General features: G+C 37.3%; 1 long non-coding RNA gene across 1 annotated transcript; it reads left to right on the top strand.

Moving 5' to 3' along the window:
* Nucleotides 1-43,408: 43,408 nt before the first annotated feature.
* LOC128312440 (uncharacterized) lies at nt 43,409-60,269 on the top strand. Its single transcript, XR_008291770.1, has 3 exons — nt 43,409-43,526; nt 53,111-53,304; nt 60,098-60,269. It is a non-coding gene; the product is annotated as an uncharacterized LOC128312440 (long non-coding RNA).
* Nucleotides 60,270-72,089: the final 11,820 nt, after the last annotated feature.

The following is a 72,089-nucleotide window of genomic DNA, read 5'->3' as shown; positions in this document are numbered from 1 at the left end:
ACTATTCACTTTAGGAACCCATTTGTCTTGCTTAGAGTTAGGACTATTTTATTTGTTTCTTTATTGAAACAAATTGAAATATTTTGGCTCAAAATATGCTTCCCAACACTCTAGCCCAATTAGTCTCCTGTCTACTTCTCTTTTTTTAACTTTTTTAAATGTTTATTTATTTTTGAGAGAGAGAGAGAGAGAGAGAGAGAGAGAGAGAGAGAGAGAGAGAGAGAGTACAGGTGTGGGAGGGGCAGAGAGAGAGGGAGACACATAATCCAAAGCAGGCTCCAGGCTCCGAGCTGTCAGCACAGAGCTGAGGCAGGGCTTGAACTCACACACTACAAGATCATGACCTGAGGCAAAGTCAGACGCTTAACTGACTGAGCCACCCAGGCACCCCATCCTGTCTCCTTCTTTTTAAAAAATGTATATATTTATTTTGAGAGAGAGAGGAAGGGGCAGAGGGATCAGGAGAGAGAGAATCCCAAGCAGACTCCACAATGTCAGTGCAGAGCTTGACGTGGGGCTCCATCTTGCAATCCATGAGATTATGACCTGAGCCTAAACCAATAGTCAGACGTTTAACCAGCTGAACCATCTAAGTGTCTCTCTCCTGTCTACTTCTAAGCATTGTGGGCTCTAGCCTTGATAGAAATGTCCCAATCCTTTTTTTCTATTTGACCACCATCCATTCTCTAAGAAATGCTGACCACAGGCAAGACTGAAAGGTCAGTATTCTCCCCTTATCCATGTCATTTTGTCTCCCTATGGTGTCCCATCCCCTTTGGGTGCTCAGCGCCAACATACTCTTCTCCTTCACCATCTTTTCTGCTATGAAGAACATATCTAATATCAATAATTGCACTTCATTGTCAATGCAAATTAATGTTTTCCTATTCCCAGGGATATTCTCCGGCTAATGATAGACTTTTTTCCACAGGTTATAAAAGAAAAAAAAAAGGGAGAAATACCATTAATTTGACTGTGCATCAGCCATTTGTCAAAAACTACATTATAAATCTTACTTATGCTAACCCATTTGTTTATGCAGTATGTCTCTATTATTATTAGAATTATTTGCAGGTGAAAATAAGCTTTTCTTCTTTGTTTAAAGTTTCAGGGCCAAGCCAGAATTTGAATCCAGTTATACAGGCCCATATGCCTTTGAAATCTCACCATAGAGTATGGAAATCCATATCAGTTGCAGTTGCAGGTCAAGTTCTACTTTGTTTTCTAGAACCTGCCCTATTAGATGGTTTCCTACTTCCTTGGAATTCTCATAGTAGTAAGAGTCTGTGCCATAAAAATAATAACTTCACTGCATATTCCCACCATATTATAGTAATGGCTTTATTTGTATCTATCAACTTTGTAGTGAGACTGTAGGCAGTTTCAGCCAAAGAAATACATGCCTTGTCTTTAAAAATATATTCCTGGGGGCTCCTGGGTGGCTCAGTCACTTAAGTGGCCGACTTTGGTTCAGGCCATGATCTCCCGGTTCGTGCGTTCCAGCCCCGTGGCGGGCTCTGTGCTGACAACTCAGAGCCTGGAGCCTCCTTTTGATTCTGTGTCTCCCTCTCTCTCTGACAGTCTCCCGCTAACACTCTGTGTGTCTCTCTTTCTCAAAAATAAATAAACATTAAAAAAATTTAAAAAAAACCTTTTAATAAAAAAATAAATAAAAATATACTCCTGGACCATGAACTAGAAATTCACATATATTATATATTTAGTGAATCCTTGACTTTATAAGGATTGGTGAGATATGATGGGATTAGACCAGATTTCTCAAGACCACCGGGGAGAATAAGAAGGAATAAAAAGAGGTCCCGTGACAGATTTCTTACCCCTCTACCTCATAAGCATTGTATTAAAGCAGCTACTTGGGAATACCTTATTATTTTCTAAAAACCACTTTTGTGAATGGCACTTTCTAGAACTGTAGAGTGGAGGGAAACCCTGTCTACTGCCAATCCTCCCTGGTGAGGGTTACGGTTTATGGAGAGAAGCATAGTACTTGTGAGAGGACAACAAATAGTGGAAATCTGCAGGTTGCCCCCACCTGTGGCTTCACCACGTTCTACCTTTGGTTCCATTAGCACTACCATTGTCTCACCAATGTCCTGACTCAAGTTAATTCTCACATAGGACAGTTTGGGCTATTCACAGCAGCGAAACAAGGTGAACAGAACACAGTGTTGAGATTTTCATAAAACTCTCTCATTTTGTGGGAAAATTAACATTGGCATGTGGTTTATTGGTTTACACTTTAGAGGCCCCAGGTGATATTATTGATGAATCACAACTCTTTCTTCTGAGCCTTTTCCATCACATACTCAAGGAAGCCACTTTTAATTATTCATGACTGAGGTAACTTCTCAAGTTATAAGGATGTTCTCTGAAGGAAGTGCTAACCACAAAAGACACAGTGTATAAAAGATCATAATATTTTTATAACCAATTGGGGCATCATCAAGGAACATATATTGGTGGATAGAGAACCAAATCTGGGGCTACAGGAAACAGATCCCTAGAAGTGACCAGAGGCCTACAGCATTGTTGCATTCTAAATATCCAGAGGCATCAAAAGTGTACAGTGTTTTAAGTTCCAGGGGCAGAAGGAAGAATAAATGATGAATTTTTGCATATGGGAGGTCATCATCTAGAAGAATTATGCATAAAGAGGTCATTGAAATATGACACAGAAAGTGCCATGATCAGAGTGTGCAGAGATTATAAAATAATAGAATAGACCCAAACTGATTTTGATGAATTAATCTCAAAAAAATCTTTTTTTTGGATTAAATACTTTAGCTATGCCCAGAATGTCATTAAGGGGGGAAAGAGTATGATTCTGAAAATAGGGGTGCTGAGAGGGACATTGCAGAAAGTGTTACAATGAGGTAAAGGCACAGTGGTGTATTTAGGGCACAATAAATATCTTGGTATCATTATATCTTGGCCAGCACATCCTTGTTGGAGGACCAGTCAGCTGGATCTCACCACTGGACTGTACATTTGGAGAAATGAAGCTCAATGGAGGGAACAGATAAAAGAAGTTGAGACCAGGGAGCCTGGGTGGCTCAGTCGATTAAGCATCTGACTCTTGATTTCAGCTCAGATCATGATCCCATGGTTGTGATATCAAGCCCTGTGTTGGACTCTGAACTGAGCATGGAGCCTGCTTAAGATTCCCTTTTCCCTCTCACTCTTCCCCTCTCTCACGTGTGCACTCTCTATCTATCCCTCTCTCTCAAAAAAAAAAAAAAAAAGTTGAGACCAATGGTGTAGACACAAGGAGTCCTATTTGCTTTCTAGATATGATACCTACTGTTTCCTATGAGATACAATAGAATGAAAGTGACAAGTGAAGATACATGTATTGGTATTAAATGAGGAGTCTAGGACCACATAGACAATCCCTTTTTTCTGATCATCATGCTTTTCATTCCTAGGTCAAAGCACTGTGAGAGCAGGGTGGACTATTTACTGCTTCTGAAGAATCTTGGAGAATCTTTATTGAGTAAATATTTGCTATTTATACCCTGTTGACATTTTGTTTGAAGATGTCTCTCAAAATGTAAAATTGACTTCAGGATTCATAGTTTAGTTAATTCCAAAGAGGTTTAGGACAAGTGGCTATAACTTAAGTCTAATGGCCCAAATCCAATACAGATCTCAAACATGTTGTGCTCTGAAAATCACATTAGCTTACTTGGTGTTCTGTTCAAGATAGTGCAAGGGCAAGGAAGCTTCCATTTGAAATACTGTCTGGAGTATCTGGGCTAAATATTATCTCATTGTTTTCTCATATTCAAAAACCCATTTTGACAGAAATGCTCTCAAACACAGTGGATTCCAAAAAAAACCTATCTGGAAGCAGAACTTGTAGAACAGTCAGAGGAAAGTTGCTGCTTAGTGCACTCCATACAGAAAAGGGCTCTGAAGTTGGAAATGCCTCCCACATTGTTATTTATGGTATCTTTTCCATTTCCTATGTTATTTCTGGGAATATTTGTGATTCTATCTTAAGAAAGGCTATTTTTGCCCACCATATCATACAGAGCTAAGCTCTTTCACAATTGAGGCAAAAAAAAAAACCCAGGAAAAAGTATATTCTTATTTTCATATGAGAGACTATAAGGAAGCTCTCCAGTTAACAAAATGTCTTTAAGAATCCCTGGAAGACTAAGCATTAATCATATTTCTTTATCAGTTTCTAAAGCCATGAATATATATATATATATATATATATACATATATATGTACATATGTACATATATACATATACATATATATGTACATATATACATACGCACATATATGTATATATATATGTATATATATATGTATATATATATATATATATATATATATATATATATATACACATACACACACACACACACACACACACATACAGGTAACATGTGTGAGAATGGAATTTAGAAAGAGACTGCCATCCCTAGGCATGTTGCTGCATATCTGCTCAGGTGACAGAAAAAGTGGGGTCTTCTAATGATTTTGGATATGCCTCTTTGAGATTCATCTAAATGTAACTGAAAGATACTGCGTTCCTATCGGTAGGGGACATATTCACAAATAATTCTATTATTTTCATTGAAGGAGACATAGAAAACTTCTATGGATGGAACAGAAGCTTAATGCTCATCTATATTTGGTCTTCTCTTCTTCTAAACACATGGGAGAACTCATTTCTTGATGACTCCACAATATTTAGGTGGAGCCATCTGGCTAGCTCTAGTTAGTGAGTTATGAGTAAAACTGATATGTGTCACTTTCAGGCCAGAGTATGTAGTTGTCCATGTGAGATCTCTTCTATCAAGGCAATTATGGAAGTCCTTGTTGATATGGAGATGCCATTTCAACAAGTTCTTCCCTAGATACTGAGCCATCACAAGGACAGTGCCCTGAAGAGTGGCCCACACCTACAACACACTTCTCATGAATGAGGAATAAATTGTGTTTAGCAACTGAATTCTTTTGTCTGCAGTATAAGCCTGCTCTGACTAAAACAACGAAAGAAGCGTTGTGAGGTGTTGTGTTTGCAAAAGACTTCGATAGTGGATAGAGGTAGGAAAAATTTCAAAGGAAAGAAAAGCACTGGCAAAATCATAAAAGCAGAAGAATGTCGTTTTCACTGGGGACAAAAGGAACAATTAAACTTGACAGGAATATAGTGAGAAGTAGATAATAAGCCAGAGGACATAGATTAGAATGTTAACACTGGATTCATACTTAATCCCGTTGGCGACAGATAATCATCTATGGTAGGAAGGAACATATTAAGAGGAGGAATCAAAGTGAGAAGAGGCTGGGAGGGGGGAAAATGGGCGATTTTCAAACAAGTGCAGATAGTAATAACATCTCTAGAAGATTGGAGATAGAAGAAAAATAAATTAGGAAATATATTTGTAGGAAAAATACTGAGAAGCACAACAGTGTTCTTGACCTGACAATAGACAGTCGGGGTAAGGGAAAAAGGGTACCCCAAGAAGTTACAGGGAGGGCTGCTATAACACAGAGATGTTATTAGTTAAATGGACTGTTCTTTCCACGCACCTGACACCTCATGTATAGGGGATATTTTCCTCTAAGTTCTAAGCAAGTAACTGATTTTGGAGAACAACTTATTTCTAAGATAAGGTTTTCATCATAGATGTCCTCACTGGAAAAAAAAAATTGATAAGTCCCTAAGCCTTCACTTTGCCTCAGCCTGTCCTCTCAACATTTTATCCATACTCAGGAAAATCTCAGCATAGCCAATATCAACTCATGCAATTCATGTCAGTTTGTCAGGCTAACACATATGCCTGAAGACTTGACATCTGGTTTCCACACACGCTTTCCCCAGGTCCGTATGTGCATGGGGGAAACACACAGATCTTCTGTAATTCACAAATAGTAAGGGGGAAAAAAGGAAAAGGAAATTGCTGGAAAATAAAGAGTAAAAGCTCTTCTACAGCCATAATGAGACTAAGATTTAAAAGTACTTCAGAGACAAATAAGAATTAATGGTTAAGAACATAAAACTTTGAGGTAGGCATGTCAGATTTTGAATCACTGATCTGCCACTGTAAGTCTCTGTAAACTTCAGTTTTCATCATGGAAAAAAAATCCTTGCAGGGCTGTTATGTAGTTAAATGAGATGTTGCTCACAAAGTCCTTGGCATAGTGTATTTTCCAAATAGCCACACGTAACAGAATGATTCTATTATATGAAGGTCAGATCATGTTACCCACCTGCTCAAAACAGCCCCACTTGCCTGACATTGTCCTACGAGTCCCAACGTGACCTGGGTCCCTGGTTCTCTTTGGTCCCTCAGACCACTGACCATTCTTACCCCTACTTGCTGAGTGTCAGCCACTCTGATTACTTGCTGGCCCTTGATCACATCAAGATCTTTCCCACCCAGGCCTGCACACTTTCTCTTCTCTTGCCCTGCCCTTTCCTTAGGCTCCTTGAAAGACTTCTCAGCGGCCACCTCTGCAGGGAGGTTCTCCATCCCATCCTGCCAAGCTCAACTTCCCTAATAACTGCCACACCTCTTCTCTTTTTATTTTCTTTCATAGCACTTTTCACTTTTTGACACATCTCTAATTTACTTATTCATTTTGTCATATATGTTCCCTTACTGAACCATAAGCACTATGAGGACAGAGATTTTGATCTGCATTGTTCATTGATATGGGAGAATGCCTAGAACATGCCAGATACTTGGTAATTACTTGTAGAATCAATGAACTTCCAATACGATTATAAGAGAAAGGTAATGCCCAAACAAGATGAATATACTCTTTTGTATATAAAAGACAAACACGCATTCCAGGGTTCAAACCTAGGCAAAGAGAAATAACAGCTGAAGAGTACAAGGCAGATAAATGCCAGGATGAAGACAGAAATTGAATGCAATCGTGATATTTTCAGTTCCTTCTAACTTTTTTCCACTCAGAGTTCTCTCAATGCAAAAGTATTCGTCAGGTAGTAATAATAATCAATTCTTATTAGATCTTACCCTATGCCATACATTGTTCTCACCCTTTATATGGATAAACTCCCTTTGTCTTGGCAATACCCCATGAGAGAAGTACTATTTGTATCCCCATTTTACAGATGAAGAAATAGGGAATGTGAGTACCTTGCCCAATGTTACATAGCTAGTGTTTGGTGGAGCTGGGCTGCAACCCCAGGCAGCCTGACTATACAGACTGTGGTTGTAATTACACCGCAGCAGGCATATAATAAAATGCTCTTCATATGTGCATCAGTTGAGGCATAAGTTAATATTTCTCCATTGAATCCTAAATATACATTTTGCCCTCTCTCTGCTATCATCATGACTGACTGTGACAGTTTAATTTTAAAGTGATATGATATAAAATGAATAGAAAAAAAGAACTATGAGATAGGGTAAGCCCTGGTTCAGGGGTCAAGAGCTTACCTTCCTGGGGCTACCACTAAGTACCTGCATAACCTTGACCTAATGCCTTAGCATGTGCAGGCCTCAGTTTTCTCATTATATAAAAATGTTGCTTTTGGATGCAATATTCTTATAGTCTTCTACAGAATACATTCTGATTCTGTGAGACAACCAGAAAAGCCCTGTGTTGTTTGGCAACCAGCAGCATTAATTTGAAAGCAATAGGGAATATGGTTAAGTCATCCATATTTCACTTTGAACTCAGATCAACCTCTCTGGGGGAATTTAAGAACTAGGTATATACAGGAACAAATATGATCAAACATAAGAGCTTTGGAATTATATCCTATTGGAGAAGTATCAGGAGACTAGGAACAGCCAGAACAAAGACAGCACGAAAATGAACCCTGCATTTGTTTGTCATCAACTGGAGCTATCCAATCATTTTGAGGAAAAGAAATGCTTCAAATTAGTGATGATTTTAGTGAGATCTGACTACACCCCCTCCTCCGTACTGTTACTTGGTTCCCATTGGCTAGGGAACCACTCACCTTTAAGAATGATGAGGCATCAGGTCACTCTCATTAAAAAAAAAAAAAAGTAATTCTTGATGGATACTTTAAGAGTCAAGATAAAGTCAAATGTAGTGAACATAAGGGTCTTATCATTATAACATTTGTGACCAGGTGGAGAAAAACCAGGACTGGGGCTTCTGACAGCTGAGAAGGAAAAGTTCGCTGGTGTGGCAGAGGCTCAGTCAGTGCTCAGAGTAAGGGTACTTTGCAGAAATTTGGGATCAGGGCCTGAAGGGGCAGGAAAGGGCCAGATTCAGTGCCAGTGTCTGAGGTGCTTGTCAGCGAGCTTGAGAAGAGCTGTGGATGCTGTGAAAATAGAAAACAGTCAGCAATGATTTCAGGGCAGGCGTTGGAAAGAGGGCAGTGGGTTTAGCTAAGTATGAAAAGTACAATAGCACACTAAAGCTTGTCACTGTGAGCACATCTGATTCTCAAGGCTTAGAGGTGTATGCCCTTTCAGAATTTTTTCCTTTGATTGAGACTGAAGGTCCAACCACAAGAGAAAATAGTGAAGAGGAATGTTGTGGTTTTCTCGTACCTTTATAAAAGATAAGGAACTGTGATGAAGGTGCATGAGCCAGTAATTTCTATAATCAAACAGAATTTAATATAACCACTAATTACTAATATTCAAAAAGAATTATATGCCATTAGTACAATGACTTTATAATATGAGAAGATGGTGATTCTGTTTCCCTGGCCACCAAATGTGAGAAGTTGATTAGGAAGACTAACCTAGAACAGTATCAGTCAGGATGCACGTGTGTTTCCCAAGAAGACCCTATGTCATGTATTGGATTTAAGCAACTCCTGAAAGGGTACTTGATCAGGTGCATGACCCTCCCTTCCAGGAATTACCCCAGGGCAGCTCATCTCTTACCCCCCATCAACCCTCATAAGTCGTGAGGACTCACAGATAAAGTTGCTGAGTAAATTAACTAGACAGTGTTGTAGAATGACGGCCAGCACCTACCAGAAAAGAGGAATCTCCCTTCATAGGCTGATAGTAAACATTACAAGACCATGCCTGGTGGTGTTTACTTCTCTATTCCCAGTGCCCAACACAAATGATTACTCCGTAATTGATTATTTGTTCAGTGAATGAATCAGAGAATAATTATTATCTTATGTATCAAACTCCTTACTCTAAAACAAAAACAAGACAACTGATGCAGACGTTTTCTTCTATCAGTGTTGCATGTCTGTTCCATTGAACTTGAATGTCATTATTCCTGGTCTCCTTTTTAATTACTCCTCCACTTGTCACTCCATTCCCCTACAAACTAGCATTCTGCCTTCTATCACTTCTCTTCTATTGTCTGGTGAGAGAGTGGAGGGAATAAGAAAACAAAATAAAACAAAACCCTCATCCCTAAAACATTTGTATTTAATATTATTCAAACCAAGTCGAGGTGGAATAAACTTAGAAAAATACGGAAGTCATTATCAATGAAATGAGAAGTTACGTGTGATTTCTTTTTCTTCCTGTTATTTCCACACGGTTACCAGCACCTCCATTTTATAGTGGTTTTAAGATTATTGTAGTAGAAATCTGGCTACAAAAATACAGATTTCCTTTCCATCATCACAACATGGACTTCACCATGTGAAGATGCAATTTGTATTTTAAAATACATATTAAATTCTATTCCAGTCCCCAAAACTATGCTTCCCAGCTTTTCTCTATCCTGCCACATACAGATCCTCACTGCTTGAAGCAAACCTGATGTATAGAAATCAGAATTCTCTTAAACTCCAAGGTGATTCTTTCCTTTACAAGAGTATTCACCAAAATGTTCCTAAAAAATAGCTAGTTTCTCCTCTGCATTTAAATGATAATGTGACATACAAAAATTCAGTCCACTAAGAAAGTTGAAGGAGTTCAACTATGCTTTTAAATGACACAAGACCAATAACTTAAATCTGAATAGCAGTTTCTATATTTTAAAGTATTGTAATCAATCTTCGCAATCCAATTAAAGATAGGCTTCCAAAGATAAAATAGGGTGCTAAGGGTTAAAAATTCAAAGATAGTAAAAGACACAAGCTGTGCTTTCAAGAAGCTTATGTTCTAATTACAGAGAAAGCTAGGTAAATATTTAGAACACAGTGTGGTATGTCCTGTGTTGAGAAAAAGACAACAAGCCCCAAAATGGATTTGTTTATCTAAGACCCATGTCACTAAACCTAGACTTAACCTAATTATAGTTTCGGCTCTTTTAGAAATGGAATTTTCAACCAGTCTTTCTGGAATCACATGATCAGCACTAGTTGGATAATCTGCCTGATAGACCCGTTATTCCCTAAAGGAAAGTAATTTTGCAATAACCAACACACTTTTTTTTTAAATCTAGTATAATTTCCTTGTTCCTCCTCCCTCTGGCTATAAAAATTTTGTAAAGCTCCTTGGAGCTCACTTCTATCTGCTAGATTAGATGCTGCCTGATCCAAATCAATTTTTGCTTACATAAACTCTTAGAAGTTCAATATGCCTCAGTTTATCTTTTCACCCCATCATAAAGGCATAGAGCAATACAGAGGAAACACATACACGACTGGTTACCCGTGAGCAGCAAGAGAAAACCAAACAGTGAAAAAAAAAACACCCTTCTGGATGATACAAGCAGACGATGATATTTACTCACCTCAGTTCCCCTCCTGGCTTCTTTCCCTTACTGTAGTTTGGGCACCTGTTACATGGTCTTGTTCTGAAGCTGTAATATAGTTTAGGTTATGATTAACTTCATATGCAACACAGGATTCTAAAGTATCTGCGTCGTCTTAGAGTAATGAACTACAAATTTGATTTTCTGAATTGATTGATCCTATCGAGCTTCTCAACAGTTATGGGAATCACTTAAGTTCCCTTTCTTGGCCCTCTAACAGAGCTTTAAACCACCACTTGTGAATTGCCTGGAGTAGCCAGCAAGAACAAACCTAGCTGAATCCTCCAGCTCAAATGCAAGTTTCAGAAAGGTCCATGCACATGATCTACTCACAAACCAGCACAGCAAAGTAATGTATCCATGCTTAGGAGAATGGAAGTCACACAGGCCTGTCTCTCTCATTTCCTCACCATTCAACTTTGGGCAAGTCTCTCTACCACCATTATCCAGTTTCTTCAATCAAGAAATAAAGATGATAATATACAGCATCTCTCACAGATTTTGTGAAAATGAAACTAGATCATTATGTAAATCTTTTAGCACAGTACCTGATACCAATAAAGTGGCTAGGAAATGATTATTATAATTCTTTAAATTATTTATTCTAAAAAGTTCACTATTTAAGCTTGTCTATTTTGAGAACACGGCTAGCCCTCAAGAGTGCTACTCGAGAAAATCTTGACTAGAAAAAGAACCAGAATTCTTTAAAGGCATTAGGACTATTCATTTCCAATCCCACATAACTGGAATTAGTTGTCATTGTCTCCAGCATCTTCAGTTTTTCCCCTTCCCGTGATGGATCTTTCTTCTCCCTCTTTGATACTATCCCTGCTTGCAATTTCCCCTCCATGAAAAATCACTTTTGTATCATTTGTGCTGCCATTCTCCATTTATAAGCCCCATTTACGATCCCTTTATCTGTCCTCTAGGACTCTGGGGGCTGGTCTCTAAGGATTAAATATGGGTATTCCCCTTTCCCTCTGGTTTCTAGTTGGGTTTGGACAGTAGGAGGCACCAGCAAGAAGTGATGTCTTTCTCTGCTCCCTGCCTGTTTTGTCATCAGGGTCTGGCAGTCGCTGTACCTCTCTCCACAGACCCTGCCCAGTGGCTCTTTTCCTTCCCCTTCAGCCTGAGGGGTGGTAGTGGCTTCTTGTTCTTATTAATCACCAGTAGCCTCCACACCCTTTGTTGATTTCCTTAATCCTGTTCAGTAAATAACTGTCCTTAGAATTACATCCCTGTTGTTTTCTTCAGGGAAGGTGGCTAATTGTCTTTCACTTTCATTCACTCTTTTTGCCAATTCACCTATTAATTTAACCATCTACTCAAATTATAATATTCCAATCACGCCGCTGGGACACTGAGGTGCAAATAAAAAAGGGAACTGAAGGACTGTAATGGGGCCAAATCTGCACCAAACACTGAAGCTGCAGAATACCCAAAGAGACTTCCAGCCTTCCTGTTTCTATGAAGGTTTCTGATCAGTTGTCTTGATGGAGCTACAAGGGAATATGCAGAGATCGTAGAGAATAGGATTAGAGCTCACACTTAGAGGCGAGATCTGCATATTCTACCCTCTTTCCCCCAACACACACACACACACACACACACACACACACACATACACACACACACAGTTACATTCACACATACACATATACACTAAGTCTAATGAGAGGGTTCCTGGAAAAGGCAGATAACTTTTCCTGAGCTGAGCATACTGCTTCTACGATCCAAGAATTTTGTCACATTTAGGGTAGAAGACATTTATTTGTCACGTTTGAGACAGTTGTTAGATATCCATTAGCAGCAATGGAACCAAAACAGAATTTTCAAAGTGGGTGGTGATGATGACGAAGATGGTCTGGAATGAGCAATAACCAGGTGTCACACAGACATCTTTAAGGAAAAGCAAAGACAGCAGAACTACAGACACTCCACCAAATCACAGAATCTAAATTCCAAGGAGAAGAGTCTTAACCAAGGGTAGCAAGCTAGTTCCTGATATGATAAAGAATAAACCCACTTCTCATGACACTCTGCCCTTACCTTTTTAGGACTGATGATTACAGAGTTGTATTTTTAACAAGAATCAGAGTCATAAGTAGGGCATGGTAGAATTTCAGGAAATAAACTACATCGGAGGAAGTACTTTGGAAATGTAAGGCTTCGCTGGGCCCTCAAAATCACTGTACAGGCATTCACTCTCTCCACCTACGCATACGGCCAGCCCTGCTTCTGGTCCTGCTGACTGGGAAGGGCTCAGCTGTGATTTGTACACACTTTTCTTCATATCTGAATGCCCTCAGGTAAGGGTGGATTAACTTGCCCTTGGCATTCTTGGTGTGAGGCATCATCTGTCATGCCTTATGTCTTTTTAAAATTTTCTTGGCTTGAACCTTTCCATTTTGTTATCACTAGTAAGATTGCAGGCAGTTCCAACTGTGAGCCATTTGAGTTCTCAGGTGCGTGTTTGAGGGGATGAAGACCTATGCCAGGAATATAGGTTAATGCCAGTGCCAAACACAAATCCTCCTCTATCAGATTCTGGAGAAATCCTGGAAATGACTGTAAGAATAACTCACAGCAGTCACGTGGTGTTCTTTTTCAGAGAAGAGATGCAATGGGTCTATCCACACTGTTCTTAGAGAAAAATATTTCGTCAGAACTGAATTTTTATTACGTGCAGCAGTTGGTGAGTAAAATCCCATCCTTAACCTGGCTGGCCCCATTTGTACTGGATGCTGTGGCAGTTGACCAGGTGCCCACCATCAGGACTGAAGTATTAATTTCCCCAGGTCCTAAGTGCTGGGAGTATTAGTGTGGACAGCTCTCAGCCCAGTCTGTCCTTTTCCATAATTAGCTTTTGGCTGAAGAGAGCAGCTTTGCCCAAGACCGTGCTGCCTTCCTAGGGACAATATTTCTTTAGTATCTGGAGTTAAGAGTAAAACACTAAGGGGGATACAAGCTGGGCACCTTTGCCCTAATTTGAAATAATGCTTCAGGGCCAATCCCAGAGCCCACAGGATCTGCTTAGTCCTCTGTTGCTACTGCACTGCAGCCCAACTTCCTTTCTGCCCCTTCCTGCACCCCACAAGTGTTGCTCCTGAGAGCATTTTCCAGTGGAAGTTAACTGTGTCAGTCTCTGTCTCAGAGTGGGTTTCCCAAGGAAACTGACTGGCAATACTACCCATGCATCATTCCAGATGCTCCCAAAATGCTAAGACATGTTCTACATAATATTTCCAAAACCTTTTTCTGTCCTTTGTTTCATTGGAGTCTTAGTACCATCTTCAGAGTCAGAGAGGTCTGGATTGTCATGACTTTGTACTGGTCCCATAGCCAACTCACTGGGTATACAACTTGCCCACGTTTCTCACTGCTCTGAATGAAATGAGCAGCTTCTGTAATTCTGCTATCCTGTCCCCCTCTACTGACCCCTATTCCTCCATCTGTATATAGCTTTTTGCTCCAAAGAGCTCCTAAAATATTGCTCTGGGTGTTACCTTCTTTGCCTTCTTGCTTCATTAATAATGACAATAAGAATGGAAAATATTTTCAAATATATACAATTATACTTGTTAGGTGTTCCCAATTATTCCTCAATAAAATTATACTGAGAAATAGTTAACTGATTATTTAGATGTAATAAGTGAGGCCCGAGAAGACTGAACCTGATTCCCCCGAGTGTGGAACATAGGAGATGAAAAATGTCATAGGACAGGGACAATGTCTTTGGTACTGCTGTACCACTCATAAAGAGAATTAGGGAAGAAGCCCTAGGTCTCTGCATACCTGTGCCAGGATTTACATGCATTATTTTCCCAGCCTTCAGAAGACCACGGAAGGAGAGAGATGCCAGGAGTGGACAAATAAATTAGTAAGTTAATGAATGGAGTGTTACAAAGTGTTCTAGCCTATTATCCTAAAGGATGATCCCTCCACCCCCTTTAAGAAACAGACAAAAGGGGAAGAGGTCTTCTTTCCTAAAATAAATATGTGATTGTATTTTCCTATTAAAATTCCCCATAGGAAAGGTTCCCATTAGGAATCCGAAGTGAAAAATTAGGAAAACCCAGTAAATTGTTCAAGGTCACCGGGCTAACTTAGAGATACCAGCTCCTAATCAGACCTGGACTTGCCTTCTCAGATGCTCTGTGTAGACGACCTAGACTCTTCAGTATGCAGGGAGGCTACATTCTGCAGAAGGTGGGTAAACGGAATTCTCATTTTAATTTAGATAACCTTTTGATAAATATTTGTTTCCACTAACTCTTTAAAGCCTGTCTTATAAGGCTGATATGTTCTCTTTTATTTGCCCTACCTCTCCTTGTATCCAATATTTTATTCATTTATCAGAATAGTCATCAAAATAGTGCAGATTATTATTTTTTAACTAAAAAAATCAAAACTATTAACTACAGACATCTTTATTGTTTATTTTTAAATTTAACTATTTTATGCAGGCAAAAGATGAAAATGGGTCAAAAATCAAAGCTACAAATAGAAGTACAGTGAATAGTCTCCATGTGAGCTCATGTGCCAAACATCAAGTTCCCTTCACCACAAAAACCTATGATCTCAGGTTCTTGGGAATCCTTCCAGTGATAGGTCATGCAAATTTAAGATCGTTATATAAAAAAATGTATAAATGTCTTCTATTTTCTATCTTACTATATAAGATAGCTGATTATAATAGTTTACACAGACTTCTACACCTTCTTTCCTCAATTAAGAGGCTACTTTAGAGATCATTTCCATTAGTACAGAGACTTTTTAAAACTTTTACCTTTTTAGTGCTGCATACTATTCCCTTGTATAGGTCTACCATAATTACTTGTTTTTAATTTGTCTCTTTCATGTACATTAAAATTATAACGAGTTTTTCTATTAGAGGCAAACTGCAATTAATAACAGATACCTAAGGATATAACCTTGACAGTGGAATTTCTTCCTCAAAGAGTGAGGTATTTGTAATTTTGACAGCTATTGCCAAATTGCTGTTCATACAGGTTGTGCTAATTCATGCTCACAAGCAATGAGAATTCCTCCACACATTCACCAGTGCAGCATGTTATGACTTTTTAAAAAATATATATCATTGCTAATATAATAGACTGAGCATGGTATCTCAAAGGTGTTATAGTTTGCATTCCTCTGACTTATGTTTATCATTATTTGATACATTAAAAGCCATTTATATTTATTTTCATAGAATATATAGTTTTTTTTCTATTTTTCTATTGGTCTCTTACTTATTAATTGAGAATATTTTTTCATATAATTGGGAAATTATCCTTTTGGAATTTGAGTATCAGGTGTTTTGTTTTGTTTTGTTTTTTTAGTGTTTGATTTTGCATCATTACACTTTTTTTTTCTAATTTTCATATCTTCAAATTTATTGGTGCTTTGTGGGGTTGAGGGTTTTATTTCAAGTTAAGAATTTCTCTGTAGTTAAAAAGCATTCATCTATGCTTTCTTCTTATATCCTTTAGGTAAAATAGTTGTTAGTGCCTTTCTGAAGGAACTATCTCATTCATAAGTATTTGGATTCATTTGCTAATTGTTTCCAACAATTTGTATGGACTGGACTGGGGCCAAACACCTCCTCAAAGCTATTTTTAAAGCTCAATGAAAACACATTTAAAGAGATAATAGATTAAGTGATTTCAAGAGAAAAGTTTATTATGGCTAGTAGGGCACAGAACAAAATTTATAAGATCCTTAAACAAAAGAGAAAACTCCAACTTGGGTGGCCAAATCCCAAAACATCTTAAGTGGCAAAAGCACTAGAAATGGGAAGAAAAATAGAAGGCTGTCTGACTTTACTATAGCTCATAGTAATTTTGAATTAGCCCCTGTAAAGAGGTGGCAAAAACTAAAAATTGAAAGACTCCAAAAGCTTCAAAATGAAGATTTCATGTGCAGCTGATCTGAGGTGTTTTTGAGTTGTCTCATTTAGCAAATCTGAGGTCAGGGGCGGGGGGGGGAGGGACAAACAAACATATTTCTTGATTTCCTTATCTGGACCTCGTGCCCCAAGGTGGAGGAGCTACGAAATCAAGCAAGAAGGATATTCACATTTCTTTACCTTTCTAAAGAGGTAAAAGAACCCAACCCAGTAATTCCTCAATGATGATATTAATAGATTTTTCTTTTTCTTTTTAATGGCACTGAAATACATTGGGAAAAATCTTTAGATATAAATTGCTGTGGGTTTTATTAACTATCAATGGGTAATAGCTAATCTGCAGTGTTTATTGAAGGTTTATTATATGCCAAGCTCAGACACTCAATTGACTGAACCACTCAGGCACCCCGTGAAGAAACACTTATTAAATGTGAGAACATAATGGGAACAAAAAAGAAGTCAGCACAAATAATGTGGTGTTTTTCAAATAAGTCCGAGGCAATGAGAAAGGTGGCTTAAGTTTGCACATTCAAGTCCATGAGACCTTACAGGAGCAAATGCACCAGAACAAAACTCTTCAAACTACTAATATTTACTTGCTTTTATCTTTAACTTCTTGATACAACTGTAAACTTGGCCAAGAATGACTTAGACCTCTATTAATCCTTGTTCTAGAAGTGGGTCCTGGATCAGCAGATCTAGACATTTGCTTTTCTTTCTCTCTTTCAATTTGTTATATAATTAAGAAATTGACTTTGTCACTGGTGTCTGGGAGGGAGATTCTAAATCCTTGGAATTTCTGGAGTGGTAAAAGTGTCTTTTTATTCCTGAGCCCCTTAGATCACACCTCAGTTTATGTTAAGTGATGAGATGATTCAGGACAGGACTGGTCACCAGAAAGACCAAACATTTCATTAGAAGCCTGGGGCTGTAAGTCAGTCAAACCTCTGGAGAAGGCAGGGAGTGTAGAGAATAGATCCAGATGTCTATCTGACTGAAAGCTTCCACTGTGCAGCAAGAGACAAGAAAGGTGTCTCCTGACTCATGTGTCCATTCACAGAAACCCAAGCAAAGGAGATAGTACCCTTTTATCCTACCAAACATGGTTGCTCTTGCTTTTTGACACCTACTGATCTTATCAAACATTTAGCTCGAACACCTGCTTTATGTGCCTCAAACCAAACATATACATCCTATATTACTCTACTCTTTCTACAGGGACATGAGTACTTTGTGGAAGTTCTGCTAGACAGAGAACAGTACTTTGGCTATTCTGGGACTTTGTACATTATGACTTATCTAGTGTATCATGTCAAAGCTCCACAGAAGGAACAATTGCCTGACATTGGTTTCATTACTCCTCTGTGGCCCATCACTTTGGAATCAATATCCATGATCCTCAATTTCCCAGCTTTACTTTCAGGCTTCTGGTTCCTACCATGGAGCCCAAGGCATGCCACCTGAGTGGGAGGACCTCCTTGTACTGCCTTTGAGCAGTCTCTTTTTTATCCTGCCATTACATCCTTGTACTAATGCTTATAGGATGCCTGGGTCCCATGGGGCCTCTCTGATGGAAAGGGAGATGGGAGAGTAATGGGGGCCTTAGTCTTATGTTACTTTCCAAGTCCTAGCATAAACCTTGAAATAATAACATTTGGGAAAGTATGACATTTTTCCTGGGGCACCTGGGTGGCTTAGTTGGTTGAGTGTCAGACTTCAGTTCAGGTCATGGTCTCCCAGTCTGTGAGTTCGAGACCCACGTTGGGCTCTGTGAGCCTAGTACCTGCTTTGGGTTCTGTGCCTCTCTTTCTCTCTCTGCCCCTCCCTCACTCATTCTCTCTCTCTCTCTCTCTCAAAAATAAATAAACATTAAAATTAAATTTAAAAAAATAAAAATTGTCATTTTTTGAACCTCACTATTTTTATTAAGATAGAAAAACTCCACCAGACAGTCAGGCATTTACACAAATGTTTACTCCCCCTTCCATACTTGGTTAATGGAAAAGGATGCTTAAATCTTTCAGCAGCCAATAATCAATTGGTTAGGCTAATTACAGAGAAGTTTTCACATTGTTGTCTTATCTCCTTCCACATTAACTGATGTGTCTCATGTAGTTACATTTCAGTGCCCCTTCAAAAGGCTTGGAGGTGTGTGTTTCTACACTGTTGTGATATGGAAAGCATATGTGGTTTGTACCTATGGATAGAGTTCCAGGTTAAGAGGATGATGGGGAGCATTTAGCTGGTCACCTATCAAGGAAATAAGACTTAAAAATAAGGACAAGGTAGTTAACTTGAAATCAAGGTTATTTTTATTGGTATTTTCATTTTTATTTTTTTTGCAACAAAAATTAGTTTGCCTATTTTCATTGGTTAAAGCAGAGATCTGTACTCAGTTTTAAATTTCCATAGCCAAAGATCATAAATGTGACTCCTGACCTCAGCTATAATTTTGATTTTCTGTTCAGGAGTTATTTAAATAAATAATTATTTTTAAGAACAAAAATTTGTAACATTCATATTAGAAATGACGTTTACAAATTCCAAGTTGAGACTTCTTTATGATCAAGATTTTACCCCTCTGTTATTGTCTATTCAGTTATCCCTCCAAATATTTGCACTTACTATTTTTTGGAAAATATAGTCTAAGGATCAATCACACAACTCTAAAAAGTACTACCTTCAATATTCTTATCTTTCATATTCTTCTGTTTTTGTTTTTTGTTTTTTTTTTCAGTTTATCATCTTACTGCATTTCCCATTTTGCTGCAAGGTTTCATTCTTTTTTTTTTTTTTTTACTTTACATTCAAATTAGTTAGCATATAGCACAACAATTATTTCACAACTAGATTCCTTCATGCCCCTTACACATTTAGTCCATCCCCCCCACATCATTAACCCTCTGGTTCTCCATATTTATGAGTCATTTATGCTTTGTCCCCCTCCCTGTTTTTATAACATTTTTTCTTCCTTTCCCTTATGTTCATCTGTTCTGTGTCTTAAAGTCCTCATATGAGTGAAGTCATATGATATTTCTCTTTCTCTGACTAATTTCACTTAGCATAATACCCTCCAGTTCCATTCATGTTGGTGCAAATCGCAAGATATCATTTTGATTGCCGAGTAATACTCCATTGTGTGTGTGTGTGTGTGTGTGTGTGTGTGTGTGTGTGTGTGTGTATGTATATACCACATCTTCTTTATCCATTCATCCATCAATGGACATGTGGGCTCTTTCCATACTTTGGCTATTGTTGATACTGCTGCTATAAACATGGGGGTGCATGTGTCCCTTAAAAACAACACACCTGTATACCTTGGATAAATACCTAGTAGTGAAATTGCTGGGTCATAGGGTAGTTCTATTTTTAATTTCTTGAGGAACCTCCATACTGTTTTCCAGAGTGGATGCACCAGCTTTCATTCCCACCAACAATGCAAAAGAGATCCTCTTTCTCTGCATCCTCACCAACATCTGTTGTTTCCTGAGTTGTTAATGTTAGCCATTCTGACAGGTGTGGGGTGGTATCTCATTGTGGTTTTGATTTGTATTTCCCTGGTTATGAGTGATGTTGAGCATTTTTCATGTGTCAGTTGGTCATCTGGATGTCTTCTGTGGAGAAGTGTCTATTCATGTGTTTTTCCCATTTCTTCACTAGATTATTTGTTTTTTGGGTGTTGAATTTGGTCAGTTCTTTATAGATTTTGGATACTAACCCTTTATCTGATATGTCATTTGCAAATATCTTCTCCGGCAGTTCACTTTCCATTTTGCTGATTGTTTCCCTCGCTGTACAAAAGCTTTTTATTTTGATGAGGTCCCAGTAGTTCTTTTTGCTTTTGTTTCCCTTGCCTCCAGAGACGTGTTCAGTAAGAAGTTACTGCGGCCAAGATCAAAGAGGTTTTTGCCTGCTTTCTCCTCGAGGATTTTGATGGCTTTCTTTCTTACATTTAGGTCTTTCATCCATTTTGAGTTTATTTTTTTGTACAGTGTAAGAAAGTGGTCCAGGTTCATTCTTCTGCATGTCGTTGTCCAGTTTTGCCAGCACCACTTGCTGAAGAAACTGTCTTTATTCCATTGGATAATCTATCCTGCTTTGTCAAAGATCAGTTGGCCATATGTTTGTGGGTCCATTTCTGGGTTCTCTCTTCTATTCCATTGATCTGAGTGTCTGTTCTTGTACCAGTATCATACTGTCTTGATGATTACAGCTTTGCAGTATAGCTTGAAGCCCAGGACTGTGATGTCTCCTCCTTTGGTTTTCTTTTTCAAGATTGCTTTGGCTATTTGGGATCTTTTCTGGTTACATAAAATTTTAGGATTATTTGTTCTAGCTCTGTAAAGAATGCTGGTATTATTTTGGTAGGGATTGCATTGAATATGTAGATTGCTTTGGGTAGTATCAACATTTTAACAATACTTGATCTTCCTATCCAGAAGCATGGGATCTTTTTTCCATTTTTTGTGTCTTCTTCAGTTTCTTTCATAAGCTTTCTATAGTTTTCAGTGTATAGATTTTTCACCTCTTTGGTTAGATTTATTCCTAGGTGTTTTGTGGTTTTTGGTTCAACTGTAAATGGGATTGATTACTTGGTTTCTCTTTCTGTTGCTTCATTGTTGGTGTAGAGAAATGCAACCGATTTCTTCGCGTTGATTTTATATCCTGCAATTTTGCTGAATTCATGAATCAGTTCTAGCAAGTTTTTTTTGGTGGAATCTTTAGGGTTTTCCATACAGAGTATCATGTCATCTGCGAAGAGTGAAAGTTTGACCTCCTCCTGGCCGATTTGGATGCCATTTATTTCTTTGTGTTGTCTGATTGCAGAGGCTAAGACTTCCAATACTATGTTGAACAACAGTGGCAAGAGTGGACATCCCTGTTTTGTTCCTTACCTTAGGGGAAAGCTCTCAGTTTTTCCCCTTGAGGATGATATTAGCATTGGGTCGTTCATATATAGCTTTTATGATCTCGAGGTATGATCCTTCTATCCCTACTTTCTTGAGGGTTTTTGTCAAGAAAGAATGCTGTATTTTGTCAAATGCTTTCTCTGCATCTATTGAGAGGATCATATGGTTCTTGTCCTTTCTTTTATTGGTGTAATGGATCATGTTAATTGTTTTGTAGATATTGAACCAGCCTGCATCCCAGGGATAAATCCCACTTGGTCGTGGTGAATAATTTTTTTAATGTATTGTTGGATCCAGTTGGCTAATATCTTGTTGAGAATTTTTGCATCCATGTTCATCAGGGAAATTGATCTATAGTTCTCCTTTTTAGTGGGGTCTCTGTCTGGTTTTGGAATCAAGGTAATGTTGGCTTCACAGAAAGAGTTTGGAAGTTTTCCTTCCATTTCTATTTTTTGGAACAGCTTCAAGAGAATAGTAGTTAACTCTTCCTTAAATGTTTGGTAGAATTCCCCTGGAATGCCATCTGGCCCTGGACTCTTGTTTTTTGGGAGATTTTTGATTACTAATTCAATTTCCTTACTGGTTATGGGTGTGTTCAAATTTTCTATATCTTCCTGTTTCATTTTTGGTAATGTATCTGACTCTATGAATTTGTCCATTTCTCCCAGAATGCCCATTTTATTGGCATATAATTGCTCATAATATTCTCTTATTATTGTTTTTATTTCTTCTGTGTTGGTTGTGATCTCTCCTCTTTCATTCTTGATTTTATTTATTGGGGTCCTTTCCTTTTTCTTTTTGATCAAACTGGCTAGTGGTTTATCAATTTTGTTAATTCTTTCAAAGAACCAGCTTCTGGTTTCATTGATCTGTTCTACTGGTTTTTTTTTGTTTGTTTGTTTATTTGTTTTGATAGCATTGATTTCTGCTCTAATCTTTATTATGTCCTGTATTCTGCTGTTTTGGGGTTTTATTTGCTCTTATTTGTCCAGCTCTTTAAGGCTTAAGGTTAGGTTGTGTATCTGAGATCGTTCTTCCCTCTTTAGGGAGGCCTGGATTACTATATACTTTCCTCTTGTGACAGCCTTTGCTACATCCCAGAGGTTTTGTGTTGTGGTGTTATCATTTTCATTGGTTTCTATATACTTTTAAATTTCCTCTTTAACTGCTTGGTTAGCCCATTCATTCTTTAGTAGGACATTCTGTAGTCTTCAAGTATTTATTACCTTTCCAATTTTTTTCTTGTGGTTGATTTTGAGTTTCATAGCATTGTGGTCTGAAAATATGCACGGTATGATCTCAATCTTTTTGTACACACTAAGGGATGATTTGTGTCTCTGTATGTGGTCTATTCTGGAGAACGTTCCATGTGCACTGGAAAAGAATGTGTATTCTGCTGCTTTAGGATGAAATGTTCTAAATATATCTGTTAAGTCCATCTTGTCCAGTGTGTCATTCAAAGCCATTGTTTCCTTGTTGATTTTTTGATTAGACGATCTGTCCATTGCTGTGAGTGGGGTGTTGAAGTCTCCTACTATTATGGCATTACTATCAATGAGTTTCTTTATGTTTGTGATTAATTGATTTATATATTTGGGTTCTATCACATTTGGTGCATAAATGTTGAGAATTGTTAGGTCTTCTTGGTGGATAGACCCCTTAATTATGATATAATTCCCTTCTTAATCTCTTGATACAGTCTTTATTTTAAAGTCTAGATTGTCTGATATAAGTATGGCTACTCCAGCTTTCTTTTGTTGTCCATTAGCATGATAGATGATTCTCTATCCCCTTACTTTCAATCTGAAGGTGTCCTTAGGTCTAAAGTGGGCCTCTTGTAAACAGCATATAGATGGATCTTGTTTTCTTATCCATTCTGTTACATTATGTATTTTGATTGGAGCATCGAGTCCATTGATGTTTAGAGTGAGTACTGAAATATATGAATTTATTGCCATTATCATGCTTGTAGAGTTAGAGTTTCTGGTGTTTTTCTCTGGTCCTTTCTAATTATTGTTGCTTTTGATATTTATTTATTTATTTATTTGTTTATTTATTTATTTATATTTTCATCTTTTCTTTCCTCAGAGAGTCCCCCTTAAAATTTCTTGCCAGGGCTGGTTTAGTGGTCACATACTCCCTTAATTTTTGTTTGTTTGTCTGGGAAACTTTTTATCTCTCCTTCTATTTTGAATGACAACCTTGCTGGATAAAGAATTCTTGGCTGCATATTTTTCTGATTCAGGACACTGAATATATCCTGCCACTGCTTTCTGGCCTGCCAAGCCTGTGGATAGGTGTGCTTCAAACTTTATCTGTCTTCCCTTGTAGGCTAAGGACTTTTATTTCCTTGCTGCTTTCATGATCCTTCCTTGCCTGAGTATTTTGTGAATTTGACTATGATATGCCTTGTTGATGGTTGGTTTTTGTTGAATCTAATGGGAGACCTCTGTGCTGTCTGGATTTTGATGTCTGTCTTTCCCCAAGTTAGGAGAGTTTTTGGCTATGATTTACTCACATAACACTTCTACCCCTATCTCTCTCTCGTCCTCTCAGGGACCCCTATGATTCTGATGTTGTTCCTTTTTAATGAGTCACTGATTTTTTGAATTCATAAATCATGCTATTTTGCCTTCATCTCCCTCTTTGTTTCTGCCTCTTTATTCTCCATAAGTTTGGTCCCGATATTGCTGATTCTCTGTTCTGCCTCCTCCATCCTTGCTGCTGTGGCATCCATTCATGATTGCAGCTCATTTATAGCATTTTTTTTCATCCTGACTAGTTTTTAGTTGTTTTATCTCTGCAGAAAAGGATTCTAATCTACTTTTGACTCCAGCTAGTATTCTTATTATCATGATTCTAAATTCTGGTTCAGAAATCTTGTTTGTATCTGTGTTGGTTAAGTCCCTTGGTGTCATTTCTTCATGTTCTTTCTTTTGGGGTAAATTCCTTCATTCATCATTTTGAGGGGAGAAAAGGAATTAATGAGGTAGAAAAAATTAAAATAAAAAAATTAAAATTAAAAAATATTAAAATTAAAAAATCAACATACACACACACACACACAAATTGAATAAATGATGCTAGATCCTAGGTGTGTTTTGGTCTGGGTGTTGAAAGTGGCTTGATAGATTAGAGAAAAAAGGGGAAAGGAGAAAAAAAAAAGGAAATCTTCAGATAATTTGAAAAAATGAATACACTGAAGTAGACTAAAAGGAAATGATGGAAGTAAAGTAGAATTTGAAAAAAATTTACACAAAAGTAAAAATTATAGTAGAAAAATTTAAAGAAAAATATTGTTAATAAAAATTAAAAACAAAGATGATTTTTCTCTTTCTGTTTTCAAGAAAAAGAAAAGAAATGAAAAAGAGAAAAAAGAAAAAAAGAAACAAAGGAAAGAAAGAAAATTGAATAGATGGACCTGCCAGCGACTGAAATACGACTGAAATTACTTTGTTTTCCCCTAGAAGTCAGACTATGAAGCGCTTTATAGTTTATAAACAAGCAGGAGGAGAGACTTGTGTTTTTGAAGAGTGATGTTGGCCCAACTGGGTGAGGCTAAGTGTAATGGCTCCTTTCTCCACTAGATGGTGCTGCTAGCCTACTGGGGTAGATTGTTGTGGCACTCATAGGTGCGTATGCACATGTGCAGGAGCGGTGAAAATGGTGTCACACAGCTACCCAGTCTCTAGTATAGGAACTCTGTTCTCCCCAATCAGCAATTGCGCACCCATCCTCTGTCTTCAGCTTTCATCCACTCCCCGTTTCTTCACTGTCCGTGACCAAGCCCCAGGCAGTACCTCTCTTCCGAGTTTTGTCTCAGATATGACTGCTTTCCCTGGCTCCTTACTTCTGAGGGACTGTGGCTTTGACCCGTTCCACCCCTCTGTGGGAGGGTCTCACCAAGCAATGGCCAAATGCCAGCCACACCCAGGAATGCGGCCAGCTTCCAGCCCGCCCCAGAAAAAGTTTGTGAAATAGTGTAGCAGAAGTGTTTTAGGGATTATGGAAAATCACAACACACATCTGGCGCTGGGCTTCACCTTTAAGGACATTGTTCCAGCACCAGAGAATGTGGCCATTCTCTGGGGTCTTCTGGGCTCAGGTTGCCTCCCAGCATCTACCAAATGTCCTTCCAGTGGTGGAAGCGCTTCTCCCCATCTGCCCCGAGAACCTCCCAGACTCCACTCTGCTCCTGGGGTTTCACCCTTCCCACCAGAGCACCACAAGGTATCACGCTGAGGAGTTGCAGAATCTGCACTCCCCCTGTTTACAGTCTTAATGGAATTTAAACCCCCTCCTTTCTCCTTTCTCCCTTTTTAGTTCAGTCCCTGAGGCTGTTTCCAATTTTCCACTTTCTCTCCAGCTGCTTTTGGGGAGGGGTGCTTTTCCTGTATTCTGTCCACCATCTCGGTCCTTTCTCTGCATGCAAAAGTACCTCCCTGCCTTCTGTGGCTTCTCTTTCCCCAAGTTCCCCTCTCTGCGCTGCATACCTGCTGAATTATGTAGTTCTGGTTGTGTAGATTGTTGTGTTAATCCTCAGATCAGTTTTCTAGGTGTGCAGGATGGTTTAGTGTTGGTCTGGCTATATTTCATGGACGTGAGACACACAAAAAACTTCCATGCTGTTCCACCATCTTGGCTCCCTCCTCATATTATTCTTCTGACAAACTAGACTGGCTTCTACTTCATTGATTTCTATTTGTTGTTTTCTCTGCCTTCCTACTTCTTGATAGGAATGGTCTTGGATCTTAGTTCACCTATCACCTTTTTTGGGTGACCATTCCTAGCTAAGCAATCTAATTTTCTCTCTTACAATGTTATTCTCAACCACAGTGCCCATTTTTATTTTGTTCATAGTAATGAATCTGATATTTAAATGATAGCATTTTGCTATCTAAAATAAAATGGTAAGATTTGAAGCAAGATTTTCATTGGATTCATTGGCCTTTCATTATGCAAAACCCAAAGATATTAGGATTTAAGGTTCCTACTCCTCTCATTAAACAATCCAGTTATCTATTGTGGCAGTTTCTTCTGAGATCCAGTTACTCATGTCCCATGCTATGCCTTCTATCTGCATGTGTTAGAGTTACTGCATTACTACATGTATGAGAAATCCTCCTGTAGGGAAATGTTCCAGTACTGGCAAGCTTCAAAAGAGGGCCATGTTTGTGGGAGAGTATGCACTGTGTTAGAATTCCCTCTCCAGACTGGCTCTAATAAACTCATTACATTAAGATCAAAATGACTGACCAGCTGTTCCCCTTCCCTGAAGTATTTGCATTTTAAAAGGTGAGAAAAGCCTAAAACTGAGACAATAAGTTTCTATTTGTTGAACTCAGACAAGAAGAAATACTGAAATGTAAAAAAAAAAATTCAAGGAGATGTGAAAGGGCTATATTATCACTGCTGGGAATCATTCAAACTGGCAAGAAGGACCACCAAATCCACTCTCTAAAATTCAAATCATTTGCAGGGCTCTCTGGGGAATCAATTGGTCCCTAAATTCTGCCTTAGTTTTGATATTTGGCAGGGCCTTTGGTTCATTAAAATCTCAGGAGTCGCTACAGAGCCTCAAGTGTAGTGGCCTCATTTGGGGCCAGTACTGTCATCATGTTAGGCACAGGCTGACTCACAGCAGGGGTCACAGCTGGCCTAGAAGAGTTAATTATCCTCAGGATGTAACCACAAAGCCATAAGCCTGTCACTCAGGCCTTTGCTCCTGTTTGCCAGTAACTTTGGATTATCAAGAAAGCAAAGAGGAGTTCCTATTATTGATATGATGAAATATATTCCTTCTCCATCCTAATGAGAGACTGACTCAGGAAAATGTAAGATGAAAACAATTGTATCATTCTTTCAAATATAACAAATCTTTGTTAGATGCTTACTCTGTGCCAGGGACTATTTTAGAAACATACAGGGATAGTAGTTATCAACATACACCAGGTTTCTACTTTCACAAATTTTATATTCCAGTGACCAGAAATAGGTACCAAAATAGAAAAAAGAAACCTAACAAGAAATTATCATTTTAATCAGTATAAGGAAAATTAAACACTGCAATGTTATAGAGACTGGCATGATAAAGGAGTTAGATTGCTTGATCTATTAAAGACACCCAAGAAAGTGACATTTAAGCTGAGATACAAGTCCATCCCTATAAAGATGTGGAAAAGAGAGTTTTGGGTAGAGAAAGTATCAAATAGAAATCCATGAGAGGGATACAAATTTGGTTTATTTGAGAAACAACAACAACAAAAAAAGACCAGGAGAATTTCTACTCCCAGGAAGCTGGAGTAGACATCCTTTTTTCTTTTATTCTTGGTAAGTATAACTAATAACTATAGGCATTTTAAATGCAGTAAACATAATATGGATCTGAAATGTAGAGAGGATAAGAAAGACAGGCTAAGGAACTCGGGACTTAAGTGACAATAAAACAGTGAGTTACCTCAATTTTCTAGTTTTGCCTTACACATCCTAGACTTGGGGCTGAAGAAACTAACAAATCATAAATAAAAACTAACAAATCATAAAGGTGCAGACACACACATAAAAATGTCCCAACAAGAGCTTGCTCTCTTTAGCCAAATTTTGATAGTGAGTGCTCTACTCCAGTGAAATACGACAGAAACAAAGAAACCAAAACTGTTTTTGAATCCCCATCCAGGTCAGCAAAGCCCGAGTGGGAAACCTGTATTTCCAACCATGAGACTGTAATAAGCACCCTAAAACTCCTACTGGGGTGGTGTCAGAGAAGATCAAATATGGAGGTTTGACTTTTATATCCACTGGCTGGCTGGTTATGAGCCAGTGGTGCCCCTAGAGACCACATGAGGAGGATGGACATCCGCCTCTACTCAGTATTCATAATATGCCCCTCATTTCACGATGAGAAGAAGCCAAAGTGGGGAATGAGGACACTGACCATCTTGGAGTAGTAACAAGGCCACGCCCACCTCTACATGCACTGTCTGTTGAGATCACCTCAGGACTGGCACTTCTATCCTGCCCAGCAATCAATAATGAGGAACACCATCCCTCAGTTAATGCAGGCTGAGTGAGGAATCTGGACTATACTTCCTCTTGGGAGTAATAAGGCAGAACCAACCTTCCTCTAGTGGAGTAGTGTACAAAAAAAAAAGAGGCAGATAAAACAAAAAGGTTTAAATGGGAAGGTTAAAAAGGTTAAATGGTCTCTTACCAATACAAACAAGGGCTCAGTTTTAATCAAAATTCACTAGTCATATGAAAATGAGGAAGATCTCACAATCAATGAAAAATACTCTAAGATCATAGAAATATTAGAATGATCTGATGAAGATTTTAAAGCAGCCATTACAAAAATTATTCAACAAGGAAAAAACACACTTGAAACAAATGAAAGTAGAAAATCTCAACAAAGGTCTAATATTCATGTAGACAGAGTTCTAGAAGTAGAGGAGAAATATGGCATGACTAGAAAAGTATTTGAAGAAATAATGGCTGAAAATTGCACAAATTTGGCAAGAGACACAAACTTGCAGAATGAAGAACTCAATGAACCCTAAAGGTTAATCTCAACGAAATCTACACCAACACATAGGCACATCATATGTAAACCTCTGCAAGTGATTAAAGTAATTATTATAACACTTTTCAATGTGGTTGTCAATATGTGTAGAGAAAATATTTACATGTTATACTCCCATGATATTATAGAGTATAAAGGAACATAAAGGGAGCTAAACTTTAATTCACTCATATTTGTAAAGTGATGACACTAGTACTAAAAGAAGAAAAAGAAAAAAAAACACCATCCTAAAATTCTGTATCCAGTGAAATTATCCTTAAGAAGTGAAACAGTAATAAAGACTTTCTCAGTCAAACAAAACTAAGGGGATGTATCACCAGTAGATCTGACTTGCAAGAAATATTAAAAGAATTCTTCGAAGAGAAGGAAAAGTATAGAGGTTAGAAATTCAAATCTATGAAGACCAGTTTCCTTTTTTTTTTAATGAAAACTGGACACTTTGTATAACACATTGTAGCAATTATACATTCTGATTCCCCTTTTCTAGAACTCTTACGGTTGCTGCTTTTTTGTTTGTTGCTTTTTTGTTTGTTTAGTGATTTGCCTGGACTCATTATGTAGACTCTACTTACCTCACAGTCTTCAATCACCAAAGTCTCTGCTTTTTTTCTTCTCATTTTCATTCTCAAGCCCAGCTTCCTAGATGTAACCTATGGAACAGTTTTGTGGTCAGCTAATGATTGGTCAGGGGTTGTGTTAAAATATTGAACAAATAAAACTCTTCCTTTGCCTAGAGAGCTGGGTGTTGTTTGGAACTCATTCAATGTTCAGACACTTTACAAATCTTCCCCAGCTTTTACCTTCTGCAGGGCCTTGTGGCGTCTCATCTGCACATGTATTCTGAATGCCCTTGCAGTCAGAAGCAACTTATAAAGAGCAAGAACCATCTCTGTCTCTTCAGAGATTTTGCAGGCTTGCACATGTGTGAGCTTTCCAGACTGCCAGAAATCTATGAGTGTTTTGCAAGGCCTCCAATGGCTATCTAATTTCCTAGAGCTCCATATTAAAATTCTGGCTATTCTATAATTGTGTTGCTTGCCCCAACTTCAGGCTACATGCAAGGACATTGGTCTTCTCCATTTATTTGACAATGAGATTAACTGTGTTTTCAACATTGCCTCTGGGTGTGGGGTTCTTCTTCATTCTGTACCCTTTCCTGTTAGCCTCTTTTAGCGGGGAAGCTGCTGGTTTTCATAGCTTTCCCTGCCATAGTTGAATTTCTTTGTTGATGGAATTAATGGAAGGAAGCAATCTCAGGCTAAAACTCCAGAAACTCCTACTGTTCTTAAATAAACATCTCTCAATTTGTAGTATGCCTTTCATTGATTTCTAAAATATGGTGGATTTCTAAATAAAGTTTTTCTACTTTTATCATTGCTTATTTGGGTAAGGATTTTTCAAGTTCCTCACTTCCTCATGACTGAAGTCTTCCCTTTGAACTAATTTTTTTTAGGATTGATGTTATTTCTATTTTAAATCTTTGATAGAACTCAAAATGATGTCAATTTGGCCTGGATTATTCTTTGTGAAAGATTTAAATTACAGATTCCATTATTTTAATGCTTGTGAGAGTATTTATACTTTATGAATGTCTTTTGATTTACTGTGTTTTTCTAAGTATTAATTTATTCTAAATTTTGAAATTTATTTAAAAGCGCTTAAATCTTATGATCTTTGTGATTTCTGTAGGATTTGTAGTTTTAACTTTTGAGTTTCTGACATTGGTTATTTGTACATTCTTTTTTTCTTGATCTATTTCACTGGAGTGTTTTTTAAATCTTATTTTTAGAGTTAACTTTTATTTTTGGTGGTGTTATTCCATGTCTGTTTTGCATTTTATTTGCATTGTTATTTTATATCCTCAGTTTAATTTTACTAGCTTTCTAAGATGGATGCTTAAATTATTAGATTTTAGCCACCTTTTCTCCCTTCCAAACATAGTAACTGAAAGGTATGAATTTCTTCTAGTCATGCCTTATGATGCATCTCACAAATTTTGATATGTCTATTTTTATTGTTATTCAGTTGAAGATATCTTCTAAATGCCATGGTGATTTTGTATTTGATTTGGATTACTTAGAAGTATATTACTAAACTTCTATTACATGAAGACTTATTTATTTAATTTAACCACCTATTTTTAAATTAATTCTAGCTTAATTACCCTGTGGTCAGTCAGAGGAATAAATGTAGTCTGATTTCAATCCTTTGAATTTTGTTGAGACTCACTTTGCCACCTGGTGTATAGTTAATTTTGATTAATTTTTCCTAGTGTTTCTAAAAATATATATTTTTTAATTCTGCAATTTTTGTATTTTACAAATGCTCATTAGGTGAACTTTTTTTGTTAATACTCTTTTCAAGTTTCTCTTTCTTTCTTTCTTTCTTTCTCTCTCTCTCTCTCTCTCTTTCTTTCTCTCTTTCTTTTTCTTTCTTTCCTTCTTTCTTTCTGAAAGAGAGAGAGAGACCTCACAAGTAGAAGAGGGGCAGAGGGAGAGGGAGAAGAAGGATCTGAAGTGGGCTCTGTGCTGACAGTGCAGACCCCAATGCAAGGCTCAATATCAGGAACCTTGAGATCATGACCTGAGCCAGAGTCAGATGCTTAACAGACTCAGCCACACAGGCACCCCTTTATGTTTTCATGCCATTTTACTGGATTGTATCTAAGTAGGATTTTGTTTTATTAATCCAGTTTAACATTTGTTACATTATTAGAATATGTAGATTGAGATTTTTCATCAATTCAGAAAATTCTCAACCATGATCTCTTTAAACATTTTTTTTCCGTCTCTCCTCCTATGGGTGTCAAATTATACTTTTGTTAGAACTTTCTTGCTATATTCTCTATGGCTTTAATGTCTTTTATCTTTTTATGAAAACATTCCATATTGTTTTTATCTCTGTGTATATTTTTTTATCTATTCTAGTTCTCTGGTTTTTCTTCCATCTATAGAATACTTAATTTTCATTTCTTTTAATTAAAATGTACATTTATTTTTATAGTAACTTATTGTCTAAGTTCTTCATATTTTATTTCTTTGAATCCACTGTATTTAACTACTTTAAAGTTTATGTGTAATAACTCCATTATGTTGATCATTTATATTTCTTTGTTGTAAATTGTTTCTGTTATTTTTCAATTACATTTTCTTGCATTTTTTAACGTTTATTTATTTATTTATTTATTTACTTACTTATTTTGTGAGAGAGAGAAAGTCTGAGTGGGGGAGGGGCAGAAGGAGAGAGAAAGAATCCTAAGCAGGCTCCACACTCTCAGTGAAGAGCCCAATTCTTGGGGTCAAACCCATGAACCTTGAGATCATGACCCGAGCTGACATTGGACGCTTAATCCAGGAACCTCCTTGTATTTTTTTATATCTGGTTATTTTCCATTGAGTGCTAGGTGCTATGCCTATAAAATTTAGAGGTTATTGAAACTGGGGATCATGATTCCTTCTTCCATTGAGTGTATTTTTTTAATTTAAGTAATTTATTTTTAGAAAGAGACAGAAAGAGCAAGCAGAGGAGGGGCAGAGAGAGAGAGAGAGAGAGAGAGAGAGAGAGAGGGACGGAGAGAATCCCAAGCATTCTCCTTGCTGTTAGCACAGATCTCACGAACTGTGAGATCATGACCTGAGCAGAAACCAAGAGTTGGACACTTAACTGACCAAGCCACCCAGGCGTCCTTTCCACTGAGTGTTATATTTACTTCTGGAAGGTGGTGGTGGAACTAACAGTCCTGCAGCACCTCAATCTAACCAGGCATTAAGATGATTTAAAGCTGAACTCTAATATCCCCAATTTCTATTCTATTCACTTCCTATTTCTAAGTTGAAGCTCTTGGGAATTCAACTGAAACTTTTGGTGGGCATAACTTGCCCAGAGACTCCATTAGTGGGCTTTGAATTCCAATTTTCCTAAGCTCTATGGGTCTGTCATAAACAATTTTTAACATTTAGCCTCTCAGCCTCCTAATTCCTCTTCTTCTGGAAGTGTCAGATATCCTGAGGAGAAAAGCAGACCCAAGTGCCAGTATCACCTCGCTGGGTTTCTTTCTTCTTTCAGGTCTTCCTGCAATAAGTCTTCACTTCTTTGTAAGCAATCAGCTGATTTCAAATATTTTATTTAAAATATTTTTCCAGCCTTACTTGTTTTGTTCTGCATTACCTACACTTCCATTCTTAGAATATTTGTGTTTGTTTTTCACAGCCTCGTGTATGGCTTTCATGTTGACAGATAATATTTGTTGTAAATACACAACTCTGTCTACTCCTTCTCCTCCTCATCTCAGAAAACGATTAGGTATAAGAACATTTTAATCAATTCCCCTGTTATGGGTTAAATTGTGTCCCTGAAAAGGGTATGTTGAAATTCTAACCCTGGTACCTTTGAATGTGACCTTATTTGGAAATAAGGTCTTTGCAAATGTAATCAAATGAAGATAATGCCATTAAGGTGGACCCTAATTCAATATGACTAGTATCCTTATAAGAAGAGAGTAGAAACAGACACAGTAACACAATGTGAATGCCCTGTGACAATGGAAGCAGAGATTGAACTGATGCATCTATAAGCCAAGGCATACCGGGAATACCACAAGCTGAGAAAGGGGTGGAATAGATTCTTCCCTATAGACTTCAGAGAGCTTTGTTCTGCTGACTCCTTGATTTCTACTAGCTTCCAAAAGTATAAGAGAATGAATCTCTGTTGTTTTAAGCCACCCAGTTTATGGTACTTTGTTATGACAGCCTTAGGAAACTAATAGATTCCACCCTTAGCCTGAAATAATTTCTTAAAATCCTAAGTTTCTAAATTGACTGTGACCTCTCTCTTTCTACTCCTTTTAACCTCTCAGCTCTTTCACAGACATTTAACAAATTCCGTGTCAGCAACTGGTAACATTTGGGATGATTTTCTTTTGCTGTTTCCTTCCCTTTCTTGTCTGTCCTCCATACTAACATTATTCACTCATTTCTTCTTTTGAATATACCAGGGGCTATTTAATGTCTTAGCTGAAGTACCAAGTGATTTTATGTTTTTTCCAGGGGCTTCTGATGGCAAGAGAAGTATTTGGTAAACTCACATTTAGTGTTTAGAAATAGACTCCCTCTCATTTTTAACAAATTGCAGTGGTGACAATAGCAAGTGGGCAGGTTAGGTATAATTTGGTATATTTACATTTTTAGTGTTTTGAAAATTTTTCCACTGCTAACCAACAGTAAGAAATATGTTTTACATCATGACCAAATCCACTTACACATGCAGACAGATCTAATTGAAGAAAAAAAGAAGTCTCCTACAACAATGCTTAGCTTACTAAGATGTAAATCTTCTGCTATTTTCTATTCTATACTATGCTTTTATAGTTATGAACATGAGGGACACCTAGGTGGTTCAGCTGGTTGAGCATCCAACTCTTGATTTAGGCTCAGGGCACAATCCCAAGGTTGTGGGGTTGGGTCCACGCTGAGTGTAAAGCCTGCTTAAGATTCTCTCTCCTCTCTCTCTCTCTCTCTCTCTCTCTCTCTCTGCTCCTCACCCCCACTTGATCTCGATCTCTCTCTAAAATAAAAATAATAAAAAAAAGAAGACGATGTTCAGGAGGAATTAAAATGAATTCACAGAAGGAAATCATAATCCAGAGTTTGAGATTACTGTCCAGGTGACTTGTTTTCTGCATGACTACTTTCTGATGTCCATCATATGGGATCTCACACATTAAGCAGTAGAAAGTCAGGAAGAGTACACTGATCTCTCATTAGATCTTTTTTTTGATTCCTTTCAGTTAATTATCTGAAATTTATTTGTTTAGTTCAGATTTCTGATAACACAGGAAGAAGATATATTTTCAGGGGTTTGTTGAAGACATTTCTGTCTCCTCAGATTACATTATCAGAAGAATCTATTATTTCATTATTTGAAACCCAGTCTTTTCCTTTTTTGCTGTCCTTTTGTTGAGGCAGAATTAAATTTCATAAAGGGACACATATCATTTCAACCAGGTGGGTGTTCGGTGCTATTTTTTTCTGTATTTGATAAAACTCATTTGTAAACAACTTAGTTTTGGTTTAAACCATCGAATTATATATATAGACAAATTCTAATACAACATAAGCTACATTCTCATAGAATTGCTCGACATCAAGTGTGAAACCCAAAAATAACATGTTCTGCTAAGGAGACATGGTGTTTGTTACACGGAGGCTTTTCTGAATGGCTGACATCCAGAGATTCATTTTCACATTGGTTCTACCCTCCACCATTTGGGGCATGACAGGAAAAGATCAGAGAAAATATTGTTGGAAAGAGTTAATGGCAGGTGCCAGGTTTGCTTATTGCTTCCTGCAGCCTTCAGCAGTTGATGCTTTTGCTGTTAAATATTTTCGTATGTAGTTTTCTATTTGCCTTGAATTACTGAAATATACTAAGCATATCTCTCCAAGGACCCAGAGCCACGATGTAATAGGCTCCTGCTAATAGCTTGAAACTGTACAGGAATCTAGTTTTAAAATACAACACAAATCTTTATCTAAAAGCCCTAACACCTCACTCTTGTGTTCGCAGAGTATGTTTTCACATTTCCTCTTGCGATGCATAGGAAGGGGGGAAAAGCTACAAGAGAAATGATGCATTCTGGGCAAGGAGCCAATTTAAAAAGTCTGTTCTTTCCAGTTTGCTGTCACTTGTCGTGGTTAAACAAAACACGGAGGAGAAAAAGAGAAATTGGCTTCAGTGTAAATGTCAACATTCTGATTAAAGCAAACACAAAGCATTCAGAACTCTTGACAAAAAAAAAAAATTAAATTGAATTATGAAGGGTATGCAAATGGAGCCCTTCCTCTGTATGATTACCAGGACTTATGCATTTCGTATTTGCTGTCTGTGCTGGAGAAATCTGTGCTGCAGGACAAGGTGTTCAGGAACAGGGAAGGGAAGGTGAACAACACATTTCCCAGCTGATGACAGTTGGAACCTACCAAAATGTTGGTTGAGAAATAGCCCGATACTTTGCAAACACTGGGGAAGGTTAGGAAGCTGACAGGAAGGCCTGGTGCTTTTACTCTATTGTCTTTCTAGCTAAGCAGGGTCTTCCCCTAGGACACAAAACCCAAAAATGTTTAGTTAATGGATTCGAACGATGTAATTTGTTAGAGGAGAGGGCTTTAAAAAAACTCATATTAAAATGCAGATATGTAAACTATATAGTGTCAATTCTTCCCTATCTCCTTTAACACAGACCTTAGAAATTGAATTGTTTGAAATGCAGTTTGAAAGGGATCTCAGCATGCATCCATGATATGCAAGTTTAAAGGTAACATGATACATCCCATTTCTGTAATTAAAATTAATGGGAAAATGAAAAAAATGGTGCGCCTAGGTCTGACTTTTCCAAAAGCAAAATATATTTGTCTTCTTGAGTGAATATATATGGCCCTGTGTTAAGAGGCTGTAATGTAGGTGTTATCTGTGGGGGTGTATGTGTGTGTAAGTTTATATGCTAAATGTAAGAAAAATCTTTCATTACCTTCCATTCTTTACTCTCCATGACCTCCAGTACCATCGTATGTATAAAACTTACCTTTGCCTGTAATTTTACCATTGCTTTCTGATTCATCACTGCTCTTGTCTCTTCCCCCTTTGGGCTACTCTGAGACTGCCTCCAAAGTTATAGTATGCTCTCAGCATGTCATTTCTGACTCAAAAATCTGAAATGGTTACCCAGTGCCTGCTATAAAAATCCAAACCCTGGCCTGGCATTTAAGGCTTTCACAAGTGGCTTCAAATTAACTTTGTATTCATTTCATAAATATTTACAGAGTGTCCACTGAACGTCATTTTGCTTTTTCCTCACCTTGTTGACCATACATTTTCTACTTTTAGGTTTTTTTTTTATTCCTCTCCCACCATACATTGTGCTTTTCCATTTCTGCAACTTTATTTTGCTGTACCCTTTCCTTCCTAAAGCTTTACCTGCCAGACCCTACCAGAAATGTCTTTCAAGGCTGCATTTCAAAGACATCTCTTTCTTGAAATCTTCCCTATTACTGGATTTGAAAATGACTTCTTCCTCTCCAGAACTTTTATAGTTTTCAACTCATAACCCTTAGAACTTATTAGTATTACTTTATATTAATTATACAGATCTTCTTGACCTACACTGTGGTTGTGTCCTGATAAACCCACTGTACTTTGAAAATATTGTAAGCCAAATGCTTAATACATTTAAACTACTGAACATCATAGCTTAGCCTCGCCTACCTTAAAACATGCTCAGGATATTTGCATTTAGCCTACAGTTGGACAAAACTATCACACACAAAGCCTATTTGATAATGAAGTGTTAAATATCTCATGGAATTTATTGAATACTCTGATGAAAATGAAAAACAGACTGGTCAGTCATATGGCTACAGAATGATTGTATTGGTTGTTCTTACCCTTGTGATGATGTGACTGACTGAGCAGCTGTCCAGCATCACAAGAGAGGATCAGACCACATATTGCTAGCCTGGTAAAAAGATTAAAACTCAAAAGTCAAAGTATGGTTTCTACTCAAAGTATATTGCTTTCATACCATCATCAAGTCAAAAAACTGTAAGTTGGGGACCGTCTGTATATGTATATCCTGCATCTGGCCTAAAAGAGTCTTAAAAGTTGAAGCCTTTGTTTCATACAGCTTCAGGTCCTTCCCCAAACTAGTACATGTAGTCATGGTGACTTGTACATCTAGATAACATTGGGAAAGTGATGTCACCTAGCAATGTTCTAATTCCCTTGTCCATGAAATATGGATGATGATCTTTCTGTCTTGGAGAATCATGAAAAGTAAAAGGGGGTAATGTTTGTAAATCTGTGTGGAACTCTAAGTATTAGGTATAATTTATATTATCTCAATTTTTAATATTGGCAATGTATCCAGAGACATAAATAAGTGAATGAAGATAGTAGTACATGTAAGTAAACACTAAAGCAGGAGCATTAGCTCTTTGCTGGATGCTTTCCATAGATTTAACAGAGTTCACACTGTAACCTTATAAGGCTGGTACTAGAAACTTGACTGAATAGGTAAGGCTGGGCAGGCTACATGTAAATAGTCTGACTCCAAACAAATATTGTGATGTTCTTTAAACACTCAGGAATGTATTCCTTGGACTGTCCTAAATAACAGGAGAACTTTGTTCAACTAGACTCGGGGACAACATACTCCCAGCTCTACTATGGACCCATTCCCCCATTCCTTGAGTGTGTGAAAATAAATTCACTGCAACTCAGAGGAACAATCTGAGGATTTGCTTGGACCTCACTAACCCCATTTCCTGTGCTGCTGCTGTTCTTCCCCCAGATCCAGTTCTAAGATTTCCCTAAATTTGTGTCTGAATGCATTAATTAACTTTTTGTTAAACAGTCCTCTAGACTGCCTGTTACAAATGTGGATCCCTGCCACCATTGTAACAAGTGTTCCAGGTGACATTGATGAAACCTGTCCTCAGACTACACTAAGAAATAATGCTCTAGACAATAAAGCTCAAATGTATTTAGGACACCACATAGAGACTTTCCATTTGGTATGAAGAGAGACTGGTAACATTTAATAGGATGGGGAGACTAGAGATTATCAAGCGTCACTCCCCATTCCATTCAGGAAATGAAACCTACATAGAGGTTAATTGGAATAAATCAGCATAAGGAATTAAGGCCAACAATAATTCTTGTGGTGGTTTTTAATGGAAGTCTCATTCATTCATTCATTCAATACCATCTTCTTGAGCCTCCACATTATAGTGTCATTCACTGAAGAAAGCCAGCCATAAATAGCCTCATCTCTCTGGGAGTTTACAATCTGCTTGTGGAAACTACATTATCTTATAAACAAAAACTATAAAACATGAACAGAAATTCCAAAGAGATTATCACTTGATGTATCTCAAATAGTGAATTAAAAACACACATGCACAGATTTTAAGTTTTTATGTGTAACGTGGGAGCTGGTGTGAAACAAGACAGGTGTTTTTAGAGAAGGTGAGGGCTTATCTGCTTTATCACCAGCACAGTCCTCCTGAGTGGGAGGGGTCCTGGACAATGAGTCAAGGCCTTGCCAGCCCATTTCCCACATTTCCTCATCTGTGCACTCAGACTTGGGAATGATGGCTTCTTTTGTTGTTGTTTTCATGTGGAGAAAAATACATGTTCTTTCCTTCAAAGTAAACATTTTGGAAACTGTTGTGATTGTTCAGATTTCTTTAAAGACCTTGACGCCACTTACCATTGCTTTTTAGACTGCAGGGAACATAATGAAACTGAAGTCTCTCATGGAGCTTTTATTCCTCTTCTTTCAGACTTAATAGAAAGCAGTAGGGGACACTTGGGCCACCAATGTCAGTGCCATTTCAGGGTCTGCTTTGGTTTTATTCTCAAGAAAAATGGCATTGGATTATTTTTTTTTTAAACAGATGTTTTGCTCAGAAGAAGCCCTAACATTTGCCATTTATCCCCTTCTCTTCCTTCTCCTCTCCCACTCCCCTGGCCTGTCTTTTCTTCCTCTGGGACAGGACAAAGGCCTGAGTTTGAATGGGGTCTTCCCCTGATAGTGCTTTTAGCAAACTTTATTTGACCAGGGTCCACAGTATGAAATACATTTTACATTGAGATTCAACATGAAACACACAGAAGCACACACATATATCTTTTGAAAGAAGTTTGTATCTTTACTAGTAAGTTTACACATTTTTTTCCTTTAGACATCTCCCACTTCCAAAATATTAACTTTGAATCTATCTTCTGGTATTTGGTCTTTAGCAGTCTAATTATTATTATTTTTTTAATATTGATTCATTTTTGAGAGAGAGAGACACAGAGTGTGAGTCAGAGAGGGACAGAGAGCAAGAGAGGGAGACACAGAACTCGAAGCAGGCTCCATGCCCCAACCTGTCAGCACAGAGCCAATTGTGGGGCTCGAACTCACGCACCATGAGATCATGACCTGAGTTGAAGTCGGAGACTCAACTGACCAAGCCACCCAGGGGCCCCTCAAAGTTAATTTTTAACATGGAGTCTCACTGTACTTCTATTTCATTAGATAAGGATTCACTTTTTTTGAATCTTCAACTCATTTTAGTGAACTCTAAATGCGGCATTTTCACCTCTGAGTTCTCAAAAATTGTAAGCAGCCATCACCAAAACATCAACAATGAACAAAAACAAACCTTGGTTGCAGGTCATATTCTCAGATATTTTTGATCCATTTAAGAAATAGTAAGTTAACTTCACCCTTAATGGCTTACAACAGGCAAACTGAAAACCCTGCTTGGCTTCGGAGAAGTAGAGCTTGTTAGTGGCTACAACAGTAAGTAATGGGAAGGATTTGGAAGCTGAGCTCAGTGGAAGGCAGACAGCAGTCTATCACTCAGGTTGGCCAAGGGAGTAGCCAATGAGCAAAGGGAGAGCCATTTCTTACCCTTCAGATAGTTTTTAAGTCTTCTGGAAGGTCAGCATTTTACTTAGACTATAAATCACTCACGACTATATTGTGACTTTCAAGGAACCCCAGGCACTTTCCTTCACAGGTCACTCTCTCAATAAATAAATAAGTAAGTAAATAGGTAAATGAATGAATGAATGAATGAATGAATAAATAAATAAATAAATAAATAAATAAATAAATAAATAAATAAATAAATAAATTTATTACTGTTGATATAAAGACAAATATAATCCAGGCTGGATTTATAATGAAATATTATTATTATCATTATTATATATTGTATTTCCTTTTATCTTCTAATTTTAAAAGAAATTAAAATTGAAATATTTTCATGTTAGTTTGCAAACTGGACCTTTGTACACGGAGGGCAGGGAGAGACTCAAGAGGCAAGGCACTCCAGATTGGTAACTGGAACTTCTAATAAGCAAGGGAATTTACATATTAAGCTTATCTTGGGCAGCTGCAAGATGAGAAGATCTCCACACCCACCAGCCAGAATCATAAGACCTTATATAGAGATCTTAACTGGGTTCAGTCACATATTTAGTTCAGATGGTGTCAACACCTTACTCTCTCAAGGTTGATTCCTTCGAACAGCTCCTAGTGTGGGAATGGTGGGCGGAAAGTACATTTCAAGAACAAAGGAGTGAAGACTGTCTGATTCTCCTGACCCAGCTTGTTGCCAACTGACGGTCTCATTTTTTCAGTGACCTCTTCCAACATTTCATGAACTCCCAACTCTATAGTAGGGCCTAGATACTGTGCTTATCACCTGGATGAATATTTTGTCTAGAATCCCTAAATTTTAATGCAAAGTATACTTTGTAATTCACAGGTGAAAGAACTGACTCCTTTTCTTTTATGAGTAGAAAACATGTTGTAATTTCTAGATAATGAAAAGTAGCATATATGGTTGCATCTGCTTCTTTTAGTTAATATTACAAATGTTGTGGTTGGTTGTTTTTAGAGACATCGTGGTGGCTGTGAGTAGCAGAACTGTTTGGAATTTGGGTTGGAGACCAGTGTGTGCCTAGGGTCAGAGGTAAACCTTTGAAATTTTACAAGGAATTAGACTAGAAGCAGGGTGCTTCATGGAATTACACTAGAAGCAGGATGCAGAAAGTTTGACAAAAGAAAATATCCTTTGGGTTTGGCATTTGGTCCAAGACCACTTTTCCAAAGCAAAAAGAAATATATCTTATACAAGTAATATATATTTAAAAGCAATAATAGGTAAACAATGCAGATAATAAAAAGGAACATCTGTAGTTCAATAATTCCCCAGAGATCTAGTCATTGTTAATATTATGAACCACAATCTTTAAGAAGCATATGCATATATTTATGTATGAACATTTGAAACTTTTAACAAAAAAATGATCTATTATTATATAGGTTGTTCTGCTGCCTGCACTTTTACTTAAAAATAAATCATTAGACTACTTGCATATCATTAGTTTTTCACCTAAAATATAATTCCTAATCCATGGTAGGACAACCTAACACTTGTTCAATGGGTCTCTTGCCTATGGAATTCGAGCTCTCCATAGCTATTTGCTAATACAAGCAGTGTTGTCCTAAACTTGCATAAGCCTGTGAACACAGCTGTATGCGTCTATATTCTCTCAGAAAAAAAAGTTCATTGAAGTGTAGTTCTCAGGGAAATTGCTATATACTTCAGACAGTTAACCATTTTTACATCTTCTTTAAAGAACTATCTAGGGGCACCTGGGTGGTTCAGTTGGTTAAGCATCTGACTTCAGCTCAGGTCATGATCTCACATTCCTGGCTTCGAGCCCCGCTTTAGATTCTGTGCTGACAGCTCAGAGCCTGGAGCCTGTTTCAGATTCTGTGTGTGTGTCTCTCTCTCTGCCCCACCCATGCTTGTGTTTTGTCTCTCTCTCTCTCTCTCTGAAAAATAAATAAACATTAAAAAAAAATTTAAGAACTATGTATTCATGCCTATATCCCATTTCTTACTTTTTTTCTTGATTAGAAAACAGGCTTTATGTAACAAAACTGTTAACCCTGTGTATCTTTTGAAAATATTTGTAGTAGTTTATTTACATTTTTTGAAGTTACTTTTTTTTCTCTCTACACATGTTTTAAAAGTTTATTTGGTAAAATCTATAAAATCTATTTGACTTCCTTCTTTGGTGATATTTCTTCTATTATTTGAAATTTAAAAATATGTCTGTTTAAATTATTTGTGATTCATTTTGGTATAGTATATGAAGTATAACCAAATTTTGCATTTGTTTGGTTTTTTTTTCCAACTGCATTTGTAAACAAAATACATTCCTACTTTTTTTTAAGATTGCTTCTGTATGATGTTCTAAATTTTGATATGAAAAGTGTGGCTGGTTTCTATACTTTCTCTATTTTTCATTGATCTATTAGTCTATTTCTGTACCAGAATCATACAGTTTTGATTTTTGAAGTTGTAAAAAATAAAACAATGAACTGATTATGTCTTTTTTTCCTTGAAATGAGCTACTTTATCATTTACTTTGTTAGAAGAAATGTAGTATAGTTTTTTCAGGTCAAATATTTGGAAAAGTTATTGACATCTTTAAGGTTTAATTCAGAAGAGTAAGTTTTTTCACAGTATCTTCCCATCCAGGAACATGGGACATCACTCTGTTTATTTATTTACTCATGCACACGCACGCACACACACACACACACACACACACATGCATGTGGATGTGTAAATATATAGTTAGATAAAGTTTTATAGACTTCTTTGACTAATGCATTTTTGCTTCTTGATATTTTCTATTTTGGTTGCTATGGCAAATAGAATCTTTTTTTTTATTATGTGTTCTAAGTGGTTATTGCCACTGGGTAGGAAAGCTTTAGATTTCTCTACTTATTTTGTAACTGCAAACCTTACTGTATTTCATTGTTAGCTCAAAATAATTTTTTCTTTGATTCACTGGGTTTTTGGAGTAGACAATCTTATAATCTGTAAGTAATGGTATTTTGTCACTTCCTTTACAGTATTTTTAGCTCTATATTTTTATTATCCTATTTCATCAGGTAGAACTTCAGAGACTTGTTGAATAATAGCAGTGCTAGCAGGCATCTCCTTTTTCCCCCCAGAATTTATTGGAAATGCTTCTGGAGTTATGTAGTCAAATAAGGTGTACATAGTTTCGAAAACAAGTCTTTATCCGTATTCTTAGTTCATTCTGAAGCTTCTTTTTTTTTCCGCCTTAGTCTGTTTATTTTAAAACAGAAATGGATTTGGGATATCTGGGTGGTTCAGTCAGTTAAGTGTCCAACTCTTGATTTTAGCTTGGTCATGATCTTGTGGTCTGTGAGTTGGAGCCCCACCTTGGGCTCAGCTAGGAGAGTAGAGCCTGCTTGGGATTCTCCTCTCTCTCTCTCTCTCTCTCTCTCTCTCTCTCTCTCTCTCTCTTTCCTTCTCTCCCTACCTCCCCTTCCCATACTCTTGTGCAGGCTGTCTCTCACTTTCTCAAAATAAATAAACTTCAAAAAAATAAGAAATAGATTTGAACTTTGTGAAATGCATTTTGGCAATTATTAGGTTAATTACATTTTTGTTTCTCTTTTTACCTATTGATGGGAGAAATTATATTTATGGCTGTCCTAATAGGTGAACCCATCCTGCATACCTGGTGTAAATGTTATTGGGCTATGGTGTATCATTCTTTTGATATGGCACAGAATTTAATTTGCTAAAATTTTGCTTAGCATTTTTGCAGCTATACTTATAAGTGTGATTATTTGGTAGTATGTGTGTGCACACATATGTGTTTGCATATACACATTTTCCTTACCAAGCATGGTATTAGGTTTATGCCAGCTACTTAAAATGAACTGAAAAAATTCATATTTTCTATATGACCTATAAATCTACAATTTAGATTTCATGAAAATGTTGCTGTCCCTGAAGATGTGATAGATCAACCCAGAATAATCTCACCCAGATTGTTTTGTCTTTCTAGTCAGTTTCTCTGGCATTAAAAACGACTTTCTCCCCATAATCTACTAAGTACCCATCAAGCCTCTACCTTTCTGAATTCACATGCAACACACAGGAAACGGTCAAAGAAGGTCAACATAAAAAAAAGATGGTGTACAAAGCAATTCATTCCAAGCCCAAAGGAGTGGCACACACAATGCATTTTATTGGAATTCAGAAGAATTAACAAATAGTATTGGCCTCTTTGATTTAGAAAGTTTGTTGTTGTTCCTTCTTTTGTTTTGTTTGGTTTTGTTTCTGTCTGAATGAGGAGGGATTTGAACTTAATATCAGGCTAACCTAGCTGAGAAGTGCTAAGAGTACCTTAGCTGTAAGTATGAACTGCTGTTGGGATATTGACTTGAGTGCTTGAGGCACTAGAGGACATTCTGGCAGAACTGAAAAGAGCACATGAGGGGTATAATATTAAAAAGACTGGAGTCAGATGCCCAGGGAACCTGTAATATGTACAATTCTTCCATCTACAAAAACCTATTTCCTTCCATAGATGCTTTAATGAAAACCTCTAGCTCATTGACATAATACCAAAGGTTCAAATAGATAACCTGCAGGTCCCCTTCCAATTTTTTCACTCTTTGAGTCTTTGAGTTTCTAAAGCCCCAGAGTGCCTCTTGGCCTCTGGAACTGGGCATGATTTGACCCAAGATTTCAGTAACAAAATGGTTTTCAGTTTAACCTATGTAGTTCATTTCATCACTTAATCATGAACTTCCAACTCTTTGTGAGCCAACAACAACAACAATAGTGGTTTGTATAAGTCACATAAGAGAAAGGCACATCTATATCTTATGAGTCTATTTACAAAGGGAATTATAGAAGATGTCTGCTTACTAGAAAAAAAATCACCTAAGTTAAGACAGTGAAAGTGCCATTAAGTCATTTTTCCATCCCTCAGAACCTGGCAGGGAATTGTTCCCTGTGGTGCATTTTCCTGCTTCTCTTGCAGCCAGGTTTTAAACATCTTAAGCTATAGTACTACCTTCCCCTCCCTTGAGCAGTGACTATACTGCCTCATAAATCTCTTTGGTTGGAATTCTTTCCAACATAACTCCAGGTCCCTTGTGATGGATTCTTTCTGCCCCTGGGAGGCCCCTTAGTTTTGTCATGTGCTAAGGGAAAGAAAGCAGGAATTGGATTTGTGCAAACTTCAGAAAGCGAATCTTTCTGTCCTTTGTTTACATTCTTAGCTATAAACTGAACTCTTTAGATTTTATAGAATGCAACACTGACATTATCACACAGGGAACCTCATATATCAATTAGTTGAGCATTCATGGTAAGTTCCACGAGAATGGGAAACTTGGACAGCTTATTCAACTCTGGAAACCCAGAGTCTAAAAGAGGGCCTGGCAAATAGTAGGTGCCTGATAAATACATGTTAAATGTCTGTATAAATCAGTGGATTGCTGCATGTCAAGCAAAATATGCCCAGTGGGAATGCCCACAAAAGAAACATAGGACTCCTGCCTCACAGAAAACTACGTCTAATTGGAGAGACAGATTCATACTGGAAATTAAGTAGTCTGTAGGAGATAAGGGTTTAAGAGCCATAATGCAGATTCTGAGGCTATGGGTTGATGGGCAGGATTTAAATCACCAGAAGGGCAGAGCAATCCATGGAGGAGACCACTGCTCTTTCCCCTTGTCCCCTTAACTACTTCTCAGAACACCTGTAAGTTTATCTAACTCAATTACTCTGAAGTCACTGAGAACCCGGCTTTATAACCTATGATTGAGAAGATGTTAGTCTTTATTCAAATGACATTGCAGCCAGAACCCTAGCTGGTAAATCAATGGAAACATGCTGCTCTGACTGGAACAAAGTAGTGAGCCCTTGTGATGCACCCTGAACAGGTTCACAGAACCTCAAGGACCCTCCAAGAGCAGTCTGGGGGATACCTGCCCTCTGTGAGCATGTGAGGAACTCTGGTTCTATCTCTCCACTCTTCTCATTCTATAGATTTTTCCAATCACACCTAGCCAGCCCTCTACTTAGCCCTTTAGGCTAGGAGTATTTTTGTGAGGATGTGACAACCCAACATCTAGAAAGGAAACATAGAGAGTCTGCCTTCTGATGCTGTTGTTCATGTGTATGTGTTCAAATCTCTGAATAAATAGTTTGCAGGCAGTCACAACATCTCAGCACAGTAAAGTATGGAGTCCGTGCATTGTAATTCTATTTTCTGACAAAACAGCACAGGACTGCAGGACTGACCCTTTGCATGGACTCTCAGGTGATTGCTCCTAAGAAGGATGTAATTGGGGTATCATCATAATCCATCTATGGCTTTAAGCTGCCTTCTACCTCAGTTTGTCCTAAAGACAGGAGTTCTCATATAAGACATCAAATGTAAAGAGTCTCATTTTTAAGAAAATACTGCCAGGAGAGATTACACATTAAATTTGTGTTACCTGTTAACACCTTTGCCTGAGTTAGTTTATCAACTTAGCTCTCCAGTCACTGAGTTAAACTTTAGTGAAATGAAATCTGGAACAGAAATAGCTGATTTCTTTTTTTATGAATTGTGTTCCCATAAAATTCATATGCCGAAGTCCTCACCTGTAATGTGACCATATTTGGAGGTATGACTTTTAAAGAGGTTAAATGAGGTCATAAGGGGGAGGGGTCTAATCCATTAGGACTACAATCCTTATGAGAAGAGGAGGAAGCACTCGGAGTGCACAGAGAAAAGCTAATGTGAGGACAAAGTGAAAAGGTGGCCATCTTCAAGCCAGGAGAGAAGCTTCAGAGAAACCAAGCCTGAGGACATCTTAATTTTGGACTTCCAGTATCCAGAACTTGAGAAAATACATTTCTATTGTTTAAGCCACCCAGTCCATTGTATTTTCTTGTGGCACTCCTAAAAAACTAACATACTTTATAATTTTATGATTAATATGTTAGTGTTAACCAGTCTCTAGAATAATCCTTCCTTCAGCAAGCCTCATTTTGCCAGCTCCCTTCCTTCACAAAAATGTAAAGAAAACAGGGATGCACAGTTCTCCCTGGAATTCCCCTTTTTCACCCTTAGCAGCACTTACTAACTACACCAGGCTGAATATTTCCTAGTCACTGACCTGGTTGCACCAATACATTGAAGCTCTTTGTTTGGCAAGTGTTGTATCCTGTTAAACATTTTATTGCTGGTCTACAGCACAGGACCTATCATATGCTTATACACTGGAAAAGTGTTGAATTTTTTCAAATTTAATGTATTGAAAGGTTGTTATGTATATATGGAAATTCTCTAAAATCATCATTTTCTCTTCAAGAACCCATAGACTATGACAATTAGCATCATAGTTAGCAACAAATCATGGTTGATTTATTATTGTCAAGTGGTGCTTTTATTGTTTTATTTTGTAGTAGGTCTGGAATAGAAGATTCTACCAGGTCACAAATGCTGCTGTATTTAAAATTGTGTATGTCAAACAGTTAGTGTTCTTATGCTCATGTGCAACTATTCCACACTCTACCCAGTATTTGCTGTCATGTCACATCAGTGGTTAAGATCTCCAAGGCCATCTGATGGCTTCCAGAGAAACATTTTAAGTGTTCATGTTGACAGGCATGGCTAGTCTTAACATGGCTTCCACCTAAGTTTTTAAGACTTGCTTAGCCGCCCCACTACTGTTATACACCCTTTTTAGAGCACACCATATTAAACCTTCAAGAAATTCACTATTCCCTCCCTTTGTCCATCTGGAAAAACTCAATTCATATTTTAAAACTCAGTACAAATGTCATTTTCTGTGAAGCCTTAAGGATGATGCAAAGCAGTTGGTCTTTGCATTATTTTCCCATAGCATTCTAAATATTCGCTGAAAGTATAATCTCCACCTTCTGTTATAACTTCCTAGAAATACCAGTCCTAAAAAGTTCAAAGAAATAGCAGTAATAACAACACACCATTACTGACTAAGAAACAATTGTCAAGTAACTTAGTAGAATTAGATGATGACTTCTGCCCCAAATCTCAACTGATTTCACAGCTTTTGGTTTCCTCCCTCTCTTTATTGCCCAAGTTTTTCCACCTTAAAACAGGGCATGATAATCCTCCTTTATTAGGCATGACATAAGGAGGACTGAGACTAGCTTGGCTTTCAGATTTACAGGAAACTCAATTGCCTGAAAGATGCTTATTTTCATAAGACACATTTCGATGACAACAATCTTAGATAAGTTGAACTTCTTCCATTGCATCATTAGTTCATTTCCTTTCTTCTTCCAATCCTGTACTTCCTCACTGCATGATAATTAGATAGAATATTGTATAATTCTCACAAGCAATACACATGCCAAATGTGATGTTCACTACCAATTCAGAGATGATTTTATCAGAGAGCTCATCCAACTATTTTACCTTTGTCCTATGGTGTTTTAATTTCTTATGACATAAGCCAACTGCCCTGGAAAATTCTGAGATATCCTAAATGTTTATGATATCATGGATCCCAATATATTGCTTAGATTTATGCAAGCCTTCCTAAATATCTGATATAAATATATCGTATTAGGACTAAAATTTCATAAAACTTACATATTAAATACAAGGACATTGTGGGAAAGCATCTCAAGATAAAAGAGAATACAATGCAATGTAAAAGAGTTATCCAGGTCACAAATGTATCAACTTTTACACTAATTTAAAGAATTTCAGTATCTTGTTCTTGGCCCAATAAGTTAGTCTCAATTCATTTTTTATTGTTTCCATTTCAGAACCCTCAGTCAGATATGCAACTGAACAGGAGAACTTCCTGCTTCCATCCTCATTCTGGTTTAGTTCTACCTGAAAAATAAAGTCCAATACCCTCAGCAATCCATTGCCTTCATATTATGGCCTGAATTCAGCTTTGAGGATTGGGGCTCTACAGCTCAACCCAATGCTACCTATATACATGATATTTTGTCCTAACCAGACTCCTTGAAATTCTCTAAACATATCATGTATCTTCATGCCGCTCTGGGTGTTGTTCCACTCCAGCTGTTTCTGCTGCCTGAAATGCCCTCCTACACCCAGATCATTTCCATTCCTTCTCAGGGCCCAACCCAAATTCAATCTTTACAAATTCTTTACTCCTTTCACAGGCAAAATAAACTAATTGCTCTTCAGTAGTGTCACAATACTACACAGAGATCTTTGTTCTTTATTTTATTAGGTGAAGTGCTATTTGACATTTTCATATAGGCTCCATCTTCCTTAGCCTACCTAACATCCTCTCTCTTAAGGGTATAAGTGGTGATGTCTTTTCTAGCCATAAACGTTGTGTTTTCCACTCCTGTAGAATAGTCTTATTCTATTAAATGTGACCCAATCTATATTGGATATAGACATTAGGATTGTCTGAACAGTTTTGAAATGTTTTCAATAATGAAATATACAAATATTTAAAGAATTGATAAAATTTACACATAAAGTGTACATTTGCTGTTGACAATATGGGAAAGGTAAGTGCTCAGATATTTTCAAGAGAAACAGTAAAGTGTTTACTTTTCAAAAAGTAAAAGCAAAGATATCTCGTAATTTGGGGGCACCTGGGTGGCTCAGTCGGTTGAGTGTCCCACTTCAGTTTGGGCCATGATCTCGAGGTTTGTGTGTTCAAGCCCTGCCTCAGGCTCTGTGATGTCAGCATGGAGCCTGGAGCCTGCTTCAGATTCTGTGTCTCCCTCTCTCTCTGCCCCTCCCCTGCTCGTGCTCTGTCTCTCTCCCAAAAATAAACATTAAATTTTTTTTTAAAAAATACTTCTTAATTTTAAGGATGAGATGAGCTATCTTCTTAAATTTTCAGAAATGAGCTCTATACTGTGACTCTTCAAATTGAAGTTTCTAAAACCTTAGGTAGTAGGAAATTTGAATTTGAGGCAGCCTGGTATCATAACCTACCTTATCCAATTGAGGAAAAACGTGTATGAGCAAGTACAGAGTTCACAAGGATGAAAACAAAGAAAACTATTTTTTATCTCTGAAACTCTTGAGAAAAGTAATATGGGAAAGATAATCTTTCGCATAAAGTAGTTAAGGTCAACATTTGTCTGGTCTAACAGAACAAGTCTTTTCATGGATAAATGAAATTAACTAAGAGACCCTAAGAAGTAACAACCTAGGGACCATAGTGACTGAAAGAAAACATACATTGAAAATCACTCTTCAAAGACTCTGAGGAGTTTTTTGGAAAAGAAATTCATTCATCTTTGTTTAACCAGCATTTCACAAACTTATTTAAACATGGAACACTGTTATTTTTCTGCAAAGTAACCTATCCAGCTGAGTTGAGAGAATTCTGCCTACCAGGGCTTTCCTGGTGTTTACTTTAACCAGACTCTGGTGTGTGTGTGTGTGTGTGTGTGTGTGTGTGTGTGTGTGTGTGTTTGTGTGTGTGTGTGTAGAGCAGGATAGGTGCATGCACTGTGGAAGACCTCTGATGCCTTGGGCATTTCCTTCCTAAGGAAGTTTGATAAAGGATAAGAAGTCTCAGTTCTTCTCACTCAAGTCCTACTCTTTCTAGTTGAGTGAGACCATCCTCACTCTCCATTAGCTCTTAGTCATGCCAAAAATTGAAAGCAAAGAGAAAAGATAAAGAAAATTAAACATCAGAGAAAAGAGAGAAAGAAGAATGGAGTATAAAGATGAAGAAATGCCTTAAAACCTAGATACCAACAGCAAAGCATTTAAAAAAAAGCCTCTGCCAGATGTAGCCAGCTAAAGTCTAACTGAAGTTTCAGCAGTAGGCATTCCATCTGTCATATCAAAACATTTTCAATACCATCTACCAATACAGCACTAAATTCTGGACTGCCATTAATGTCAACCCATTTATAATTTTGGCCCGCAGCACTACAAAAAGGCAGATGACAGCCTACTATTTCACACCTGCTGTTGAAATGAATAAAAATGACTGAAACCCTTAAAAGCAGAAAAAAGAAGAAAGGGAAAAATAAAACCAACAACACTGAACAATAAGGCTAGAGAGAATTCCCTGCCTGCCTTGTGTTTTGAATACCAGCCTTTGGTTGATGTGTCCTTTATAGATCTATCTACAGTAAATATAGTGTGCCCTAGGTATGGAAGCTGACCTGCTTGGAATAATTTCTTCTTTCTTTGATTGGTACTATTTTACCTACATTCATGACTTATACTGGTCCACACTCTCTCTCCTGGGCCTAAATGAATTTGATACAGTTTCTATAACATTCCTTTGTGAACTTTGTCATATATGGCATTGGGAATGTTTTGATGGACCTATGCCTTCTGAAATGTTAGTACTATTTCTTGTTACTTCTTTTGGATTTTATTTACTATTCTCTTTCTAAGAGTATGCAGCATAACATGGAGTATTATAACATAGAGTATTATACATTGGTATGACATCTGATCTTGCTTTCTTCAACCTATGCAACCATAAGTGGGATGTTTAATATGATTTTGAATAATTAGATGCTCTGGTTGCTAATCCTTGGGTTTTCCTGACCTGTCCAACAGGCAACTGACATCAAAGTGTGGATGGCAGACCCTTACTTTTGTTATAATATAAAGATATCATTTGCCTCTTTCACTGTCTTGACATTTGTACTGATAGTACCAAAGATATAGTGGGTGAAATTTCTGGCATCTAAGAAAATAATGGTTTTTGTCTTAAAATTATCTAGTGGTTTCAGTTTAGATCTCAAATTATTGATAAATATGTGATTTGGCAATTTCAAGAACAAAGAAAAGTTTTCAGTATATTAAGAGTCTCTCAATACAGCACAAATTCAGATTATGTAGAATTATATTGAATGGAATGTTCCACTCATATTAGATTAAAATCAACATCACAAAGCTGAAAAGAAGTTCCAAGTACACACCATTCTAAAGCAAGTCACGATGTAATGCATGTTCCTGTAGAACCAGTTTTGTTTTTTCAGAACTTCAGCCTATATTAAAGGAAAATGAAGAATTCAAGAAAATTTACTTAATTGTGAAATGTCAATCTTGGGACATAATGTTGTGTCTTTTTCTTTTCTCTCTCTGTTGGGAAGGGAGTACTTCAATATCCAATTCAGTGTAGAGCTTGATGGTGTCTTCCAGAAAACTGATTCTCATTCCCTGGTTAAGCATCTGTTGAGACATAATTCTGGCTGATCTAACCTTGGACCTATTTGAGCAGGTGAAAAATAATTGGAGAGAATTTGTGGACAAAGAAAAGGGACATCCATGCACCCATATCATTGAAGTAGCAAAGGTGTGTAAAGCAAATTTCCCTTGGGTCAACTGTATGCATCAAGCATATGCAGACTTGAAATGACTTGCATATATCTTAACCAAAAGGTGCCTCTGATTACTAGAAGATTCCCTGATAGTAAAATACCTCACATATTACCAATAATTGGAATGAGAAGAAATAATGAGAAGCTAAGCCATAGAAGACATTCTCCACATCAGAGAGCTTATCTCTAATAGGACTTAACATGTATACCTCGAACCACAATTTCAATGCCCACAACATATAGGCTCTCTACAGTTTCACAATTAAGTGAGAATTACTTGATCTTTTCTATCAGTTTCCCAGCAGTCAACCCACTAAAGGAGAAAGGAGGAAGAAAGGAAGGGGTGTTCAAGAGCAGGCCCCACTCACCACCCCAGAGGTCCCTAACGGAAGTAGTTGAGTTTCCTCTACCAGAGTGACCGGTTAACTCTAATAGCAGCTTCCTATGTCTTAAGAGATGAGAAGAAAAATCTTATGACACATTGGAAGGTAATGATCAGAAAAAAAAAAATAAATAAAACTATATTAAAATTTGTTGCTCAATCAGTTCAGACTCAAATCTACCTTTAGTAAAGTTGGTTTAGATCTTATATATGACAATAATTACAATGAGTACAAAACCCCAGATCACATATTTTTTCTAATATTATTACACCTGATTTCCAAATATTTTAAGTAAATGAAAATGTCTCCTTGTATATAATGCTAAGTGAGAAATGCCTACAATGTAGTATTTTCACATTTATTTTTTTGCCATACAGCCAATAATACCTTACTCTGAATCTCACTAATTCCAATTGTATTGTTTTTTTTCATGTCAATAAGGTTACACTGAATATTTGTACCTGCAAATAACCAATATGCTATATTTGCCTACATGCTGTCAGAATCCTCTAATTAAAAAGAATTGGTCTCTGAAACAATCATCCTTGGCACAAATAGGAAAACCTGTCAACAAGGCATATGATTTGCAGAATACAGGAAAAAAAAGAGTAGCAGTATTATCATCCATCATTACTTGGAGAACATCTAGAGGCAGTCTGGCAACATTTGTCCAGAGAGTGAACAGTAGGATGCCTCAATTTTCCCGAATCATCTACCTATTTCAGAAAGTCTCTTTCTGAAAAATACATAGGTTGCCTTGCAAGTTTCTGTCAGGGAGCACTAAAGCCTCATATGCGAGGACCATGGAATTGTAAGGAATTGTGGAAGGGATTTTCAAAACCATTTAATATGACCTTCATAATTTATAGGTGAATACATTCTGGCACAAGTAAGTTGAATGACTTGCCCAAGGTGCACAGGACCATGATTCAGACCTCTTAATTGCAGTCTAGTCTTTTCCCACTAAGATTCCTGTTCCTAAAAACATCTGCTTTTACCTCAGAGACACTTTACTTTCCTCAGAAACATTCTACTGTCCTCAGAAACATTTCCTAATCCACACCTACGGAATTTAGGTGAAAACAGGGGCTAGGAAGGTTCTGTTTTATTGTATTGTGTCTGGAAGACACTAACAACTGTAGAGTACAAAAGACACAATAGCAGCTGTCAAATGAGCATCTAGGACACAAAACACCATTTCACAATTCCTCTTAATTACATATAATGGTGTTTTCTGGGAACAAATGAAGATTGTAAGAACCATGGTCTCCACTCAGAATGAATTTACAGGCTATCATTCACAGGTATGGAATAATCCCGATATGAGAGAGCAATGGATTATTCTTTCCTCTAGGAAATCTGATCTGATAGCTCAAGATGTGTGACAACTACAGGTTCATGGTGGGTATTTGAACTGTTGTGCATAACTTGACAGTTTGTAGCAGTTGCCAAAGGAAAAAGGATAGGCAGGGTCTGGAGACCAAAGAGATTGTTCAGAAGTAGATTGGTTGTTATTGTCAGAAGGACTTGCTTGGCAAACTTAAGAAAAAAATTGACTGCGTGCTGCTGAAAGAGTAAATACAGCAGTGAATTGCGAGTGAAAATTGGGGCAGACCAGTCGCAAGTGATACTGGGGTAAATAGAGAAGTGGAACCGAATGAACAAATGCATAAAGGCAGCCATGTTGTTGGGTAAGAGTGGGTTTATCAAATATTGACAAACATGAAATGATTGTAATCAGTCACTGTCAAAGGAGAACAGGTCCCCTCCTCTCTTTTACAAATGATCCAATTAAAGGAAACATGTTGGCTATAAAAGTCAAAATCAACAATGCACTATACACTGACAACCCATCCAACATATAAAATCAATAGTGCATTCTGCTGCCATCCAGCACAAAGCGACAGTAGCAACTTCCCACCTCTTTAGTCAAATATGACACTGTATCAATCGATCAAAGCTCAGTACTTATTGAGCAAGGCTTCTGAAGAATGCAAACTGCATTGGACTTCTATCCCCCCTCCCTACCCCCTGCTCGTTTTATTTCGATAAATTTTAACTTAAAGGCATAATACCTGAGAATGTTCTGTTGGCACATAGAGTGTTGTTTTTTTTTTTTTTTTTTTTGGTATAATCACCACACAATTTGACACTGACTGTATTTACAATAGGATTATAAAACACTGTAGGGCTAGAAATGCAAATGCCATTGCATCGGAATCTGTAATTTTAGTTCTGTCTCCATACCATAGCTTTGTCCAAGTCCTTCATTCGGTGTGACAAACAAGACATAGATGGCTCCAATGAGTCAACAGTCTTTCAGTAGAACTAAAAATAATCCGATAGGGAACTGCACAATGACTGGATATAGAACAAATCGTGAGTTTGACAGAAAAAAAGTACAACTCACAACTTAATATTTGGTGTTGTGAGAAAAGGGCAGTGGAGTGGAATCTGACTCTGGCTGTATGTGCCCTGTGCCCTTGAGCACATCGTTCTTCTTCTTTGGATCTTAAACTTCTATAAAGTTAAAGTATTATTAGGCTCAATGGACTTCAGTAACTACATAAAGACTGAAGTTTTAGTAGTCTAACAGTCGTTTTTAAACATCCCCCGCCCCGATTCATAGTCAGAAATGCATTTCTATCATGATAGAGTACATAATATAACCGAAACAAAATTTCATAAACAATATTTACCAGTATTATATTTAATGGTCTCTAATATTTTATCTTCTATCCATTTTTGTTATTTATAAATGCTGATGAATCACAACCCAGGGTGTGCAAAACACTGTTTTATGACTCTTTGCTGTTCTTGCTTCCTGCCTTTTCTCTTCCTTCTTTGCATCTCCTTTCCTCCCTCCTTTTCTCTCTTCCTTCAAAAATATCTCTACCCTGAATCTGAAACTCTGTTTTTTTGTATTCAGCTGAATTTATGTTTTTCTCCAAATACTCTGTATTTCTCCATCCCATAGGGCTAGTACAATACAGAGACCCTCATTTGGTGCTCAGTACTTAATTAACCCCCCAACTCCATATCCTATTTGAGAACAACAATCATGTGAAAAGGGCATTTATTAACTGATTTTTTTTTTAATTTTGGGATAATATGAGGGCGATTGTGTAGTTATTTAATAATTTTTTAATAATTTTCAGAGTCAGAATGTGCTCATAATATGATTTTAAGTAAAATTAGGGATATAACATTTCATAGAGAGTATGAATTCAAGTAATAAAACTATAAAAAAGACTGGAAGAAAATATGCTAGTCTTTTATCTCTTGACAGGAAATTTCTATGCAAATTCCAAACTCATTTTTTATGCTTTCTTCTGCCCTCCAAATTATCTTTTATAACATGTGCCACCTTGGTAATTAGAGAAATTATAGATATAAATTATATATATAATATATTTAATAAATAAATATATGAATAAATATAAAATTTATATATAATTTTATATAAATATAACAAATAAATATATATAATATATATTAGATGTATTTTTTATTTCCTGAGAACAAAAGGCAAAGCATGTTAGAAAGTTTTGCAAAATGATTTGGAGTAGTGTGTCAAATGTGCAGTGTATATGTATCTATCTATTCATCCATCCATTCAGCCATCTATCTGTATTTCCTTCCTGAACATAAGCTGGTAATATATTTAGCATGGCTTTTTAGCCTCTGTTGCCTTTGCATGTCTTAAGAAATACAGTACTAAGGTAATTTTGTTACCAGCGATAGTATTTTCTTTTCCAAAATCCAAGGTAGCAATCTAAAATAAATCGAGGGGTACCTGGATGCCTCAGCCAATTAAGTGTCCAGCTCTTGGTTTTGTCTCAGGTCATGATCTCACAGTTTGTGGGTTCGAGCCCTGCATCCAGCTCCAGATGACAGCGTGGAAGCTGCTTGGGATTCTCTCTCTCTCCCTCTCTCTCTATTCCTCCCCCACTCACACTCTCCCTCTCTTGAAATAAATACACTTTAAAAATAAATAAATAAAATAGAGTGACATAACATACATAACATAAAGCCTGGCTGCCACCACCTCTTTCCCTTTACCCAGCATGAATTTTAATATGTGCAAGTTATAGATACAATAATTGCTACCATCTATGGACGGCTGATCATATGTCAGCCTTTGTTTCCTCTCCATGCTTGTGATGTCATTGCTCCTCACAACTATGCCAGGAAAGAGTTGCTACTGGTATCCCATTTCTACAAATAAAGAAACCGAGGACTGAAAGATTTGATAGGTAACTGTCTTAAGTGGTAGAATCCTAATATGAATTTGAGCAATCAAAACAAAAAACAATGATTATTTTTCTCTTTAATATTTTTAGAGATGTGTTTTCTCTTTCATTTATTTTGACTAATTACAAATGTTTGTTGTATTTAATACTCATGAATTGTTGAAGTCAGTCCGATCATTATCACTACTTTATATGCAAGAAAAGGAGGCAAAGAAATGGCAAGAGAATAGGTAATAAAGAGTAAAGTGGTAATGTGTATTTAGAAGTTCTCAATAAAAATTCGCTTCTCTTCATAAAAATTCTAACCAGATTGTTTAATTTTATCTTTCAAACTTCATTGATTCCCATAGGGGCTTACAGAATTTTGTCTCTAAGTTTTCCCTTTCCCTTACAAAAATGAGGTAGGTATGGGTTTATAATGACTCCATTTTCTTTTGGAAAACATTTAGGAAATATATATATTTTAAAAACTATTCTAATAAGAGCAAAAATATACTTGTTTTTCAATACTTTATGCTTTTGACTATAAATTGGCAGAAAAATAATGTGACAATATTATTAATGAAACATAAGCAAACGAATCTTTGAAGCAATGCAAAGATGAAACCTAGGAGTTCACCACATCGTCTCTTCATAAGTTGGCCCAACTTTCCTCTCTACCACGAAGGATTCTCTGGTTAGCACCATAGTATCTTTATGCCATTATGCTGTCCTCCTCAGAATTTTGTATTATTCCATTTAAAACTTTTATCAACAGTACTGCCCTGTTCAAAGCCTTCACAGACCCCCCATTGACATGCAATGTCTTTTACATGGGAGCCTTAGTGAGCTTTTCAATCCGATTTTCGACTTCTTTTTGGGGCAGGACTATATTTTAACGTTACTCTGTATATACATCTCTGCTTAGCACAGTGAAGAGATTAATAGAATTTTTGAGCCAAAAAGACCTCAAGGCTCATCTCTCCAAGACAGATCATTTTATTTTATTTTTATCTTTTTAGGTTTTTAACATTCATTCATTTTTGAGAGACAGAGACAGCATGAGTGGGGGAAGGGCAGAGAGAAGGAGACACAGAATCCGAAGAAAGCTCCAGGATCTGAGCTGTCAGCATAGAGCCCGATATGGGGCTTGAAGTCACAGACCATGAGATCATGACCTGAGCTGAAGTCAGACACTCAATCAACTGAGCCACCAAAGCGCCCCCAAGCCAGGTCATTTTAAATAAAATACTGGTGCTAGGGAGTGCTCTAGGTCATACAGAAGGTTAAACGTCAAATTGTTAACAAAACAAAAGCTCCTAAACATGTAACTAGTTGCATTATTTTTTGAATTAGTTGCATTATTTGCTATGTGTTTGGAGGCATTTTGTGACCTAGTAGGAATCACAGTGTTTGAGGACAATGAATGGAATGAGCCAGAATAGGAAACATCTACAGATGTTGAGCAGCTCACTTAGTATAACACAATGATAAATTGTTTTTAAGACTCTTACATGGATTCATCATTAGAAGGAGTTGGTATTGAGAGTGAAAAAGAAAGTTACCTAAATCCCAGCTTCCTCGGAATATGCCCCTCAGCATATTCCTAATGAAATAAAACCATGTATGGCAAAGCCATACTAAAGATTTCTCACCTCACTTTCTGGGTGGAATCTTCAGTGGAACCTGGGATTATTAGAATTGGAAGAGACCTCAGAGATAAGCCAGGTAGTCCAGTCACTTCATTTCAAGTGACAAATTGAAGGTAAGATTTTAGGATATGTTATAAAAGGAATCTTCATTTAAAAAAAAAGTATCTGAGAAAATCCATGAATGATCTCAGCAGTGTTTTTAAACTCTGCAAAGTCTTCTGGGCACTATGAATGTATTCTTTGATCTGTCTCTCACAACTAGAAAAAAAAACTAATGGGTCAAGCTCTGAGTCCCTCAGTTCCACATCAACATATACAACTGATTCTCAATATGGGGGTTCCAGATGAAGTTTTCTAGGAGAAAAACAGACTGCTGAGTAAAACCATTGATCCCAGGATAACTAAGAAAAGTAACATAAGATAGATTCTATATGTTCTAGTCTACTCTTCTCTCTCTTGGCGTGTCTATCTCACTAATGTAGAGCTCTCATACCTTAGTTATGGAATATATTTAGGAGTGAGGGGTGGGAAGAAATTTAATGAAGCACTGAGGCAGAATTTTTTTAAATCCATGCCAGTATGAAGGCTTTTAAAAAGCTCCATTTATAATCAAAGCAGTCAACTTAGCAGGACATACAATCATTTCAGTGAAGTGAACCATTTCTGGGATTGTTTTTTGGAATTTTCTTCAAAACACAAAGCATATTGTTTCAACTATTCTCCAGCATGGCAAAAGTGTGTCTTTGAACATGGTTTTGGTTTTTCACAATTAAAATGATAATTGGAATTAAGTCTGGTTAGTAAGTGTGAAATCTGAAATTAGGAAAACATTTGGACTTTAAACAGGCTGTGGTTAAAAAGGAATGAGAGGGATTTCTTCATGTGCTTCTGGAAGCAAACTCTGAAGAGAAAGACCAAGAAAAGTTTAGATTATGACCGCAGCAACTAAATAGGTGGGGTTTTGTTTTGTTTTGTTTGTTTCATTTTTTTGTTTGTTTGTTTGTTTTTTAATAGATTGAAAGGCCAACATTGATTTGGATGCAAGAATGGCCTGTTGTATGGGAGACTCCAATTAGAACTAAAGAAACCTGGATTGGAATTCCGTTTCCACTATTTCTGATTCACAGGACCTGGAAACTTAACATATCTGCAACTCAGTTTCCTCATCCAAATACAGGCATTTTCATGGAGAAAAGAAATGCTTCGTATAAAGCTCCAGCTCAGTTTTGGGCATGATATACTTCATAAATGATAGTCATTATCCTTAATATTAAGGCATATATGTTTAGACTATTTATAGTTTGTAGTCACATTGTTATTAGGTTATGCACTGCATGAAAGTATATATATTTCGTGCAAAATCCCTAAGACAAAGGTGATATTAGCTAAAATTTCAGACAGATTTTAAAAGATGCCTCTTCCCTTCCCAGCAAAGTTTCTTTTCTGTGCTTTCTGTGGTATGCACCTTTTTGAATATGCTCTTTCTAAAGTGACCCCTCTCATTTCTCAGCCAGAAGACTTGAGGCACAGAGAACCTCTCTGCTTTATCCAAGGCTACACCCAAGTTAGCTGCCACATACATGTAACACCAAGGTCTTCTAACACTGAGTCAAATGATTTTGCCATTCTACCTTCTGCTACTTACTTACTGAGGTATTGAAAGGATTAACATTCACTATGAGCCATCTTTATGTACTTAACTAAACCTATTTCATCTTTATACCCACAATCCTAGTATTAAGTATTATAATAGTCTCATTTGGCATGTGAGAATACTCAAGTTCAGAAAGGATAAGCAACTGGTACAAGGTCAAACAGTGAGGAAGTAGCAAAACTAGGTTCAAATTCAGATCTTCTGGGAAAAAAAGCAAAGATTCCAATGCATTCACCATAGAGATAAGACCAAACAGATGGCTAGGTCTTAAGATGCTCTAAAAGACACTTGATGTTATGAAGTATATGAATCATGTGAATCAAAATATGATGGTGGGATAGTGCTAATTCACACCTGTTCCCACCTCCACTGCTCATATCCCCAATTCTAGGTATAGGAGATATTCAATCATGTCCTTTTCCTATAAAACTCTTCTTCCTGATCATTGATGAACTGCATCTCCACTCAAGACCTGAAGGGTGGAAGAGCCACTGAGTTTTGTAGTGACTGAACTTAATGAGCTCTTTAGCCATGCTATTATATCAATGAGTAGTATATATTAATTTCTTTTTTCCTTTCCAACTTATTCATGTGTGTCTCTAGTCTTTGAAATTTCTGGGCCATTTACCTGTATGCCCTTTAAGGATACTGATGAGAACTTCTCCTTCTCTGGAATCATATTCAATAATTAGTCACAATGTCATAAGACACTAGTGTATACCCTTAGTCAAATTCATTGCCATATGAGAAAGCCCAAGTAGTTCAGAGCAGTGCTACCCCAATGCTCAAAATCGGCGTTGTGTGTGAAGACTAGAAGACTGACTTTGACATGTAGATATGTAGGTTATTGAGACTGGTGAACAGATGTGTCATCCCATCACATTAAATATTTTCTAAAATTCAGGCTCTAAGTGCAATATAATCCTACGGGTTCCCAGCTGTGATCACACCCCCTCACTCACTGGACTTTTGTCCATTTTTTTTGCCTTTCTTCTGCACCCAAAGTCACAGACATGGAGGAGCTGAGAGAATGAGCTAGGGATACCACGGTAAGCTGTCAATGCAGAGCCTTATAAAAGTGAACGAGACTTAAATTTGCCCAGCATCTGCACTCAGCATCTCACCTTCTCAAATCCTTACTGAGTCAGATGGCCAGTAGAGGAGTGTGGGGGTAGGGTGGGGGGGGGGGTGGGTATCTGGTCCAACATCTTTCCACCTCAGCACAGCTTACATTGTTTAAAATGTGTTTGAGTTTCTTTGATGAGTAACACATGGGGGAGATACTTTTCCACAGTAGGCATTACATAAATGTCTCTTGGTTTGACCAGTGGTCTTAAAGAGTCAGGATTATAAACCATCTAGCAAAGTACTGGCATTGGAAAGCACTTTTTATACCCCAGAACAATGTTAGGGGCTCTGAAATGCAATGGAAACATATGAACAATCCCAGCCACAAAGAGCTTACAATTAGCCAAAAGAAATTGCATTTGGTTTACTTTTCCACTGGAAAAAAAAATCCCAACCTCAGCCATTAAATAAAAGGAGAGAATTCATTTCAGCTTCATTTTCTCTCAGCCTGTATATTAATATCTTGATTTCCCTGATAGTATCTAGGCATAAAAGTTATGTTTCCAATTTTTCATTTAGATGAAAGATATTCCACATTGCCTGCTACACCACTAAGGACTAAGTAAATGCTCTTCAGCTTTCCTTTAAAAAAATAATAACCCACACTTATTTGGATGATTTTCTCTACTGTGGCTTGAGAGAAAGCAGTATTGGGGCTGTGGCAACATTGTTAACCACACAAATGACCTTCTAATTGCAAAGACCTCCTGGCTCAACTGGGATATCACTTCTAAAATCATATCCTGGTAATTTATTCCTTCCATTCCCTGAAGAGCTGGCTTGAGGTCAATGTCATCATGTGAGAGACAGCTTCTCTCTTGCTACAGCTACAGTAAACTGTCCTTTTCCTTTATTCTTTCATTCCCCTGCTTCCTCCCTTACTAATCTGTTTAAAAGAAATTTCACATCAGACATGGTCAAATGATGATGATTTCATCTCCACCAAATGGCCCTCCCTGGAGACAATTAACCAACAATTATAGGATGAGTTAGTTCTCACTGGGTCACAGAAAGGGCCTCTTAGTTGGGGGCCAACTACCCCCAAAAACAGACCATGGAACAGCAGAGCTGCAGGACCAGTGGTTGCCAAGAAACTGCAGAAGAGCAAATGATGGCAAATTGGCTTACCTTTTCCCCTCCCTGGAGTATCATCTGATTATTAAGATGAGGGGTTGGACTCACAAGTCCCTCCAATTCTAGTAGAGAAGTCATCAGAGTGGCTTTCAGCTCTGTATTCTACTTCCTGTTTCAGTTAGGTTAAACTTCTTTGAATATGACTTTCCTTATGTCATTCACATATTCCAAATCTTTCCACAGCTTTTTGTTTCTTGCCTGTATGATTGATACTTTTCTGCCTGGCTCACGGCTTTCATGGTATGGCTCCATAGCACCTGTCTCCTGTCCATTGGAAACCTACTCTCTCTCACCCAGAAATCTCTACCTCATACCTGTGTTTTTATTTCATGCCTTCATTCATATTGTTTCCTTCTTAGGCATGTTCTCTCTTCTCTTTTCTCCTCTCCAAATGCTGACAGTATTTAATACCTATCTTGGTTTTCAGCTCTTCTCTAAGGCCTTTCAAGCCTTTACTGAAGTTATTAAGTCAGAGTTGGTAAACTTTTCCTATAAAGGGATATATTTTAGACTTGGGGGCTTTACCATCTTTGTGATAACCACTCAACTTTGTGGTTATAATGCAAAAGCAGCCACAGACAATACATGGGTGTGTCTGTGTTCCAACAAAACTGTATTTACAAAAGCAGGTTGTATAATATTTAGCATCAATAATATAATGTTATATGACCTTTACTATCAATACCTCAATACTCTGTTTTTTATTGAGTTAAATGGAGTAGCCATAACTTTCAAACTGGACTGGACTGTGGTTATTTCAGTCCATTTTAAGTTTCATAAGGGTAGGGACCATGCCTTATAAACCTATTATGTCTTTTATATTAATCATCACAGCACTAAACATCAAGATTATGGTTAATATAGATTCTGTTGGTTGAGTAGTTTACTTTTCACTCATTTACCTCAGTGAGCTCATCTATAAAATGGCCCATTTAAATTAAAATTTCCTCTTATCTCTGGTATTTGATAGAGCAGAATAGAAAGGCTTAAGCTTTTTTTTTAAATGGTTTTCTTTCACTTAAAAAAACTGTAGTAAAATACACATAACCTAATATTTACCATAGTAACCATTTTTTAATGTATAACTCAGTTCTATTAAGTACAATTATGTACACTGTTGCACAACCATCACCCCCATCCATCTCTAGGACATTTTTCATCTTACAAAATTGAAACTCTATACCCAAAAAAAAACCCTTCCCATTTCCCTCTCCCTTCCATCCCCTGGCAACCACCATTCTACTTTCTGTCTCTATGATTTTGACCAATGTACACGCATCCTATAAGTGGAATTATATAGTACATATTTATATTTATATTTATATTTTGAGTATAACTCAGTTCTATTAAGTACAATTATGTACACTGTTGCACAACCATCACCCCCATCCATCTCTAGGACATTTTTCATCTTACAAAATTGAAACTCTATACCCAAAAAAAACCCTTCCCATTTCCCTCTCCCTTCCATCCCCTGGCAACCACCATTCTACTTTCTGTCTCTATGATTTTGACCAATGTACACGCATCCTATAAGTGGAATTATATAGTACATATTTATATTTTGGGAGTGGCTTATTTCACTTAGCATAGTGTCTTCAAAGTTCATCCATGAGTAGCATATGTCAAAATTTCCTTCCTATTTTAAGGCTGAATAACAGCCCACTGTATGTATATGCCCCATCTTGCTTATCCTTTCATCTGTCCATGGGTACTTAATTTGCTTCCATGATTTAGCTATTGTGAATAATGATGGTATGAATATGGGTATAAAATATCTATTTCTTTTCTTTAGCTAGTTTTGCATTTAGTTTGTTCTTCTTTTTTGAGTTTCCTGAGTTTTAGAGTTGGTAATTGATTTCAGGATTTTTTTGGTTGTTTTTTAAAGTAAGCATTTATGGCTATAAATTCCTCCCTTAGCAATGCCTTCTTTTTATCCCATAAGTTTTAATACTTTGTATTTTCATTTTCATTTCTCTCTAAGTGTTTTCTAATTTCCATCATGATTTCTTCTCTGATTCATTTTTTTTTTGAGTATGTTGTTTAATTTCCACAAAAATTTAAATTTTCTGGTTTTCCTTCTGTTATTGACTTCTAATTTTATCCTATTGTGGCTGGAGAAGTTACTTTGAATGAAGTCTATCTTTTAAATTTTACTAAGATTTTATTTGTGGTAGGGTCTATTACGGAAAATATCTGGTAAGCCCACTATTTGGTCTTTCTCAGGGACATTCCAGTTGATCTATTGTTTTTGCACTGAATAGGCCATACTTATCTGCTTCTTTGTATAACTTGTGATTGTGTTGTTGTTGAAAACCAAGCATTTAAGTTTAATAATATGTTAACTCTGGTTGTCTGCTTATTTCCCTTTCAGAGGAATTGCTATTTTGTGTTGTTTGTTTCTGTGGTTGTGTCTATGCAGAGGATCAGACTGAAGTGTAAACTTAAGGTCTCCTTGGGTCTTTTCTGAGCCTGCATCTTCCTGTGGACTTGTACAGTGACTTTCAAATTTCTCGCATATATGTAGTTTCCTTTCAGTGTGCTATTATTCAATATCTGGTAACTAAAAGAAGAATGAAGAAGAGAAAAAAGGCACCATCCCTACAAATCCCCCAGAAATTGCTTTAGCCTGAGGAGGAGGGGCTTATAACAATGGGAATGGGTGCAGCAATGGCTGCCCATCTCTTTGTCCACACCTCCATTGTTAAAAGCAGTTATCAGCGATCAGAACACAAATTCCTGACATTCGGAGGACCACATCCTTATTGTACACCCTGCCTCCTATAAACTGTGTGCAAGCTGCTCTCGGAGCATGTGCACAGCTGCCTGCCATAGGGCTGAAGGGTGGGGGATGGGTAGTTGCTTCCGAGGTAAGAGTTAAAATGGACTGAAATAACCACAGTTTACCACTAGAGGCTTCCTTTGGAAGTTGGAAGGCTTCAGTAAACCCCAGAGTTCTGAAGTCATACATCAGGCAGATTCCGCCAGACCAATTGTCTCAGTGGTAGAACAGAATCCTGGCGCTTCTTCACCATCTTTCCAGAGTCCCCCTGAAGCCTTAAGCATTTTTCAAAGTACATGTCAAACTTTAGACACTAGCATGAATTGGAGCAATTAAATGTCTTCATAAGCTTCTGTCCTTCCAGGAAGCTCAAACAAACAAGAGACTGCTGCCTCTTCACCCACAAAATTAAGTTTGAGGTTAAGAAAAGTGCATAAATGAGTTGTGGAGTCAACTTCAAGAAACTCCAAGAGAATCCAATACAAACATTATATAGGTTTAATGTTTTATCAATAGGGCATCATTGTTTTTCACATAGTAAATAAGGAAATCAGTGCTTAATTTATATTCACTTGGGCTACACACTCACACATTTTCAGAAATATGACATTTATTTGTGGTCCTACAGCACGAGAATGGAAATCTCTCTCAGAGATCAGAGATTCTTGTTTAAAAAAAAAAGTCACCTTTCTAATGCAATGTTCCCAAAGTCCTACCACTAGGTTTGGGCAAGTCAGGACCTGTTCACACAGTGGGCACCAACAGAATTTCACTAAAAGAGGAGGTAGAAGAATAAAGAAAATTAACTATGTTCTTTCATTAAATTTAACCAAAAAAAAGAGACTTATGGTACATTTACCCAATATCCAAGAGACAAAAATTCTCAGATTCTCATCAGATATCCTTCTTCAGCCCTCTGACTATTCTGACGGGTTAATAGTGTTTATCATTATACTAGTTGCAGTAATAACCAAAAAATAAGTAATCTGAAAAAAGTTTAATTTTTTCCAAATAAATGACACTGATCATTCAAATTGTCCTCTCTCTCTCTCTCTCTCTCTCTCTCTCTCTCTCTCTTTTTAGAGAGAAATGGGAAAGAGCTATCTACTTTCCTGCCTTCTTAAACATAACCCAAACATCACAGTTTAGCTGTTGGTGATGAATACTTAATATTACAAACATGAGTTTTTGTGTAATGATAAAATGCCTTACTACAGAGAAAGGGACTGCCTCTCTCCACATACTGCATGAGATAAGCAGTTATATTTTTGTGTAATTTGGTCCTGTATTGGGCTTTCTTGGAAGTGTCACACTGTCCACTACTTCTTTAAAACTTTTTTTTTCTCTTCTTGCTAGTAGCTTATATCATCTTGCACCTCCCAAATGTCTGGTTAAACACAGACCTCTAATGGGCTTTAATAAGAAGATAGGATACCCAAGACAGTTAACTTGTTGGTCTAATAAAATTAAATAGCTATAAGTGAAAGTTTTATTTTTATTGTATAAAATGTATGATTATTGGTGTTTTTTTCTCAGTGTTCAACTATGTTTTTATGGTTAAAACATCAGAAGAAGTAATGTTTAGATAATTGAGGTATTTCTTGTGAAAGAGCAGGAGAGAGAGACAGAGACAGAGAGAATGAGAGAAAGAGAAATAACAAATTGTGGTATTGTATATGCCCTATTGGACCCATTTGCCCTTATTGACACAATGCATCATCTTTCATGTGCTACCTGAGCCCATCATGTTATTCAGTGAACAAACACATAGGTATTTTGGTTATATACACAATTATTTGTGGGACAAAAGGAAGTACAATATAATGTACTTGAAAGGAGGATGATCAATGGCTAGAACTTGAGTCTTAGCTGAAATATGATTAAAATAGCATGTGTGACTAAAACAAGACACTACATTTCTCTGAAATCCATTTTGTCTGTATCTAGAGTGAAAGGCTGAATCATCTCTAAGGTCCCTTCCAGCGCTAATATTCTAGGATTCTACTCTTTGAGATATGATCTTCCCTTTTACACGAAATCCTCCAAAACCATCAAAGAATAACTAAGATCACAGAATGATGCACATTCCAGCTTTATTAGTCATAGCAGATAATTTTTGAGGTTCATCCCTTATATTCTGACAGGCTGAAAAGTTGTATAGATGAGAAACAGTGTCAGCATGCGGTCGGCAGCACAAATTTCTTTTGCTGCACTAAATCTGCGCTCACTAGGAAACAAGTCTTGTCAAAGTAAATATTGGCCACCAAACTGCCAGTGCACATCCACAGAGAAGGTGAGCTGACACAGATCAGATGAGCACCAGAATAAAAACTTGTCCAAGCCACAGACCTTTGGAAATGCAGAAGCAATTCTACTGACCTCTTTTTCTTCCCTCTGTAGAAATGTTGACTTGCGCCATTGTGATTCTGTGTGTAACCTAGGGCCACACGAAGAAATACAGAAATACCACAAGGAAAGCTCCTCTCCTCACATGTCCAATTTCATTAAAACTGAGGTGCATGTCCAGGGCTCTCCCTCTGAGAGCCAGGCCCTCAGGGATCTCCAGATAAGTAAGGATCAGTGGGGCTATAGCAAGTACACTTTCTGCAGCTCAGAGTGCCTACTGTCCCAGGTAAAGCTGAGAAGTGGGGTTTTTCCAAAGCAGAGTCCAGAAGGCCAATAGCCCGGGCTCACAAGATGCCTGTACTTCATGATCCATTTTCATGGAAGCTTGAGGCAATAATGGAGGAAACTTGGAGACAGATAGACTGGGTTGAATTTAATTCTTGTGTTTACAAGCTGTGTGTTCTTCAAGTTACTGAACTCAGTGCTTCAGTTTCCTTATTCATAAAATGGTGATAACATTTTTTTCATTGCCATTGGGTTATGGAGACAGTTCAAGATAATGACTGCAAAACTCTGGATATAGTGCTCAGGACATGGTTGTTCTGGATGCCAATGAATATGAGAATTAATTTCTAAATTAATTTATTATTTAGTGCAGTGTATTTATTTCCAAAGTGGAGAGAATAATAGAGAATGCCATATAAGGTTTGTGGAAAGACTAAGTAAGTCAACATTTATAAAGAGATTAGATCAATGTCTGACACATAAAGTCTGCAAAACATCAGGTAGTATTACTGACATCATACTGGTGGTCATTGTCTGAAGTGGCAGTCTAGAAGTCGAGCTTAAAATTATTGTTTTTGACACAGCTGGGTTTATAGCTGGTAGATGGTGTTGGGTCTGAAATTCCTCATCTGTAGAAGGATATTACTTACATTCTTCCTGAAACTGGATAGTATAGGAAATAAGAATATGTCCTCTGGATTCACATGTTCTTATTTAAAATCCTGGCTCCAATATTTAACAATTTTATGCCTCTAGACAAGTTTTTCAATCTCTTTGTGTCTTGGTTTCTTCATCTGTAAAGGGGGGATTGTGTTAGTATATGCTTCATTGAGTTGCCATGAGAATTAAATTATGTGTTAGAATACTTTTAGCTTCGGGTTTCAAGAAGGTTCCAATGCCCTTAAGTCTGGAAAACCATTGTTTGATCCCTGACAGGTAGTTGAGCATAAGCAGCATGCCTGCTGCAACTAGGGCTTAGTTCCCTTTTTCTGTGTTCTTTTGCATCTCCCCAGTATATGTGAGCTCTGACCATACATTGGCTTCCTCTCTCATCCCAAGGAGCTTTTAGCATCATCTGCAAAGCACACATTCTTGTTTGTGTCCTCTACAAAAGAGAGGCAAGCTTCCCTTGCTTTACCTAACAGCAAAAAACTTTGTTGCTAGAAGCTTCCAAATATGATCTCCTTCTAATTATTGGTACAAATTATCTTAGGCCTTTGCATCCCCAAACCAATTACTGGCAAGAGTGAAAAGGGAGTATCACGATTGGTTTGGGCAAATCATCTGGGGCAAGAGTCTATATCCATGTCCACTACAAATGAGTAATTACTGAGGACTGAGACTGGAGGATCTAAAGGTGTGATGAATGTTAGAGAATATTACTATTTTTTAACTAATATATGTATTGGGATAATTAAATTGACAATATATTAAAAGCATATATCACAGGACTTAGCAAAAGTAAGTGTTTTACAAATAGAGGTCAGTACCATGTAATTTGTTCTGATTCCTAACCAACATACCCAGCATCCTCACTGCCCAGTCGCGCAGCTTCCCCTTGCACCTGGTGCATCTGCTGCATGCAGTCTGAATCTTCTCAAGCTTATTCCATCACATATCCTTTATCATTCATCTTCAGAATAATTTCTATGATACTTTTCCTGACTTCTCCAAATGGAAAGGATCTTTATCAATTGATCTTCTATCAACTCTGAAAACATTTCTAATATATACATTTTTCAAATGATGCCACAAAATTATCTAAATTAATGATCCCAGCTTCCTAAGAATTAGTGAGGTATTTGAGGGCAGAGATAGAGTTTTATATGTGCCTCCAAAGTGCTTGACCCATTGCAGTGCAGTTAAGGGGTACTCAATGAACAATAGTTAGCTGATTACCATAGATGCCCAAGTGGACTCTGCAAAAAGAAGCCTTTTACCTTGCATCACTTATTAAAGACTGAAAGGGTGACAGCATAATAACAAATGCACAAAGGGAATTTTCACTGAATGAATTTTTTTTTCCTCATAAAGAGACCATTAGCATTGCCAACTTTTCTTCAAGTCTATGGCCATGAAGAAAGTCTATGAACAAAGAAAACGTTAAGTTTAGGGAGTCAGCAGAATATCAGAAATAAAAGATCATGTTCTTTTAGATGCCCCAAAACTAGCATGAAAATTTTGTCTATTCACTTCCCTCCAACATAAGGACTTTCTCTATTCTCTCAGAAAAGCAGACATGTTTACTCTACATTCATTTTGTCTTTTAATGTCCTCATTCCACCAAACTCCCTCCATTCATGGTTCCACGGACTCCAAGTCAAGGGTGAGTGGTATAGGATGGGGTATAGATATAGTGACCACAAAAGACAGATCACTTCTTATTGATCCTTGATGGAGGCAAGCCAGGCAGGACCTAAAATTTCTTCCTCTCAGGGTCAGCAGCTAGAGAATGGATTCCAGCTCACCTTCTGGTGCCTTTGCTAGCACTTATAAACCAAATACAAACTTTGAAATGGCATTTAGTTGGAATGAATGTGATGCATGATTCCTCACTTCCCAATGTCCCTTTCACTGTTTAAATTGGTTCCATCTCTTCATCAGATATTGCCTCTACTCCCTACTTAAATCTTTGTTTCCAGATCTTTCTGTCTGGAATGTTCCTTCTCCTGCATTCTACCCATTTAAGCCCACACTCTCTGTAAGACCCAGCTTCAGCCATTCTTTCTCTTATAAGTTATGCTTCCCTCAACTTCTTGATGACCCCCAACTCAGCTGATCCTGTCCTCACCATCTCTCTCTTTGGAGAATACCATCCATTTGGTATTTGATATTGGAACCTGTGTGGCTTTCCCTACTATTTTATGTGTGTCTGCCATTTCTCCTCACTAGAATTGGAGTGGACTAGGGCCTGGGATTGTCTGACTTCTCTTTAGTCTTTCCATAATATTCACCATCTCTCCTGCCCTAATCCCCATGCTAGCACAGAGAATTTTTCTGTAGTCATGTGTGTTTGGTGAATTTCAAGTTATTGCAGTGAATCTCAGTCTGCTTTGGTTATGTCTGTGCATAGCAATCTGTTTATCTCTTGTTTGGGGTGCTATGTTAGGGCAGCAACAGGAAACTCTCTACTCTTTGTTCGGTGCCACACCAGAGAGAAAAGGAGTGGTCTTTCTGTAACTGAGAAATAATAAAGCTGGTCATATCATGGGGTGGTGTAAAGTTAGTCCATCCTCTTTCCAGCCTTGTAAGAGGTCCAAATTATGAATTCCAGTGGCCCTGGAGCATTCCTAGCTCCCGATAAGACCAATTTTCTACAATTTGGCACTTTTGCCCTGATGCTGCTTAAGTGAGGTCACAATAGATTATAAAGTAAAGGACATTGCTTATATACTTTTATACTTTATAATATTTGTTAATGATCTCTGTTATTTATAGTACATATAAATATGTAACAGTACAGCTAGTGTTCTTATAGTTCATTTTCTGTGAACCCAGAAATATATGCATGTTAAAGATATTCAGAAAAAATTAACATGTTATAATGGCACCAGTGAAACCCTATGAAATACCATCTCACTTTTCTGGTCCTTTTTATAACACAACTAAACATGGTAAAAGTTAGTTTTTCATTTTGGGTTGGTGGAAAGAATGATGACTGTGGAGCAAAGTAAAGA

The sequence above is a fragment of the Acinonyx jubatus genome, chromosome D3 (assembly GCF_027475565.1).
Source record: "Acinonyx jubatus isolate Ajub_Pintada_27869175 chromosome D3, VMU_Ajub_asm_v1.0, whole genome shotgun sequence".
NCBI lineage: Eukaryota > Metazoa > Chordata > Mammalia > Carnivora > Felidae > Acinonyx > Acinonyx jubatus.
Note: the sequence above shows the minus strand (reverse complement) of the source record. Positions and strands in the feature narration are given on the sequence as shown.